Raw genomic sequence first — 72,089 nt, 5'->3', positions numbered from 1 at the left:
CTTGCAAATACCAGCATGGCACGGCTACAGTTTATCAAACAATTCTTTTCCTTCTACATACATGCATCAAATGAATTAAAATAATATGTCGTGACTTTCACCTTTTTCCTTGTATAAATTGAACTTCTTTTGATGAATTTTTAGGTCCACAAGGAGATAATTTACAAAGCAAAATAATTAAAATGAGAATATAAGACTTGATAAGTCTCTATTTATCTTTTAATAGTTTTGATTATTTTGATTATTATTGTTATTGTATTCATATATTTTTGTAATTATTATTATTTAGTTGATTATTATAAATCAATTAAATAATTTAAAAAAATTAATATGATAAAATAATAAATAATCATAATTAAAGATTAAATTATCATCAAACAAGGATAATAAATCACATGTTAACTAAAGGTTATGAGTGGAGTTGCATTCTTAATTACCTAAGTTCGAGGGTAGGCATTCAATGGCCATTTTTGGACTCACAGATCAAACTCATGACATTGGAGTCAATTATGGAGCTATTTTTGGCATTTATAGAGTCTTCTTGGACTTGTTTACATGTGTGTATAGTCAAGGTATAGTTTGGAGTGTATGAGGCATATTTTTGGAGTTGTTACGCTATTTTTTATAAACAATTAACACATAATTTCGACCCTTACTTCCTGATTTTGTGCGATGGTGGTGTTGTTTTGATATTATTATATACCCCTCTTGTTTATAGAGAAGGGGTTCAAATTTTTTGAGGAGAGAGATGTGCATGTGATATTTGTCATTGGAATCTTTTTTCTCGATTGTTCTAAGCTATTATGCAAAGATATTGTTATTTGGACCTTTGATCATAATACAGTTTTCATTGTATTCATTTTTTGGAGTAAAGGATTTGGTTGTATGCTTTGTGGTGATTGATGTTATTCAATTATGTTTTACTAATAAACCTATTGGGTAATGTCTTGTTTTGCATCTTCCATGTTTGATATCTATTTTTCATAGATTTTGAGTTGTGTTTTCCTTATTGATATATTCAATTGTGATTGGTTTCCTTTCATATATTCATATTTTAACCTTGTCTTAAAATATTGATATGGATTAATAGTTCTTTCAAGTTGTGTTCTCATGATTATCTATTGAAATCATTCATTATGTTTCAAGTATAACAATGTTTTGCATTATCAATTCTGGTGTATCACCTTAGTTTTTATCATTTAGGTTTTCATCTTTCAAGTTTACCTCTTTACCCTTTTCCATACAAGTGTCACATCTTCATTAGCATAGGTGAGATATCATATATATCAGACAAGAACTAGCCTAGAATCTAGAGGTTCAATCAGGTCATAGGTTACTCACAACCTCTGGTTGATCCAATGTTTCTCCAAAATCACTGAGGGTTTCAGGACTTAAAGAAAATAGGGTACTGATTTTGGAGATAACGGTGTTTGGCATGCCCAGTGGAACACTTGCCTTATTTTTAAGGAAGTTACTATTGTTTTGAATGTGAACAACAAGGCTTAATTATTATTTGCTCAAGCAATTTAAAATCTTCATATCTAGCAACTTTGTGGGAAAGAAAAGTACAGATTAGTGTTGTTAATGAAAAAAGTATAGACAAGAAGCTCGAATACATTTGAATATATGTAACTTGAGACACCTAAAAGGAATGGGAGAACTTTTTCTAGGACAAAACCAGCAAAGAGGAATTAGCAATCAACACCGGATGCTTGAATTTATCAAAGGAAAAGTCATGCAAGTAGAAGAAATAACATGCATTTAGCAAGTCAAACTTGGAGAATCGAGCCTTTTGAATTAAAAATTTTTGTTACTTTCATGAATACAACAGCAAGCTCAAATTCCACACTAAATTTGTTTTCAAAACCATCTATAGTTTCAATACACTAGCAGATCGGTTATCAGCCATGTTTGATGGCATTACCAAGAGCTCTTTTTTTTTTGTGCCTTTAATCAAGGGCATCCTTTAAATTTTCAATAATATAATGACATCCCTTTGGCAGCCCTAGAAGGGGTGCCATGTTTCACTAGAGAGGGCCAAACCACATCTTTTGAGCATGTTAGAGATATAGCAACTCTCTGCAATGTTAATCATGTAACATGAGAAAACGTAGCAGTCAGATTATTGGCAACTCCATTCAAAGGAAAAGCACTAGAATGGTTCAAAAGCTTACTGGTGGCTTCAATAAGCACATGGGATGAATTGGGTGATGCATTTGCCAAGTTTTTTGAAGATAAATTTGATCACTTATGATTGTTAGAATAGCTAACAACTATAAAAAGGGATCCACAAGAGTAGATGATTGATTTTAACACATGTTTTCAAAAAACATGGAATAAGATACCTGTTGTTGTTAGACCAAGTGTCAATCATGCATTTTTGTATTATTTAAAGAGTTTGAGTAGTGGTATTTCTATCATGATTCAATCTATTGGAGGTACTACACTACCACAATCATTTTCTATATCAGTAAGGGCAGAAAATAGCCTTATTCAAGTAGGTAAAATTGCTCCTAGGCCTCCTATGCCTATTTTTTTGAATATACAACCTAATATGCCTTTACAAATGCCATCATTCAATCTATTTCCAATTGTTTCTACCTAATAAATAGTGGTTACATGACCTTCTCAGGAGCTACAAGAGATTAGGTAAAGTCAGAAAAAGATTGAAAGCTTAATGCAAACATTTGGGAATGAATTAGTTAACCTAAAAAAGTAGCAGTTCTAGCCAAGGAAACCCTTTCAAGCATAGACTTTTGTTGTAAATCAAGGATATCAGTAGCAAAATCAAGGCTATTAGAAGAAGAATCAAGGATATTAGCAACAAAACCAAGGTCAATCTCATAATAGGAAAAATATTCAAGGGTATAATATTGGAAATAGATAGAATATAAATCAAAGGCCATACAAACCTTACAATCCAGCACCTCTTAATGTTGTGAATTTAGTAAAGGATATAGTTCCTATACAAAACAATATGGTTTTCAAATACAAGTGGTGTTTTCCATGCAATTAGCCCCATAGTCAAGCTACATGTTAGAATGGTGTGATTAATCGAGCTTTGATTGTACAAAATGCCATGAGTATGTAGCATGCACCTGAGGCTAAAATAGAGCAGTAGCAAGATATACCTCTTGCAGATGCTTCATTCTTAAACTAGCAAGGGAACGAGTTCTGTGGTTTAAATGGTGATGATCCTAAGATTGTTGTTTATTCTAGAAATTAAAAAAGAGCTCTTAGCAACCAAAATATTAGAAATGATAGTAATACAAGTAATGCAGTTGTTGCCAGATCATCTAAGCCAACAAACCAGCAAGTTTCGCCAGCAACTCTTCCAAATATCAATATAGAGCAGCAACAACAAACATAGCTTACTATTACAAAATTGTAGCCTAAGGTACATATAGCTATTCCTTTCAATGTTGTTAAAAATATGAAGAAAATGAATGTATCTATCACCATGTGGGATTCTTTGGTGATTCCTAGTCAAGTGGATATTATGCAATCTAAATTGTCAAAGAGGGGTAGTACTTGTGAAATCATAGCAAGTGTTGTATTTACATATACTAATGGAAATAGCAACAAATCAGTAATTCCAACTATCAAACCTCCTCCTTTTTATGTCTCATTGATAATAGGTGACAAATTGGTTCATAAGTACATGATTGAAAATGGAGCTACAAGCTTGGTCATGCCTAGAAGGGTAGTAGACCAGCTAGGGCTGAAATATCAACCTTTGAAGAAAGGTGTAGTGTAGCTAGATGGGTCATCTCTCAGTGCAATAGGTGTCATTAAGGATGCTAGTCTAACCTTACATGCATATCTAAATTTCTTAATACCTTAGGATGTTTACGTCATAGATCTTCTACCATACTTTGCATTATGTTTATCTAGGGATTTCATAGCAAAGATTGGTGGTTACTTTTCATCAGATTGGCCTCATATGCTCTTTAGGTCAATATATGGCGTAAAAATCACAATCAAGTCTGAAAAGTTAGCTAAGGACATATAGAACCTTATTTCCTTGTTGTCATAAATGCAAACTTGATGTCATTTGATAACGATGAACCTGATGTGATAGATTCCAAAACATGTCTCAATGGTATTCCAAACATTTTACTTAATGAATGGGTTGTTGAAAATGCTTTTAACAGTCAAAATAGTGATATTCATGATGTTGGTTTTGGTAATTATATGACACTGGATCAAAATTCAGAAATCCCAAATCGATACCGAATCAAAATTCAGAAATCCCAAATGTTGTCAAGGACATAAATTAGATTAGCAAATAGCAAAAATAGGTATGGAAGATGTATTTTGATAGTTCATGAAGTAAAAATGGTGTTGGTGGAGGTTTGATGCTAGTATCACCTCATGATGATAAGTATTTTGTTTATTTTCAATTTTTGTTTGCATGTTCTAACAATGTTATAGAGTATGAAGGTCTGATTCAAGGTTTGGAATGGGCAAGAAAGATGAAAATAGTGTTCTTACAGGTTTTTGGGGATAGCAAACTCATTGTGAACCAAGTTAGAGATCTTATTTCTATCAAGAATGATACTCTAAAGCTATATAAAAAAAGGGTATGGGATATTATCAAAGAATTTGAAGCTTTTAATATAATATCCATACCTAGAGCAAAAAATTAGTTTTCTGATAGACTTGCAGTAGTAGGTGCATAGTTCAATATTATTAAGAATATCACAAAAGAGAATGAACAGGATCATGTGAAGGTAGTAGTTAGATCTTCAATACCAGATAATAACATAAATTGGCAGGTTTTTAATTCAAATGAGAAAATATTGAATTTCTTATTGCAAGAGGATGTGTTTTCAATTTCTAATCAGGATAGATTTAATCAGCAGTATGGTGATCAAGTTATATAACTAAAAATGAACAAGATACCAAAAGGTTTGGTTACCCTAGAGACTATCTTTAATCTGAATGACCAGGTAAAGAAGAATAAAACCAGTTTACTAGTGAAGGAAGAACATTATGAAGAGTTGGAAATTTTTGAAGGGAAACAACTAAAGGTTGGTAAGATAAACTCATAGCAAGAAAAATGGTCTTTTTATTGAATTATTTCAGGAATTTAATGATGTTTTTCCATGGGATTATTCTAATATGAAGGGTTTTGACCCTAAGTTAACCCAACATATTATAGAGCTTGAGCCTAATGCTAAACCTATAAGAAAAAAGAAGAGACATGTGAATCCTAAGCCGGAACCTTTAATGTTGAAAGAGTTGAATAAGCTTTTAATAGGGGGGATTATTTTTCCTATTAAGCATACTTCTTGGGTTTCTAATCTAGTTCTCGTAAGGAAGAAAAATGGAGAGATACGCTTCTATATTAATTTTAGGGACTTGAATAGGGCTTCATTGAAAGATAGGCACCCCTTACCCTCTATGGAGCAGGTTTTACAATATGTTTTAGGTTCTAAAAGATTTTTTTTGTTAGATAGATATTCTGGTTACAATCAAATTTTGGTAAAGGATGAGGATTAGTTTAAAATAGCATTCACTACAAAATGGAGAACTATGGCTTATAGAAGGATGTCTTTTAGATTATCTAATGCTAGAGTTGCATTTCAGAAAGCTATGGATATGTCTTTTGAAAACTTAATGTATAAGATGCTACTGGTATATTTAGATGATATTATTGTTTTCAGCAAGGAGGCTAAAGACCATATTTTTCATCTCAAACAAGTGTTGGAAAGATGTAGAGAATTTGATATTTCCCTCAATCCTAAAAAATTTGTATTTGCTGTTCATGAAGGAAGACTTCTTGGGTATATTATTTTCAAAACATTGCACCACTATAGATCCTAAGAGAGTACAAGAAATTCTAGAGTTACCATTACCTAGCCATAAAAAGGGGCTAAAAAGTTTCATTGGTAGGATCAATTTTGTGAGGCATTTCATACCTGATATTATGAATTTGTTGAAGCTTTTAATAGCACTGTTAAAGAAAAATATTGTTTTTAGTTGGATCATAGAATGGAGATGCTATTTTGAAGCAATTAAAGAAGCCTTGTTTGTTGCCCCTGCTTTCGTTAATCCAAATTTTACCAAATATTTTATATTATATGATTATGATAGGTTTGACATTGTTTTAGCAATGCTGGTACAAAAGAATGTTGAAGGATTCAAGCAACCTATTGCATTTTTTAGAAAAGGTTTGCAAGATTATGAACAAAGGTACAACTTTGTTGAAAATTACATTTTTGTTCTTATTAAAAGTCTGAAAAATTTTAAACGGATGATTTCTAATAGCAAGATTCATTTAATGGTAGCTCATCCAAGTGTGAAAGAATTTTATTAAGTAGCTATTTAAATTAAAAGAGAGCAAGTTGGATAACTCATGTCATGGAATATGACATTGATATTCATATCACCAAACTTGTCAGAGGTAAAGGATTATGTGAACAATTGGCAGATGACATTGTTCAGGAGGTAGAAAGTAGCCAAAATTTGTTGCTAGTTAATAATAATCAAGCTATAAATGATCAATTGGCATGTTGGTTGACTGAAATGAATCATTATTTGCCAACAAGGGAGTTCCCTTTGAGGTTAGATAGAGAAAAACATAGGTATTTCAAACTTCAGTCAATTCCTTATGTTTTGGTTGATGATTGTTCAAAAAAGACCATAGTGGCATGTTATTGCATTATATACATTGTTGATCAAACCAACAAGATCTTGGAACAATTCCATGATGAAGGGGGTCACTTTTCCCTAAAGGCAATAGCCTATAAATTATTAAGGGAAGGATTCTATTGGCCTAACATATTCAAAGATGCCCATACTTGGGAAAGGAAATGTCAAAAATGTGCATTATTTGTCGATAAGGAAAGGCTGGTAGCCTTACCTTTGCAACCAATCTTGGTTGATTGGTCTTTTATGAAATGGGGAATTGATTTTGTGGGCCCCATAAATCCAAGTTCTAGTGCAAATCATAAATGGATTCTTATAGCCACTAATTGCTTTACATGATGGATTGAAGCAATAGCACTGAGAGAGGCAAATGAATCAATTGTACTAAATTTTTATGATGATTTAACAAGGTTTGGGATTCTTGATTCAATCATTTCTAATAATGCATTAGCTTTTGTGGGAGCTAGAGTGACTGAATGGGCATTAAAGAAGGGTATCTATCTCAACACCTCATCAAATTATTACCCTCAAGGTAATGGTTTAGTGAAAAGTATGAATAAGAATATATTAGGGATCATCAAAAGAACACTAGAGGAGAACAAGTGTGATTGGCATTCAAAGTTAAAATTTTCCTTATGGTTGGATAGGATCACCCCTAAATGAATTATTGGAACATCTCCTTATGTTTTGGTATATGAGAAAGAGGCTAAATTTCCTATTCCTACTAAATTTCCTTCCCTATAACTTGCTGATCAACTGATATTATTTGAAGAATGGGATCCTCGTAAACTAAGGTATACTAAATTGCTGGAGTTAGAAGAAGAAAGGAGCGAAGTGTTACAAAAAAATGAGTATCAACAATTACAGATGAAGAAGATATTTTATAGAAAGGCAAAAGATTATAGTTTTAAGGAAGGAGATATGGTGTTGAAGTGGGATGTCCTTAAAACAAGACTAGGGAAGAGTGCTAAATTTGATCATTTTTGGGGAGGCCCTTTTTAGATAATCAAATGCAAAGAACATAATGTATTTCAACATGCTACTCTTAAAGGAAACATTCTACTAATCCATGTGAATGGGATACACCTCAAGGCTTTCTTTGAGGTATGATCTATATTTCACTCATTTTCTAGGATTATGTTTCATGCTTTTAATAAATGCATCTTCATATTAGTGTAAGTTTTCCCAAAGTGTTGTCCAAGGGCATGTCAATTTCTATTTTCTTTCCTAAGATAGTTTCCTATATTTCCTTAAGTTTTTTAGTTTTGTCAAGTTGTTAGTTTGGGTTGTTTAGATTTTATTTCATACCTGCCCATCTCATTCATAGATATCAATGCATGGGTTGAATGCATACACCTAGTGTCGCAACCATTTCATATCATACTATTAGTTTCATATCACATACATGTCTATCAACCCTAGCCATATGCATATGTTAGAGTAATAATATATTACCTTATTAATTAAATCATTTTGATTTACTTATTAAGTTACTTATTATCTCTAGTTTACTTAAGCTAAATTTTATACATATAATAACTAATTATTATATTAATTATTATCATGCAACCTACATTGGATTCCTATTAGGGTTTTGATCTCCTTTTATAAGGATTGATCTCTTTGTAATTTATTCATTCACTTTTGATAATAGCAATCTCTTTTTTTGCTCATCAAGAATATCTCATCTATGGATTTGAGAATTCCAACCTCCATAGTTTTTGTTTCTCTCTTTCTATGACAGGTGTTTGCATGCAGGTGATTCTTGGGAGCTGTGGGATTGATATTTCATCAACTTCAACATGGTATCAAAGCTTCAGATCTTCATGTCCCTATTATGTTTATGAGAAGTTTGCCTTGGCTTTCAAATCTGTGTTTTTTTTTAGAGGATTTCAATTTTTAGAGTTTTTTTGTATTGAATCTGGAAGGTCACCATTTTTCGGTGCACTTTGAGCCCAAACAAACATCATCATTAAGCTTAGGGTGCCCATAAACCCTTATTTTCATAGAAAATCTATCCAATTTGGATAGAGTTGGAATTTAAGGCTAAAAAATATTTCTCACAAATTGGGCACGTTACCCAAGGTTGTGATTTTCTAATTTCTTGGCACATTTATCAATGTATAAATTATCTTATTTTTACACATATATCGAGATTTATTTGTTCAAAATTTGAGATTTTTTGCATATTTCCTAAGGAGGCATTTTTCTAAATTTTGGTATGTAATTGCAATTTTTCTTGAAAAATTAGGATTTTGCACATTTCTCGAGGCAATGATTTTGTGATTTTTTGCACAAAAATTGAGATTTGATTTGGGCATGCAAATTAAGATAGTTTGGTATAAAACTAACATGCTTCTCGAAGTAATTTTGGTACTATTAAGCATGCTTTTCAAGGTAACTTGACACAAATCCCAAGGCAATATTTTTTTCTTTTTCAGCTCTTTTTTTGGACCTACATATGGTTTTTTGGCCATGAATTGCTCATCTGGACTTCATTTTTCGATCTGAAAGAAGCGTCGGGAAGCTGATTTTGAGCCTATCATGATGGTGCAGTTAATTTTGATATTTTATGCTATTTCGTGGCATTTTTTGGCTGTCAAAGTTAGAAGTTTTATTTCTCACTCTAAGAGACATATTTTGAGACATTCTATTTTCTAGATTCTACTCCACCTACATCCTATTTAGTTTTTTCCTTTTCTACATTTAGATGGATATCTTGGTTGTTTCAAGTCTGGGGATCAATTTTGTTTTTTTAGATAATTTTTCATAAGTTATATTATCTATTGTATTAGTCTTATGCCTCTTTTGATCTTTTTTGACATCCTTTTGTAGTATTTTTGCAAACGTAATGAGATAAAGTGTCACTCTATTGCATTTCATGATCTTGCACATCTTTGTGTTTTGTTGTACTCACACTACATTATAAAGTGCCTTGAGGAATTTCATGTTGGCCATATTTGTCATCTTCTTTTGTCAAGTGAGTGTTCCTTCCATGACATTAGCCTCATGATGTGTCAATGACACATGCCTTTATAGGTGTTTGTACTTCTTTTGCACATTCGATGTTCCTGGTTCTTCTTTCTACAGGAGATATTGCATTATATTTTAGTGTTCATGCCTTACATCTCAGCATTATAGGAGGACTATTGTTATTCTATTTCTTTTTTGGTTTGATGGAGTGGGCTATGTATTTAGTATTTGATCCTATGTACTAGGCGATTGCAGTGGTTGGATACCTATGCATTTCGGTGAGATGGATCTTTTATCATATAAACATTCTTTCATTCCTATTTTTAGAAGTCATGAAGATACCTTCTATCTTTGATTGATCAGCTCTTCATTCTTAGTCTTCTCTACTTGGTCATCTTCTGTTGCTGAAAGATCAACCTGATAGCTCCCAATAATCACCTACATGCAAACACCTATCACAGAGAAAGAGAGAAGTAAAAAGCTATGGAGGCTAGAATTTCTAGATCCATAGATGAGACATTCTTGATGAGAAAAAAAAGAAATTTCTATTACCAAAAGTGAATGAATAAATTACAAAGAGATCAATCCTTATAAAAGGAGATCAAAACCCTAATAGGAATCTAACCTAAGTTGCATGATAATAATTAATTATTATATGCCTAAAGTTTAGCTTAAGTAAACTAGAGATAATAAGTGACTTAATAATTAAATCAATATGATTTAATTAATAAGAAAATATTGTATTACTCTAACAACCCCCCTTAAAATAAACTTAGGGAGTAGCTAAAAACCTAGAAACTACTATTGAAAGAAAATTGGGTCCTAGCAACAAGGCCTGATGAGGTACCCAAGCACAACCAAATCTCTATAAAGAGGAGAAATAAAGAAAACCAGATGGGAAAAACCCTACTCCAAAAAGAGATGGAAATAAAATGTTCCAGAAGATAGGAAAAAAAGGATGATCATGAAGAACACCTCTGAAGCATGAAGTTGCAAACACTGCCAAACTGTTGATCTAAAGAACCTCCATTGTATAGAACATGACCAAGTAGAGAAGACTAAGTCTGAAGAGCTAATCAATCAGAGATGGAAGGTATCTTCATGGCCTCCAAAAATAGGAATGAAAGAATGTCTAAATGGTAAATGATCAATCTCACCGAAATGCATAGGTATCCAGCTGTTGCAATCACCTAGTACATAGGATCAAATATTGAATACATAACTCACTCCATTGAACCAAGAAAGTAATAAAACCAACATAACCCCCCTATAATGTTGAGAGGTAAGACATGAACGCTGAAACTAAATGCAATATCTCCTGCAAAAAGAAGCAAGAATATCAAGAGTATAAAAGAAGTACAAACACCTATAATGGCACGTGTCATTGACACATCATGAGGCTAATTTCGTGGAAGAAAAACTCACTTGAAAAAGAAGGATGGTGAATATGGCCAACATGAAACCCATCAGAGCACTTTATAATGTAGTGCAAGTACAACAAAACACAAAGATGTGCAAGATCACAAAATGCAATAGAGTGACACTTTATCTTACTGTGTTTATAAAAATACTACAAAAGGATATCAACAAAGATCAAAAGAGACATAAGACCAATACAATAGATAGTATAACTCATGAAAAATCATCTGAAATAACAAAATCGATCCCCAAACCTGAAACAACCAAGATATCCATCAAAATGCAGAAAAGCAAAAAACTTAATGGGATGTGCCTAGAGCATAATCTGGAAAATAGAATGTCTCAAAATATGTCTCTCAAAGTGAAAAATAGGACTTCTAACTTTGACAGCCAAAATAGGCCACCAAATAGCATTAAAAAATCCAAATAAACTGCACTATCATGATAGGCTCAGAATTAGCTTTCTAACACTTTTCGGATCAAAAACAGAGTTTGGATGAGCAAGTTATGGCCAAAAAGCCAAATGTAGGTCAAAAAAGTGCAGAAAAAGAAAAAAATTTACTGCCTCAAGATTCGTTCCAAATGTCTTGAAAAGTGCATCCACCAATAACAGAAATTGCCTCCAGAAGCGTGTCAATTTTGTACAAAATTATCTCGATTTGCATGCCCAAAATCTTGATTTGTGTGCCAAAAAATCTCATTTTTTGTGAAAAATCATTGCTTTGGGAATCATGCCAAAAAAATTGATTTTTGAAATAAAAATTTTCATTTGCATGCAAAAATCAAAAAATTGTCACCTTGAGAAATGTCCCAAAAAATCAAAAAATTTGCCACCTCAGGAAACGTGCCCAATCTGGGAGTAATAATATATTTTCTCATTAATTAAATCATTTTGATTTAATTATTAAGTCACTTATTATCTCTAATTTACTTAAGCTAAACTTTAGGCATATAATAGTTAATTATTATATTAATTATTGTCATGCATTAACCTAGGTTAGATTCCAGTTAGGGTTTTGATCTCCTATTATAAGGATTGATCTCTTTGTAATTTATTCATTCACTTTTAATAATAGCAATCTCTTTTTTTGCTCATCAAGAATGTCTCATCTATGGATCTAGGAGTTCCAACCTCTGTAGCTTTTGCTTCTCTCTTTCTATGATAGGTGTTTGCATGCAAGTGATTCTTGGGAGCTGTGGGGTTGATGTTTCATCAACTTCAATAGCATACACATAAGTCTACTAATCACCTGTATCCATCCAATTTATACATTTGCATGCATGCTCAAGATGGATAACTATGAAATTTTGACTTCTAAAGTTGATACTAAGGTCTGATCATGCATGTAAATCAGTCCAATAAGAGTTTTTAGGTCTCATTAGACTCATTTTCATACATCCCAAACCAATCTAGAAATTTTAGGAGTCATGTTAGGTCTAGTCTAGGTCCAAGGAATGCATAAAATTCAGACTCTCGTGCCCAATGGATGTCAAAAGCAACTTGTCAAGTGTCTAGCAAGCAGACAATCAATAGATGTCGACAAAAATGTTACTCAATTTTCAAACATGTTCAAATAGAGTAAAGCATACATGCTTATCACTTGCAATTTATACTCAGAATTGCAAAAAAGAAGCATTTTTAATTCATATTGAAATAATATACAATATTTTATAGTATTTACTATGATGGTACAATTGATGTTTACAAGCATGGAATAAAGATGTTGAAAGTAAATTTCTCTTACACATTTGACCATAAGAGTAGTCTCTATCTACTGATATATATTCCTACTATACTAAAATGAATAACATGAAAGAAAAATAAAGAGAGGAAAGGTCATGGGCATCAGTCATTGTCTATAATGACTAGTTCATTTGATCACTGCCCCAAACTGAGTCCCTTCCATGCATTTGATCCCTGCATTCATGAAGAAAGATAGGTTAGATCTAATGGATCCAAGCAATGCTAGTACCATGCTTCATCTCACATTCACAGTCCTAACATGCTACTCATCACAACAAAATAAAGACATACATCAACAAAGAAAGAGGACAATCATGAACAAATGCATTAAAGGAACAAGTCATTTTAATTTGAAACCTTTTGTTTTTAATATCAAAAAAAGTCAAACATTAAAGGGACAAGTCTGATAGGCTTGAAACCTTTTTTTCAAATAGAGGAAATAGAGCTGAAAGACATCAATTACAAGAAGCAATAGTAAAAAAAATGTAAAATTTCTTAAAGAAACTTGCAAATTTAAAAGTCAATAAATTGATTGTGTAAAGGAAAAGATGGAAGTTTGGTGTAGCATTAATAGCAGAGAATTAGCAAATTCAACAGAATGCATTAACCAAAAAAAATTCTATAGGCAAAGAGAAGTGAGTATAAATGAAAGAGTTGGTGTACATCAAACAAAAATACAAAAAGGGTTATTTTTAGCAAAATATGAAGAGAAAGAAAGACACAAGAAAAATCTTCAATGTCATGATGGTTGCAAGTAAAACATGCCAAGGAAGAATGAATTATGGAAATACAAACAACAAATAATCTTACTTAAATAAGGGGGTACAAAGATAAGAAAATCAGAAGAGATATAAACATAAGACTGAAAGAAAAAATGTCAAATTTGTACATGAATGTCTTAGAATGATACTAGTATGTAGCAATATCTTTCAAAAGAAACTAAGGAAGATTTCTTCTCTTATTCCAAAATTGTAAGAGGTTTATTACTCAATGATAGTAGTGCAATGTCACAATAAATTCTCAAACATCAAGAGCATGGAATGGTGTAAAAGAAAATACCCAGTTTGGGTTTTGATCTTAGAACAAAGAAAAGAAAAATAGACATCATTTTCTATCAAGGAAGCTCATGTTCTTACCTAATATAGCAAGCTTCCAGAAACTATGAAATTTTGAAGCAAACATGCCTCATGATGTCACAACACTCACAGTTGTTAGTGAAGAAGCTACGGTAACAAACTAATGTTCATATCAAGAAAATAGAAATCAGCACCAACACTCACAACTTTAGGAGCCAAAAATAGCAACAAAAAACCATAGAGCATGGCATGGAAGAAAGACCCACAGAAAACAACAACTACAATAGCCATGGCATGAAATGGAGTGACCAAGTTTCCAGCCAAGGAATATGCACAAATTTCTATTTGTCATGGCTATCAAGAAATAGCGAAGCAAATACCCTCATAGAATAATGAATGGTAGCCATCACAGCACCCATGGCGTAATAAAGAAGACCCTGACATGAACAGAGCTCATGGCAAGGAAGAACTCCAAGTCATTTCCAAACTAGTCATGGCATTCAAGAATGCAACAACAAAGAAGAATTGAGCCAACAAAACTCCAAACATAATAACTAGCAATCAACATTCATAGCATCAAACACATCTATCTAAGACCAATAGTAGAAAATGGAAACATAGAAGTCAAATAGTACGAGCAAACAACACCAATGAAGATCCCAACATTCACATTTTTATAAAAGTCCAAGTGCAGAAAAACTTGCAAATATCAGCATGGCACGGCTATGGTTTATCAAACAATTCTTCTCCTTCTACTTACATGAATCAAATGAAATAAAACAATATGTCTTGACTTTCACCTTTTTCCTTGTATAAATCGAAGTTGTTTTGATGAATTTTCAAGTCCACAAGGAGATATTTCACAAAACAAAATAATTAAAATGAGAATATAAGACTTGATAAGTCTATATTTATCTTTTAATAGTTTTGATTATTTTGATTATTATTTTTGTTGTATTCATATATTTTTGTAATTATTATTATTTATTTGGTTATTATAAATTAATTAAATAATAATAACAAATTTAATACGACAAAATAATAATAATCATAATTAAAGATTAAATTATTATCAAACAAGGATAATAAGTCACATGTTAACTAAAGGTTATGAGGGGAGTTGCATTCTTAATTGCCTAAGTTTGAGGGTAGATGTTTAGTCGTTATTTTTGGACTCACATATCAGACTCATGACTTTGGAGTCAATTATGGAGCTATTTTTGGCACTTATTGAGTCTTTTTGGACTTGTTTGCATGCGTGTATAGTCAAGGTATGGTTTGGAGTGCATGAGGCATATTTTTGAAGCTGTTAGGCTATTTTTTATAACAGTTAACTCATAATTTCGACCCTCACTTCCTGATTTAGTGGGAAGGTGGTTGTGTTTCGATATTGTTATATACCCCTCTTGTTTATAGAGAAGGGATTCAGATTTTGAGAGGAGAGAGATGTGCATGTGATATTCGTCCTTAGCATTTTTTTTCTCAATTGTTCTGGGCTATTTTGCAAAGATGTTGTTATTTGGGCCTTTGATCATAATACAATTTTCATTGGATTCAGCTTTTGGAGTAGAGGATTTGGTTGTATGCTTTACAGTGATTGATTTTATTTAGTCATGTTGTATTGATAAACCTTTTGAGCAATGTCTCGTTTTGCATCTTCCATGTATGATACCTATTTTTCATAGGTTTTGAGTTATTTTTCCCTTATTGATATATTTGATTTTTATTGATTTCCTTTCATATATTCATAGTTTAACCTTCTCTTAAAATATTGATATGGATTAATAGTTCTTTCAAGTTGTGTTCTCATGATTATTTGTTGAAATCATTCATTGTGTTACAAGTATAAATGTGTTTTGCATTATTAGTTACGGTGTATCACCTTAGTTTTCATCATTTAGGTTTCCATCTTTCAAGTTTACCTCTTTATCCTTTTCCATACAAATTTCATGTCTTCATTAACATAGGTGAGATATTAGATATACCAGACAAGAACTAGCCTAGAATTTGGAGGTTCAATCAGGTCATAGGTTACCCACAACCTCTAGTTGATCCAATGTTTCTCCAAAATCATTGAGGGTTTCAGGAATTAAAGTAAATAGGATGTAGATTTTGGAGAGAACAGTAATAACCTAACTTTGGAAGGTGTAATTTGTATTCTTATTTCTTTTAAATGTAAAATTTTGATAATTTCACTCCTACTACTGTAGAATTTTCTTTCAAAACTCGATTATTTCTTAGTAATAAAGGAAAAGAAAAATGTGTGAATAGTGATAGTGATGTTTTTGATGGTGACATTTATGAGCTTGAAGCTTGTAGTTAAAGGAGACTTCCAAACGACGGAGGAAAGGTAAACTTCCTATAATTTGTTTTCAATGTAAAAAAAGTTGGTCATATTGTTCCAAGATGTCTTGATAGAGAAGACGAGGATGAAAGAAGGGAAAGCAAGTACAAAGGGAGAAGAGATGATAGAGGCAATAGGAGAAACAAGGATTACAAAGACAAACATAAGAAATCATGTTACATTTCTAAAGAAGAATCTGATAATGAGTCTGATAGTAACGATGAAGAAGTTATCTGCGTTGTTATCAAAGAAGATTCTGATGAAGATGAGAAAATTGCATTAATTTCATATGTGATTAAAGGTGATAGGTGGATAAATAATAGTGGTTGTTCACATCATATGATTGGCGATAAAAATAAGTTTGAAACCATGGAACCATACAAAGGTAGTTGTGTCAAGTTTGGTAATGATGTTCCATGTCTTGTGAAAGGTAAAGGATCAATACAGTTTACTAATAATATAAATTGTCAATATTTATTAGGTTGAAGGACTTAACTATAATTTGTTGAGTGTTTCACTATTAAAAAAATAAGGATATAGAGTTGAATCCCATTACAAGAAGGCCAAGATATTTGATGCTAATGGTGAATTAGTTGGAAGTGGTGATCAGACAAGAGGTAACTTGTTCTATCTAGATTTATTTGATGAGACATGTTTATTTGAAAAAAATGAAGATATATGGTTATGGCATAAGAGGTTATGTCATGTGAACTTTGGTAATCTGGTAAACATTGGTAAGATGAAAAGAGTAAGAGGATTACCAAGATTGAGAAACCCTAGTAATTCTATGTGTAAATAATGCCATTTGGGAAAATGATAAAGTCTAGTTTCAAGAGAAAGACATATGTGTCTAATGATATTTTGGAATTGGTCCATACCAAACTTTGTGGACCTATTGTTGTTCAAAGATAATGTGGTGAAAAGGATTTCATTATATTTGTTGATGACTATTCTAGAATGATGAGTTATGTTTCTTAGAAAAATTTGATGTTTTTCAGTTGTTTAAGTGGTATTTTGATAGAGTTGAAAAGGAAACATGTAAGAGTATGAAGTGCTTGAGATCTAATAGAGGAGGAGAATTTATCTCTAATGAATTCAATATATTCTGCAATGGTAGAGGAATCAAAAGGTATATGTTAGCACCTAGGACCCCTCCCCAAAATGGAATAGTTGAAAGGAGGAATAGATCAATCATAGACTGTGCTAGAAAATTGATTTGAATTCCAAAAGGTTATTCAAATCCCTATTTTCTAGTCAAACATTTGGAAAAATCTAGAGTTAATTCCCAAAAACCTAATTAGCCATGCTAGTAGCCAACTAGGCCTAATTGAACCTATAAGTCTAAAAGACTAAGATGATTGGAAATATTGTTCGAAAAGGTTTGAGGAAGACCACAAAAATTTGTTGGAGGTATTTTCACTCCCTTAGGAAGTGAGTTTCATGATTTTCCAATATTTGATCAAGAGAGTCACCCTTGTTAGATAACTAAGAGGGGGGGTGAATCAGTTATATATGATCCATTTAAACAACTTTAGTACCAGACAACATTCTTAAACATCATAAAATTTCACTTGGTGTATTTATTCAACTTTACAATTAACTCATTCAATCACTTAACTCATAGTTATTCATTCATTGTTATGTGTTAATCGACTGATAGTAATAAAACTTAGTTATTACCGACCATAAACTTAGTTCTTACTAAGTTGCAATAAAATGAAAATAACATGTAAAATAACTTGAAACATAACAACATTCACACATTTGACACCAATATTTTAATGTGGAAGCCTTGATAAGGGAAAAACACTTGGGACCGGCAACCCAAAAATTTCACTCTTTTGAAGTGAGCTCTATTTGGAGCCAACTTTGTTAAAGGTTACAACACATTGTTAATGATTGTGTTGGAGGATTTAACCAAAAGATCATCTAGACCTTATTATTCCTTGATCCTGTCTAAAGAGTAGTGGCCCACTGTAAAGGACTTACAAACACCACTAATTGATGCTACCACATAGGATTTCACAGACTTATTAGGTTCACTAAGTCTACGATATTTTATGCTACAATGATTAGAAAGTAACATTGGAAAAATGATTTGTTTAGGTATAACATTATCTTTCTTACTCAAATATCCTTTTTTTTTGTATCTTTGTTTGGTCTCTATCTTCAATTCTTCTTTCTCTATTCTCTTAACTAGTTAATTCACTCCTTATCTTTCTCCTTCTTCAACTCTTCTTGGTTCACCTAGTTCGACTATCTTCTTTCATCTTTAGCAACTTTGCATTCACATCAATATTATCATTATCAACTTCCAATCAGAAATATGATCACTAACATCATCAGCCTAAAAACTACATCATCTCCTCCTTAAATAGTCATTTCTATGCTTCCAGATTCTTCCATTTATTATTTCTTAATCACAATTGTTGATCTCAAATTCAATTTACTTAACTACATAGAAAATAAAACTTTCATAAAAGTTTGTGCTCATTCTTATTTTTCTTTAATCTCCATCATCATATCCTTATCAAATGTTCCCAATCATTGATCTTGTAACAAAATTTTACATACACCTTTGACCATCTTGAACATTTCATATTTCCATCAAAATTCAGCCTTAGATTCCATTTCTTTCAACTTGTTCTTCTAGTTGTTAGTCCATGAACATAATGTTTCACTCGGGTAATATAGTACTCGGTTAATACTAGACTCGCTCGGACAATACTAAGTTTCCCTCTTACATTTTTATTTTCTCAATGAACATTGTAGTCACTTAGTGAATATAATCTTTCTTCTATAACCTTGTTACTTGGTTAAGCTTGAATTTCTCAATACATTACAATATTACATGATTATAAAATAATCAAAACAACTTTACATTATCACTGTCCAACTCCTTCAAGTGCCCATTGAATACCATACTTATCAATTCTGTCTGCAACATATTTTCTTTAAATCCTCTTCATTAATCATAATGATATAGCACTCTACTAAGTTAGCATAATGTCTATCCAACTAAGACTTTGACACCAATGACAACAAAACAATTGATATGACTCCTTTTTACATACAGTCACAGCATTATCAATGTCTTTATCAGTTGGGACTAAGAATCTCCCCCTTTGGCATTGACAAAAACACATAACATATGATTTTACATTACAAAATATTACATAAGATAATCAAATATATGCATTCTCAATAATGCAACTCTTCATCTCTTTGTCATCAACAACAGGGTCTCTATAACTTGGTATGTACCTTTAGCAAAAACAAACTTCATCAACATTTTTCTCTTTGCAAATTCTCTCCACCTTTAGGTATACTTCACCATTTGACAATATTCTCCTCTATTGCTAGCAACAACTTTGATATTCTCCTTTATTGTATACACTTACAGATATTCTCCCTTTTGTATAGTTCTCCCCTTTGTTTTTGATATACTTCTCCCCCTTTGATAGAAATGCAAAAGGTCATTATAAATTTTAATATGAAATTTATAAAACCTTGTAGTTATGTGTGTACCTTGTACACATAGTATACATCAGTTCCATCACAGTCAACTTCACAACTTTAGTTTTCAAAAGTGTGAACTCTTGCATCAACTCTACAGAGATATTACAATTCATCCATGAATTGATGCAGCATGCATCTTCGCCTAGTGAATTTTGGATAGGGGTAGGACCCCCAATTTACCTCTTAGATACTCAAAAGCATCCTTAAGAAATGGCTTAGTAAATATATTAGCAATTTGTTCTTTAGACTTCACATATTCAAGCCTCACTTGTTTATCTTATACTTACTCTCTCAAATAATAATATTTAATTGATGTGTACTTCGTTTTTGCATGCATCACCAAAATTTTTGAAATATTTATTGCACTAGTGTTATCACAATAAATAGTAATAGGCTTGGTTACCTCTTCTTGCATTTCTTCCAATAGTTTATATATCCATACAATATTTGAGTAATCGATTACAACAACAACATATTTAGTCTTAGCAGTAGACTATGAAATACAACTTTGTTTCTTGCTTGTCCATGTAATCAATCTTTCTCCTTAAAAAAATCTCCACCACTTGTGTTTTTTCTATCATCAATATTACCAACCCAATTAGCATTTGTGTAGACTTTAAGATTTAAATCGTCGTCTTTTTTGTACCATATGCCATAATCTTCACTTCCTTTGAGATATATGAATATCTTTTTCACAGTAGTCATGTGTGTCTCCTTTGGATTAGATGAAAACCTTGCAAAAATTCTAACAAGTGCAATATTTGGTCTACTATGTACAACATATTGTAACTTACCAATCATAGATTTGTATTATGTCTCATCTACCTCTCTAGTAGTGTCTTCTTTTGATAATTTCACTCCAGTCACTATAGGTGTATGGATTGGATTAGACTCGTCCATCCAATAAAAAATCACATACTTAGATTGAGTCACATATATTCCCTTCTTTGTTTGATAGACTTGTAATCCAATGAAAAACTTGATCTCACGAAACATTGAAATTTCAAACTTTGTACTCATTTGATCAGCAGATGTCTTACTCGCATGTCATTTTCTCCAAATATTATGTCATCAACAAGTATTTTAGCAATTAATACCATATCTTCATATTCATTTTTTAGATATAAATTATTGTTCTCACTTATTCTTGAAAATCCAATCTTAATCAAATAAGAATGTAACCTTTCATACCATTCTCTTGATGTTTATTTCAATCCATATAATGCCTTGTTCAACTTGCAAACCATGTTCTTCTTTTCATGCCCAATGAATCCTTCAAGTTGTTCAATATATACTTCCTCCTCAAGTATTCTATTCAGAAATGCAAATTTAACATCTATTTGATAAACTTTGAACTTCTTGTAGGTAGCATATATCAACAATGTTATTACTCATTTCATTCTTTCCACGGATACAAAAGTCTCACCATAGTCTAGTGCTTCCTCTTGTGCATAACCTTTGCAAACTAGTCTTGCCTTGTTTTTTACCACTTCTCCATTTCCATTTTAGTCCTAAAAATCCATTTGGTTCCTATCACATTCTTGTCATCAGGTCTCAGTACTAGTGTCTAGGTATTATTCTTCTCAATCTGATCAATCTCTTCATTCATAGTATTTACCCAATCCTCATTATCCAATGTAGCCTTAACTATTCTTGGTTCTGAATTAGCAATCAAACAGGTATTGTCTCTTAGCTTACTTCTTGTTTGTACTCTAGCACTGGGTAAAAGTACAAAGTTGTGTCACCTTTTAAGCTGACTTATCAGAACGACTAAATTTGAGCATTCTATCCAAAAACCAATTTTATTCAAACATATCATCTAGATAAATTCATTCTAGATAAGTTATATATGGTCTCACACTTTTTTAATTGGAAATGTCTATTAAATGCATGTTTTATACTGATTTGTGTCCAATTACTAAAGAAATAAAATCATTTCAAAAAATTGGCGTTTCAATAACTCTTACTATTTTTTATGATATTGTTTTACTAACATATAAAGAGCATTTTATAGAGCTCAAAGTCAAAAATATTCTCATATAGAACTTATAGTGTTTTAATTAGATATAGTATATTCTAATTAAAAAATTCTACAAGCACATATTTAAATACTCAAAAAAATGTCAATTTTGAGAAAGAAAAAATATTAAATCATATTAAAAAAATTTAAAAATTATATAGCGTTCTAGACGAGAGAGTCCTCTTTAAGAATGTATAATTTTTCTTTTGGTTAGAATAGATTTGTTTTCAAAAATGTGGTGGGAGATGAAAACTATCAATTTCAGGTGAGTTGAAATTTGAATCATTATAAAAGAGAAAATATAGTTTAAAGTCAATTTTTATATTTAATTGTTCTAACTATATATGTTATATATAACATAGTCTAAGCTCAAATGGAAATAAGTTTTTTTCCCTATAGTTTTGTGGTGGGAACTAAACCCCTAATTTTTAGAATTTTTCAGGAACTAAAAATTCATCTATAAAAATTACAAAAATATATCAATTCTTATTCTAAATAATTATTAAAAATTATAATCCTAAACTTCATCCATTTTTACACATTTCATTAGTTTACTTCATTTTCAAATTCTAAATAATGATACCAATTTTATGTTATTGAAGGTGAACAATTATACTTTTGTTATCATTTTCCTTTACAATAGGGTGACACAAGTTTGTGCTTTTACCTCACTTCTATTTCCAATCATTTGTTATGGGAAATAATTCTTTCTCACATAGTTGGCTAATATAGGTTCAATTCTTTGATTTTCAACAATTTATCCACTTGATAGGGGTTTAACTTCCTACTTAGGTTGAACTATCTAATGCTTGGGTAAAGAATTTTGTAACGTGAGTGCATTTGGTTGGCGCTTAGTGGGTCTTTGTTGTAACTTGGGCAATGTGTTAGGTGCCTCTTCATACACATACATGAACTTTTTTTGTAATCTTTAGGTTCCTTCTTACTTTCCACATCACTCTTCTCTGCAAACTCATCAAATCTCACATTCACACTTTGAATTATCATGTTAGTAACTTTGTTCAAAGACTTCTAAGCTTTTCTCTTAGATAAATAACCAAGGAATGTACCTTCATCTCCTTTAAAATAAAATTTACCATTTCTTTCATCCTTGTGAATATAACACCTACCTTCCAAATATTTTGAAATAACTTATATTTGGTGTATGACCATAACAAAGTTTATAGGGTGTCTTGTTTGTTCATTTCTTCAACTGAACTCGATTGAGAGTATAAACAACAATGTTAATTGTTTCTCTCTAGAATATCTAAGAAACCTCTTTCTCAATCATCAATCTTCCTGTACAATCTACAATTGACATATTTCTCCTTTCAGCAATCTAATTTTGTTGTGGTGTCCTCGATGCAAACAATTGTCTCTTAATACCATTCTTAGCACAAAAGTTCGTGAATTCAACTAAGATAAACTCACCTCTATCACATTTTAAACATTTCAAATGTTTGTTAGTTTCCTTTTTAACTCTAATTTTATACCATTTGAACATATCAAAAGCATGTGATTTCACCTTCATGAACATAACAGTCGTCAATCTTGAGTAATCATGAACAAACAATATGAAATATTTTTCACCATAGTAACTGTCAACACTAATTAGATCATAGACTAGTATGCTCCAATTCTAAGATATCATTTGAAGGGTGTGTCTTGCTTGAAAAACTAGATGGTCATTTTACCGAGATGGCATTCTTTACACAAAGCGTTCTCTAACTTTTGCAGATTCAGTAAACCTCTTTCTCTTTTCTTTCTACTAACTTTCACAATGTTCTCAAAATTTACATGACACAACCTTTTATGCCACTACCACACATCTTCAACTTAGGCAAATAAGCATGTCTCAATAGTAGGATCAAAATAGAATAAGTTACCTTTTTTGCATTCATGTTCCAATCAGATTGCCTTCATCATCAAAGATCTTGACTTTTCTATTTTAAAACTCTAGCTTGTGACCTGAGTTGTTCAATTGAACAACAGTCAAAAAATTGGCTTTTAGTCCTTGTACCCAATATGCATAATCACATCTAATCTTACCATTCAACATTAGTGATCATCTACCTTTCATTGGACATGGAACATCATTACCTAACTTAATAGTTCCACCATCATCAATTTGTTCAAATTTGCCAAATTTACTTAGATCACCAGTCATGTGATGTGAACACCCAATGTTAATAATTTATGAGTCATTCTTGCTAACATGTGAAATAAAGGAATTTTCTCTTTCATACCTTTCTCCATTGAGATCTTCTTTGATTGCAACATATACCATCTCAACTATTTACTTTTCATCATCAGAACTGGACTTAGTGTGGTCTTCTTCAACAATGTAGCATGACTTTTTCCCTTTGTCTTTGTAATTTGTGTTCTTCATGTACTTGAGATATTTCTTGTCATTTTTGTCATTCTAACTTATATTAGGACATTTAATACAAAAGTGACCAACCTCATTACATTTGAAACAAATTAGGGGCAATTTAGCTTTGTACTGGTCTTTGCCTCTTGACGGCCTTCTTACAAGCAATTGTTCAAGTTCATCTAAATCATCCTCAAATTAATGATTCACTTTCTTCTTTACCTTTCTTCTCTTTCTTGGGATTTCCAATGGTTAGTGAAGATTTAAAAGCATTTCCAATTGTAACTATACTATTGTCATAATTGTTCAATTCACATGTAGTCAACCGTTCAACTAAACTGTCAAGTGACAATACATCACCATGCATAGCTCTCACTTCTTGGATAGCATAAACTTTGATAGCATAAATAGGTAGAAGACTCTTCAGAACTTAACTTATAATTTCAAAATCACTGATAACTCCTCCAACTTTGATTGCGCTCACAACTTCTTTGATTCAATTTGCATACTAAGAAGCATTCTCACCTTCTTTCATTCTCATGCCATCATACTTTCCTCTAATACTTTCAGCTTTAGCTCTCCTCACATTATCATCTCTTCCATGTACATGTGTCAGCTTATCTCACATTTGTTTGGCAATAGTGTAGTTCTTGATATCATCAAACTCTGCATCATTGAGTGCATATGCAATCTCAATCATCAAGCTACTATGATTTATCTTTTCATTCATTTGCTCCACAATCAGAGGACAAGAAAGGGTAGTGTATTCATGTTCCAACCAATGTGTAACATTGTCTCCAATTTCATATAGATGCATCTTCATTTTATCCTTCCATGGTGAAAAGTTCTTTTTGTTCAATCTTGGTGCCTCTCTCTTATACATCTTTGATCATTAGCTCAAATTCCTTTGAACTTCTTCCTCCACGCACTTTTTCTTATTGTTAGATAACTGGGGGGTGAAGCAATTATCCATGATCCCTTTAAGCAACTTCAGTACCAACCAACATTCTTAAACATCATAAACCTTCACTCGGTGTATCTATTCAACTTCACAATTAACTCATTCAATCACTTTACTCAAAATTGTGCATTTATTATTCTTGTTAAAAAGCTTAGTTATTATTGACCACAAACTTAGTTGTTACTAAGTTGTAGTCAAATGAAAATAATATGTAAAATAACTTGCAAGATAACATCATTCACACATTTGACACCAATATTTTAATGTGGAAACCTTGTTAAGGGAAAATCCACCTAGGACTGGCAACCCAAAAAAAGTATTGTTCTAAACTGAGCTCTATTAGAAGTCAACCTTGTTAAAGTTTACAACACATTGCTAATGTGACCTTGTTAGAGGATTTAACCAAAAGACCATCTAGACCTTATCACTCATTGCTCTTGTCTAAAGAGTGGTATGCTCTAAAAGACTTACAAACACCACTAGTCGATGTTGCAGTATAAGATTTCAAAGATTTTTTAGGTCCACTCAGTCTACGATATTTTCTACTACAATGATTGGAAAGTAACAATGTAAAATGATATGTTTAGGTATAGCACTACCTTGCTTGTTCAAATCTCATTTTTATTCTTGTCTCTATTTAATCTTTGATTTTTAATTTTCTTTCTCTATTCTCTTGATTGGTTGATTCACTGCTTCTCTTTCTCCTTCCTCAACTCTTCTCGGTTCACCTAGTTCAACTATCTTCTTTAGCCTTCAACAACTTCGCATTCACAACAATATTATCATTACTTAATCAATTTCCAACCAAAAATATGATAAGTAACATCAACAACCTAAAAATTGTCTTGTCTCCTCCTTAAATAGTCATTTTTGTGCTTTTAGATTCTTCCATTTATTATCGCTTAATCATAATCATCAATCTCATATTCAATATACTTAACCACATAGAAAATAAAACTTCCATAGAACTTTGTGCTCATCCTTATCTTTCTTTAATCTTCATCATCATATCTTTTCCCAATCGTTCATCTTGTAAAAAAAATTGACTTGTGCCTTTGACCATCTTGAACATTTCATATTTCCATCAAAATTCGGCCTTAGATTCCATTTCTTTCAACTTGTTCTTCCAACTATTACTCAGTGAACATAGTTTCACTCAGGTAATATAGTACTTGGTTAATACTAGACTCACTCATGCAATACTAAATATTCTAGTTACTTTTCGATTTGCTCGGTGAACACAGAAGTCACTCAACGAATACAGTCTTCCTTCTTTCACCTTGTCATTCGGTTACACTTGCATAGCTTAATACATTACAATATTATATGATTAAAAATTAATCAAACCAACTTTACATTGTCACTATCCAACTCCTTCAAGTGCCCATTGAATACCATACTTATCAATTCTATTTGCAACATACTTTCTTCAAACCCTCTTCATCAATCGTAATGATATAGCACTCTACTGAGTTAGCATAATGTCTAGCTAACTAAGACTTTGACATCAATGACAACATAAAAATTGATATGATTCTTTTTAACATACATTCATAGTATTACCAATGACATTATCAATTGGAGCTAACAACCCTTGGCATTAGCACTTGAGAAAGAAGTTAAGGGTTTGAAGAGAAGTTCTTTGATATGGTGGACTGTTTGGAAATTGTTATCAGTATCCAAGGTGTTCGGGTTTGTCATTAGTATGTTGCTAATCTCTGCATCATAAAGCATTGATAAAACTTTTGTGAAGGAAGGTAGTGTTACTAACAACAAGGTATTAGTGCACAAGTTGCTTTGAATCATCTCAGATCTACGCATATGTCAAGGTATCGGTGCATACATGCTACCAAAAGAACAAACACTAACCCAGAGACAAAAGGTATTAGAACAAGTCCCAAAAGTGTTGATAGTTGTGCAAAATGCTCTAAATTAGTTCATGTATGAGTAGTCAAATTGCTAATGTTTAGGCGCTCATAGCTTTATAGAAAGTATTGATCTAGAGACAAAATGTGATAAGGTAGGTATAGAAAGAGTTATTTGTGAATTTAAGTACTAAACAATGAACAAAAGGCACTAGCTAGCACTAATTTCATTAGATCTACAAGAAATTTGTCAAAAATAAGGGTGTGTGTGCCCTATGGAGTGTGTTGAAAATGTGTGTTAGCGAATAAGGGTCAGTCCATAATCAAAATAGCAATGCACCATGAAACATTGGATTGTTAAACCTTCAAAATAAAGCAAATAAGTAAAGGTAATTTAACAAGCGTGTCTCAAGTTCTTCGTCTCGAAGGATCTTATTTTGATCATTTAAAATGGCTCTCAATTAACACATTTTGATCATCATGGATGACAACTCAAAGAATGAGTCATGCTTTATGCTATAATGCATGAAAATTAGTGAAATGATGATAAAGATACAATGATATTTAACAAGTATGCCAATAAAGATGGATATAAGTTAGATACAAAGCTTAAATCTAGATAACAACTCAATTAATATGCTAAATACTACTAATAAGGTCTCACTATGCATAAAACACAAGGAATGGAACCCTATGCATAATGATGTATGTATGTACTAAAATGTTTATGGATGGACTAAAGATAGTAGACCATCAAGCATGGATGCAGAAACTACATTAAAATGCCTTGAAGATGGACTAAAAATAGTAGACCATCAAGCACTAAAGATAGTAGATCATCAAGCATTCAAACAAGAAGAAAATGAATATGCAATTCAAGATCATAACTCAATAGGAAGAAGAGGGATCATTTTTCTTTCAACAACCCCTTTATTTATAGATTATCCAAAGGGGGAATAGTGTTCCTAAATTGATTGTGAATCATAAATGCTCCAAAATATATAGCCATGTGGGTGAGTTGAATGGATTGGAAATGCATTTGATTTGTTTTTTGTGAAGTGGAAGATTTAGGAGGGAGAACTATATAGTCAAATAATTAAATGAGTATATAATAGAAGGATGTTAAATAAATGGAGCATTTAATATTAATTCAATGTACCAAATTTGTACTTATACAACTACCATTCTCATACCAATGGAGAAATGAAAATTGTGAACATATAGATAGAAGGCTCCTTGAGGGGCTATGTTACAAAACAAATAACTTGGGTTGAATGGTTGTGCCTTGGAAAATATTGCTACTATTCTACACACAACATGCTTATAGGAAATAATGACTCTTTCTCAACCCACTCTATAACTACGCTGCTCTAACTACATGAGCTAAAGTTATGATTTCGCAAAGCTTAGACATTGTGAGCGAAAGAGAACCTATATTATACCAAAACCATCAAAAAAAAATATACCATGATTGCCTCCAAACTAACGAGGTTTTTGAGGTGGAAGCATATAATTATTAAGCTTACAATCCTACAAACAAATTACCCTCAAATGAAACAAATTTTGAGAAGTTGAACCCACAATTTTGTGGAGCTTAGAAGATTGTAAGAAGTTTAGTGAGGTGACATATGAGCTACAACTTCCAAGACATCATCAAAATTCATAATATTTTTCATATGACAAGCCTTAGAAGACTTTTGGACAACAAATGTCACCTTTAGTAGAGCTCCACTTCTTGATGAATGAAATAGACTTTGGAACCGAAAGTTATCATGGATGTGAGATAAAAGAAACTGAAATAAGGTTACAGTTCTACAAATAGTCTACCCTCAATGAAAGAGGTTTTGAGAAATGGAACCCACAATTTTGTGGATCTAGAAGATCGTGAGGAGGTTTGGTGAGGTAACATATGAGCTGCAACTTTCAGACAACATCAAAATCCATGGTATTTTCATGTGACAAATCTTAGAAAACTTCTAGAGAACAAATCACACCCTGGTAGAGATGCTCCTTCTTGATTAATGAAATAGAATTTAAAACCAAAAGTTACCATGGATGATAGAAAGATTTCGAGAAATAAGGTTATTCAAGAGCAGTTGGTGAAATAGAAAAATCTTCCACTCAAGGATGCTGCATGGAAAGGAGTGGAGATATTCCTGCACCTAAGTTTGAAACCACTTTAAGACGAGCAATTTCGTAGGGGAGGACTGGCATGTACCTTATCCCATTGGGCCAACCACCTGAACACTTTAAATACAAAGTGTTTTTAGACATTAATATTTATTATTATATTAGTAACAACAAAATATTCATTTTGGTGGCAGACGTTTTTTTTTTAAAGACTGCCCTTCTGGGCCATTTAATTTTTCATTGGCCATATATATATTTGTCTTGCCTTTACTGTGACATGATCGATAATTGATGCAAATCGCGGGATAAAATCCAAATGCTGTGCTAAACCATTGTACAGCCAGCCAGGTTAGGACAAAACTCCAACTTCATCTTGTCAATCTTCCCTTCGATCCGCATATCTAATCATAAACTTGTGCGAGGATTGAATTTCAGGTTGACCGCCACTTTTGGGAGGACAGAAGGGGACAGTAGAAAACAATCAAGCCACTAGGCCACTTGATTGTCAGTCCTAGGAGGTTGTTCTACACCTGCAGCAGCCATCAGCTACCTATCCAAGCCTGGCACACACTTCTATAAGTCATGAACTTTGAGCCCAGTTGCAAACCCCAAGCGTGCAATTTGGAGCAATTCCAAAGGTACATCAACTCAGCACCTCTTATCATGGTGGGTTAGAGACTTGTCAAGCAGCAACTCAAAGTTCATATAATCAATCACCAGCATAACAAACTGGGACAACCCTTGTGCATAATCTTTTTGGCCATATTGGTTGTGGCAAATCTAGAAGGCAAGTTCATCATTTATATATCTGTATATAAACATTTTGTATGTTCACTATATGCTACTGGTAATAGCAGTTGAATTGGGACATTGCATTCGCCATCTTTAAATTGTTAACATGTGTCTATAAAATGAGGTTTGGATGTTTAGATCTGCTGATCTCTGACCTGATTTGTTCATTTAATCTCCTTGTTGGACTCAGTGGTAACTATTATTCATGTACAAATTCTCTTATCATTATATCTTATCACTCATATTTACTCTAAAACCTTAGAACTCAAACTAGGGCAATAGTGGAACAATTCACTGACAGGCGATCAATACCTGTATTTGGGTAAGTTTCTACAGTCACAATTGGTGGCACTGTTCCTTCAAGGACTCTTATACTAGAAAACAGAAATTAATGTCAATCTTTCTTTACTTTTCCAATTCTAAAACATGTACTTTTGTTATTAATGAGATCCAATGACTTTGCTGCCATATCAGCTCCAAAATAGAGGTTAAATAGAATTTTGAGTCTCCAGCACCCTAATTCATCCCACTAAATTGCACAATGTGAATTTAGTAATTGGTCCCACAATCACTATATAAATGATCTTTAAATTAATAATTATAAGAACATACAAATGTGAAGATCATTTGAAATATATATTCAACATAGTAACTAAGTTTGCAAAACAATTTCAAAACTTCGTATAATAGCAAGCGAACTCCTATACTTGGAGTGGCCGTTTAAGCAACCATGATCCCCTTCAAAAAGGGGTAATTTATCAGTATACGAAAGAAAAGAGACTATCTTTCTAGACATTGTCTTCTGCAGCTTGGGACTAAAAGTTTTCCTTTAGAACTTACAAGACAAAACAGAATTTCAAAATTAACAAAATTTTGTGAAGAATAAAATTTTGTGAAGAATGTGTTTAAAAAAAATCAAATTCAATCACTCATCATCTTCATCAGCATCTTCTTCGTCATCATCATCATCTTCATCATCATCATCATCACCACCACCACCTTCATCATTATCGTCTTCATCATCCTCTGAATCACTTCCATTTTCCTGGGAAAACACAATGTTGTAATAAATAAGTAATCAAAATGTGCAAAAGAAACAATATTGTTTCCAAACTACAATTCAAAACATCAGCTCCATGGTAAACCTCAGGAATCGTATCCCTGAAATCTGAGCGGGAGCACCAACATACTGTAAATAAATAATTGTGTCTGATTCAACCCCTTCTTGGTAAAGGAACACAATCTGAGACTTTATCACTAGTTGCAATACTTAAGTTACCCCAGGGTATATGCTTAAACGAATTTTCAAACCTCTACATTGAATTTTTACTTGATTTTTTTTTTTTAACAGACCTCTATATGGTTACAATGCAAACTACGCACAGTTTAATTAAGAAATCACAGTACAGTGTCGTAAATTGATTTTACCATTTTGGGGTCCTCTAAACGTTTTCCCAAATTAAAATTTTGGTTTTACCAATCTTGACTCACTAATTGTGTTTACCCAGCTCTCCACATCATTGAACGACCAATTCACTGATTTTGATGCATTCTCTATTGACGGGCCAATTTCCTATCTTATGGCATGGGCATCCTCAAGAGGAGTCCTTAACCATAGCCAAAGCAGAATCTACTTGGCTGTCATTCGCATTTAACATCAAGGAACTACAATACATAGTAAATTACAAAACATACATAATAGTTTGTCAAGCTATAACCCATCTTACCTACACCTGTGGCCATCTACCCATATATTTCGAACATTGTACAGAGGAGTGTTCAAATAAAAACCGTCTCCTCGGTATGTTTTTCTAGATAGATGCCTGTATAGACACTGCCCGTTACCTACAGCCATGTGATTGTGTACACTGCACAGAATTTTAATCCAGATAGGACTTCTAATGCCTTCAATGTATTGCTTTCTTATTGAAAAAATTATCAAATAAAAACTGGTCCGTTAATGTCTTGTAGATTAATACCATTCAGCCATTCATAATGGCAGGGACTCTAACACAAGTGCCTATATTATAATTATTACATTCTTCGGATAAAAACAAGCAAAAAGAATTTTCATACAAAAATCTACATATATATAAAAAGTAGGTGACGAGGTCTTACATTGTTGAAATATCTCAAGGGGTTAACCCAAAGGTCATCCTTGATTATATCAGCTATCTGTAGGAGTAAAAGAACAAGCATTGGTTACAGCATGGATTTCTCGATATAAAATATGTTGAAGCACATTTTTTCTGCTACCCTGGAATCAGTTGCATTCCTTTCGGAAACCAAAAAGAACGACAGTGATCCCAGAAAATAGTAAGATTAAACACTGTTAAAAGTTGAAAACAATTTTAACATAGTTCATTTCATATGTTAGATAAATTATGCTAATCATAAGACAAATTATATGATCAATATTGCTTCTCTTGTTAAAAACAAAAGGAATAGTACCAAATCAATCAAGTTATTATTTTCATAATAGAAATTCAAATTATAAAACATGCATTGTCATGTCCCAAGAATGTCATTCTTACCACATAAAAATGAGCAAGCACAAACACTAAGTGAATAACTTCCACTCTATTGTTCCTAAGTTGAATAAAATGCATCTGAATAAACATATAAATATTCACACTTTCCATCTACAACTAGCCAAAAGAGGCCAGCCGCTCAAAGAGCATTTCAGAACTTTATGGATATTGTTTTCCTTGTCCTGTTAGTAATCTTGCAACAAAATATCATATAAGAATGCTAAGTATCATCACCATGTCCCTTAGTAATCATATTTAATTGTATCAGTAAATTTTATGTGATTTTCTTATATTTTAAATTTGAAGTTAAAGATTTGAGATTGTCATAACATGACGTTTAGATCAACCAAAAGCTTCGGGAAAGGAATCACACACTCTTAGAAAATGGAATCAGGACAAAACATGTATATTCTATGATTTGACGGCAATGAAACCTTTAGAATTATACAACAAACGCATCAGAGCAGCCCCTTACCTACTATTTTAATAAATAGCAGCATCAACTACATTTATGTTTCTTGTCTAATATAAAATAGAACCAATGGATGGAAAAAAAAATACCTCATCCTGCATCATTCCAACTACCAACTCTTCTTCAACATGTTCACTGAACCAGTTGAAAAAGCTGCAAGGACACTCACCAATATATTAGAATCTCACAATGTTACGATTACAAATACAGTCTGCAAACACAATCATTTAATTCTCTTTAACTTACGAAACTCTGCCATTATCATTTAACTGATTTTTGGCATATTTTATAGAATCTTTTGCTTTGGAACTAGAGAATAAAATTCAATGAAAAAAAAATTATACTATCTTACTAGCATAAACATCTTGCACATGCACAGACAAACTAGGGTATGCCAAGGCCTATACATGTGCATTGATGGATGTGTAATAAAGTGAGTACATTTTTCTTTTTAACATTGAGAAAACCTTCATAAAATTCAAGTCAAACTGTTTGAGGACGTATGCATCTTACAGAGAAAACAAATACCTGTCTGTTTTCCTTGACCTCTTCTTTTCTTTTGTTTCAGATTTTTTTGGTTTTGTCAGATCCTGCGGACATTCTAGGATATTGAATATTTCGTCCAATAATTTAAAAAGTGATATATTAAAAGGAACTTTTGGAAGAATCTAACATTGAAGCCGATAATGAAATAAAGAATTACTGACCATTCCAGCTTTCCAATGTGGGGGATTTCCAGATTCTGTTGTTGAAGCATCATCTCCATATTTAAAAATCTTACATAATTTACTGTCTTCAAAATATGGATTGGGTCCAAATTCCTGCATGATATACAACTATTATATTATAAAAAGTATTATGCACAAGCTGATGAAACACCAAACAGCTATTAAAACACAATTAACAACCAACATAATTCTGAATTAAATTTTAATGGAAAATAAAATGAATTGACCAGAAGTAATTTCAATAATTTGGCTTTCGCAAATTTGAAACTCACAAAAGTAATTTTATAGCCCGACTTAATGTCACCCAAGTCTTCGACATTGAGAGACTGAAGATACTTGAAAGCCTGCAGTATTTCAGAGATAGCCCAGTTACAGAAAACTAATGCCATAATTGAGACATCCACTTCATAACTTGGTCAAAATGATAACCCTATGAAACCTCCATTTCATAATTTGGCCAGAATGATACCCTACAGCTTAATGGGAGCACAGTGCCAACAAGAATGTATTCTTAAAGATAATTCTTCTCCTTCGGAAAATAAAGATGCATACTTCAATTACCAAGTTGGCATAAGCAACATTTAAATTATAATTTGACATCTAAACTTCAAATTTGCAAAAAAACACACACTAAGAAGCGTATTCTAGTTTTCCATTCATAACTTGTATTGTAAATAATATGACGATAATTAAAAATAACTTATTTGTTTCTACATACTAAGCATTTGTCCATAGGAGCATATCATATAGGAAAAAACAAGTACAAAGACAGTTTTGAAACTGTGTAAGAGTATAACTAAATTATTTCTAACGTACACGAAGACGTCTCAATTCTGAAAAAGACTCAAGAATCAGAATAGGGAAGAGTAATGTTAGGTATGTAGTGATCCAATCCCCATTGATTATTAATTTATATTGGAGAAGACAACCTTCCTTGAGCATCAACCTGCAATATAACCTTCACTGAGAGAAATATTTCACCAAAAAATGAAAGAAAGTATTGAGATGTTAATAATAATGCTAATAACCTTGCTTATAATGGCTACGAAGGAGAGCCGGTAGATAACATGCGCTAAAAATTAATAATGATGCCCAGGTAAACTTAAGCATGAGTAGATGATAAAAACTGATCTACTCCAACAATTTATTTCCTTTAAAATAGATGGGAAAGGACAAGATAGGATACAGAAACTGTTTGAGTGTAACTAAATTATTTCTAATATTCAAGATGTTTGAATTCTGAAAAGAGATTAAAGAATCTGAATAAGAAATGAGGTGTTACTAGGTAGTTGATGACCCAAGATCCCTTGATTATTAATTTATTTACTTTAAAATAGGCAGTGTTTTAACTAATAAAATACATATTTTGTATTTCAATTAATACAAATATACATTTCATGTTTTATAGGGAAATATAGTGGAATAAAAAGCACTTAGTATTTGAGTTGGAGAAACATTACAAGAAACACACATCCTAGAATCGGCCATACTTAAGTTTTCTAAGGAAACGCACAAGCGAATAGAGAATTATAGAGGAAAAGAAAAACAATTTGTACTCCAACTGGAAAAACATCACAAGAAACACACATCCTAGAACTGGCTATACTTAAGTTTTCTGTACAATAAAAAATCTACCCCAGTAAAGTGTTGAGTTTTACAGATCAGTTCAAAACTTCTGAACAGGATCATTGTGAACATGCAAGTAGTTCTAATTATTTATATTTTGCAATTCAATTCAGTGATTAAGGTGAACATTGAAAGTCTTTTATTTAGTTAAATAAGTCATACATTGTTGATAATCACTAACGATCTAAACTTGACTTCCAAGTTGCCTCCTGCATGGAAAAATGATTTATATTTGGAAGATCAAATATTTAAGCTGAAAGGTTTAGAATTAATACAAGATAGAAGTTCAATAACTCGGAGCAATATAATATTTCCGTGCAACAGGAGGACTAGTAGCAGAGGTTACTCGTAAGATATCAAAGGTATGCAGAACAGATTACAAGAGTATAAATGTGTGTTGTTCATCCTTTCTCATGTCTTAATTTCAATGTTTTGGCCCTTGGGTGTGTAATTCAATATTATTTCAACATTAGGAAATCATTCGTTGTGACTGAAATTTATTAACAGAGGGAAGCAAGTCACAGAAGTCAGTTTGCCAAGAGATAAAGAGATGGATATATAAATGTCAGTTAATGAGTACTTCGAACTTAACTATACATTAAATACAAGTAAATATCTAAGGCACATGTGTAGAAAGATACAAACCTTTTGATCTCAGTTAATGAGCACTTTGAACTTAACTATACATTAAATACAAGTAAACATCTAAGGCACGTGTAGAAAGATACAAACCTTTTGATCTTCTTCTGTCAGAAGGTCACGTAAATGTGGATGACTCAAGAACTGCACAAAAGAAATGCTGTCAACATGCCAGTTCTCCACATCAATCCTTTGTCCTTTGATACATAACAGTCAAACATGCATGCTATCTTATTCCACAATTTGTAAATGATATTGTTAACTCTATTCCATTTCTTGTTTACTTGTAATTGTATTTTTAGGACAAAAATAGGGTATTGGGAAAGGGGACATTACACATACCTCTTCATTTTTTAAGATGTAGATTTAAGTTATTTTAAATCACATATGATTGACATATTTTTAAGGTTGCCAAAGCCCCTTTTTTTTTATATTGAAAACTATGCAATTGGTAAGTTTGAGTCATGTATATAATGTAGCATCATTTTGAATTAGATAAATACAAATCATTCCAAGATGAAGAAACATACTGCTGTAAGCCAAAATTCTGGAATCTTTTGTATCACTTCATTGCGCCTTTGATAAATAGGTCTTCTTTTTTCCATGTAAACCTGTTCAATCTCTAGCACCTTGTCATTTGCTGCTTCATTTGCCTACAATGATAACCAAACATACCAACAGTTTAAAATAATAAATTTTGAAACCCAAATACTTGTTTAAGCTTCAATAAGAATGGTTGTTTTAAGGACGCACATATACCTAGCAGATTTACTTGGGCCATAGCTGAAATGCATAAAGAAGAAACAGTATTTAAAATAATGAACAATAATATTAAACAGACCTGTTCAGTGCATCAGTCGGTAATTAAATCCGGTCAGAAAAGGATGAAAATACATATATATAAACATGGGAATACATATATATAGACGTGCAGCAGCAGATAAGTTTCATACACAAATGAAGGCAAGAAGTTTTTCTTTTCATTCACAAATGCATAAATGACATAAAACAATCCTTTTGGTCTTTTTACGCTAAGTTACCATATTCGCTCAGAAACCAGGAAATTCGACATTCGATTCGCTCAAATTTGAAGTTGGTTCAAAATCGTTACAAATTCGCCTGTTACCATCAGAATTCCCTGTAAATTCGTCATTTCGGACCCTGGTCGAATTCGGAGGAATTTTGAGCAAATTTGGTCGCAGTCAGCAGAGGAGCCTGGGAGGAATGTGAAACGAATTTGGGCGAATTTCAAGGCCACGTCATCTTATTGACTTGTCAACTTAGTTTTAGGTAGCGATTTACATATTAAAACCTAAAACGATGCCGTTTGGGATTTTTCCATATTGCAACCTGCGTTTGGCAGCAACAGTTTGGGATTTTTGGCAGCTGCAGTCTGGATCCGTAGGTTTGCTGTTGGCTCGGTCTGGTCCCTGTTGGAAGGAGCTCGTCCCTGTTTATTGGCTTGGTCTGGATATTCACTGTTGGCTTGGTCTTAATGAATCCCGGATTTTATATGAGTCTGACTGATTACTGATTAGTATTGTTGACATTGGTATTTAAAGTTTTTGAATCGAAACATTCATTTGGTGGTGTATTTTGACATTTTGTCATGCCATTGGAACAAAATCATTAATATATGTGGTGATGTATTTTGCTAAATTGCTTTATATTAGCATAGTGGTGTATGAACTTATTCGTTGCAGCATATGTATATATATATTGTGCGGACGAACCCAAACCCAGCCCAAAAAAATTTTGAGCAAATTCCGAACCCAAATGTCAAACCCGCATCCGAACCAGGATCTGAACCAGCAACTTAGCTTTTTAGTGGTCACTTTTAGGATTTCAGGATAGAATAGACCTAAATTGAAAAAAAAAAAATATAAAAAAGTCTAAAAAATGACGTCTTCAGTCAAATTCACCCTAATTTCATTTTGGGTTCTTCTGTCCAAATTCATTCAAAATTCTTACAGGGTTCTTCTAAGAGAATTTTGAGCGACTTTATCTGACTGGTAGAACTTTGAGCAAATCCGAACCAAATCCGACTTTGCAGTGAAAACCAACTTTTGAATTTCATCTTCCAGGAGCAAATCTGGTAACTTAGAAAATTAAAAAATTAAAAACATAATTATCAAAAAAACCCATTTTTTGCTTGTATAAACAACTTAATCCACAAGCATACTACCTGTTGTAAATGGCATGCCTAACCTAATGAACTAAGAATATCACCACGCAGCCCATGCTGCAAAATTGAAATCATTCAACCAAAAGAACAGACTCCAACCTTTTAAAATGCAACAAAGTAATAAATTCTGAAATTTGAAAAGTATATGGTGTCGAAATGAGGTGACTACCAATATCAAGTGTTGGATATTGCTGATTCTACTTGTATTAGGTCTTAATATCACTTGAATATTGCTGATTCCACTTGTATTAGATCTTAATATCCAATGCTTATCATTGCTTGATAGCACTTTAGTCACATTATTTCATTCCAGAGAGCACAAAAACTTGGTTTCTGATAGATCAAACTTCGTTTAAGGGGCATGAAAGATTTATGCAGCATGAAAACTGGAAAAGCTCAAACATATAAACAATAACACAGAACAAATAAATTGAAGTTCATCGAGATCAATCTTTTAACTATATTAACCATATAATATTGTTTTGTAAATACATTAAAATAAAAGCATTGCCTATTAAGGATACATAATCAGGACATCAAAGATGCCTATGGTATATCTGTTGACAAATTGTAGTCAAACATAAGCCTTATGCTTAAACTGTCAAACTTGTAGCCCCTTCCCCCAATTTATATTGCATGTGCATATGCAATGCAGAGCAGCTTTGCTTGCAAAAACCGTTCAAGACAATATGATTATTATTTCCTAAACTCTTCTGCAGCTGTGAAAATGAAACCACCATATGGCTTACAAAAAACTCTTAAGAAAAAGCCCTGTTCTGAAACAGAACTAGATCTATCATATTTTTCTAGGCAAGTAGCCATGAGCAGGTTGTCTTTACGGAAACATCTGAATAAATCACATCTAAACCCCATCAAAGGTTCAAAGTATGAGGAGACAAATGCAGTGCAGATATAACAGAACTAACAGGCAAGTCTTCAGAAAGCACAAATTAGCAAATTATTGTCTTGTTACTGATTTGGAAGAGGCTCAAAAGAAGAGAATCATTAATTGAAAATCGTATTAAGTTTGTCCAAGTCACCCTACTCTGCAGGATAAACTGGATATAACCATGGATATCCATTTTAAATATAACGGGTTCTACAGAATAGTACTGTGATGACTGAACCTATCACCATAGAGAATATATGCATCTATCACATTGTCTGAGTCTGGCATTAGAATCTATTATGCGTAAGCTTCAGCTACATACAACATATGTATCATCTGATTCGATGTAAAATATGTTATACTGTTATTAAATTTTGCAAATTAAGTCACCTTTCCGATTATAGGAACCACAGTAACCATGAATTAAAACAAGATACACAACATATGGAATTGAAAACATTAAACAAAGTAAAAAAAAAAGTGAAGTTTGACTCTAAGACACACAATTATGCCTGTTTGGAAGTGACCTGCTCTGGTGAATGCCAATTATTGTTACAGGCTTACATCTGAACAGGTGTCCACCGTGGTGTCACTTTAACAAGATTAACATATGGTAACAAGTTACATCAAAAAAAGAATGAGAAAACTCTCAATTCCTCTTTCCTACAGCAAAGAAACATGAGGGGATGAAGGGTGGGTAGGCAGAAAGAGTGCAAAGAGAAAAGGCATGATAAAAAGAAATGAAGGCTTCCAAAACTCCTCTATTGCCACATCCTCACTTTAATGAGTTACTAGGCATATCTGATGTCCTTCACAACATCTAGCTCAAGAAGTGTGGGATTGATCATAGCCTTTGCCAAGCGAAAAATCAAGGGACACAACCCCAACTTGAATCTTTCCTAACTCCCTCTCCCCATCGACCTCCTTCAAATTTATCCTCTTCAACCTCCTGATTCCTGAGATTCAAATAAATATTTTGCACATGCCGAGTGAAAAATTAAGAGACAAATCAAGAGAGGCAACCCCAACTTGAATCTTTCCAACTCCCTCTCCCCATCGACCTCCTTCAAATTTATCCTCTTCAACCTCCTGATTCCTGAATTCAAATAAATATTTTGCACATACAATCCAAACAAACATATGCTGAAACATGGGATGATGAAAAAAAATCCTTTGGAGTGATCTATAAGATATTTTAAAATTCCATAGTATCATTTTTCATAAGCTCAACTTTTCCAGACGTGAGCTGATGGCACAAAAATCTGTGTAACACAACCATGCAAGTGTTTAAAGTGAAAATCAAATCAAAACATTGCCATCAATGACAGACGGAAAGATATCCTACAAACACGCACACAACACCTCAGTTTTTAACTTTTGTTAACAGTGCCAAAGGCACAAATCTATCTACTATAACCATGCATATGTAATATGTATGAATGGGTATGTGTTATATCACGATGCTGTCAACATTTAGCAATATATGTGTACATGTACACATAATAGTTGTGTTATGCATGTACTCAGGGTCTTCTAGATTTTCAAAGTTTGATTTGCCACCAACCTTGACTATGAGATCAAAACCTAGTAGTTAATGAATCAAACAAATTTAGACAGACATTAGACAAACTTTTAACTGAAGTAACATGTTCAAGTTTGAGGATGGATTCGGATATGAGAACCCAGTTCGTGGATTTGTGAACTGTATTCTATTGTAGTTCTTATGGGTTCGTTTGTGTATATACATGTATATGTCTATGTATATATGTGCATTATATAATTAAAAAATAAGAGAAATATACATAATTGTAAAACTAAATCATTTCATAGTATGAATCTATAATGCTTGATCAATGATCAGTGACAAATGTCAAGACTTAAAGAAAAACATTAAAAATTTAAAAACTTGATCATTGATCTACATTCATGATTCTAAAGAAAACCATCACATTGAAAAATAACGGTGTTACCCGGGAATGCGTCCCCAGCCTAAAAACCCCCTTCCCCGTATTGAAAACATTTCAGGGACTTGGGGACGGCTAGGGTACATCCCCACTTGTCCCCCTTTTCTAAAAATTCCCAAGAAATGTCTTAGAAACTTGGGGACTTCAGGAGATCTTTTTGGGGACGTCCGGACATCCTCGGGATGGTTGGGGACGCCTTGGAAGCTTGGAAGCCCCTGGAATAGATGGGTGTCCCCGATTTGATAGACAACATCAGCATTTATAAAATATTTTTTCTTTTATTAAACATTTTCTTTTTAAATTTTAAAGTGGGCCCCTTCTTCCAAGCTCACCCTAACATGCTTATTACTATTTGGTAGTTAATTTCCTGCTATTTGGGGCCCTCTAATTAGTATTTGACAAAATTACGTGAAGAATCATGGAATTAATATTGCTATTACAGTCACGCTACATGCTCAGAATTATATAGCAGACTATTTGCAAGGTGCTGGAAAAGTTTGAAAAGTACATTACAGACCTAGAACATGCATTCTTCTGTCATTTTCTGACAATACATTAGTGCTTGGTTGGTTTTGGGTTGATCTGGGTCCTTTGTGGAAGATATGGTGAATATTGGAAGTTGCATCAAGATACCCTCTTATTGTAACAAGCCTATATCATGATCAGAACTATAAAGAGGACCCTTTTGTATTAATATCAGTCCGGTTACAATGAATTGGAAGTGTAATTTCAAAGTTAAATGATAGTAGTGAGTTTCAACTTGGAAGGTGGGTTATCGTTCTTGTTTCTATTGAAAATGAATTCTAAATTATGTTCTTGGGTACATTTCAAAGTTTTATATTATTATTTTAATATTACATGCACATTGACAATAATTCCAAATTATGAATGCGCAATAGCATATTGAGCATCAAGTTTGATTATTGAAATGTTGTATGTTAAGGTTCTATGATGTTTAAATGGCATGGTTTATCCATGTCTTCATATGAATGTAATGTATATATGCAAATTTCACTATATATTTTATATTTTCCCTATATTTCTATAGCCGTCCCCTCTGTCATCCCCAAAGTTGGCAAAAAAAGTTGTTGTCCGGAAAACTCGTCCCCCCATTCCCTGCTGTCCTCGTCCTAGAAACTTGGGGTAATACTAGAAAATAATAATAATAATAATAACAAGACATTTTAAGTGAGTTTGGACTATGGGTCCATGTGGTATTCCCCTAGGTTTGAGCTAGATTCATCCAGGGTCTGTGTTTCGACTTGTGGATACATCAGATCTGCAATGGTGCAGATCCGGATGGACCCATCCAGCGAGGACCAAACTGTGAATTCGAACCCGGTTCACACGCCTACCTGACCAAGGCACAAATCCAATAACATAGGAAAACACATGTTCCAATCCACACATACATAAATACACATTAATCTATGATATTGTATATATGAATATATCCTTAGTTTCTCTGGTTCACTGGTATGGCCTCTGAACTAGGTTTGGGTTCGAACCAGTACCAAATTTGGGTCCAATTCGTCAAAAATTCGCCTAGGTTTTAAAAAGAAATTGTGTATCAATAGCTCTCTGATTTTCCTACAAGATGTTATAGTGTAGGCATCCCAGCTTGCATCTTTGACATAGAGAATGTTTAATTGCACAAAATGGACTCGACTAGATCATGAATGTGGAGACGATGAGCTTCTCCAGTGGTAGACATAAACATGATAAATCCACCATTGAGGGATAGAACAATGCCGCAAGTATAACTCTGCTTCTTTTATAACATGATACACTTCTTTCCAAGCTCAGCTTGCTATATGCCTGTTGTAATAAATAGGGCTTTTGACATAGGAGCTCTCTTGTTTGTATTCAACTTGTCTAACAAGGCCTAAGATATGCCGATCAATTGAACAATGCTTTGTAATGATGCTATGATTACAAGCTTAAAGTTTATGGTGTTTTTGTTGTTTAAATGATTAAATCATATAATTTTATGATACTATGTGACATTCTAATTTTAACTTATACTTCTAGCCTTCATATATGTATGTATGTATGTATGTATGTATGTATATGTATATGTATATCTATATCTATACATATACATACATACATGTATATATATATATATACATACATGTATATATATATACATACATGTATATATATATATATATATATATATATATATATATATATATTTCTGTATGGACGAACCCAAACCTTTTTCCAAAATTTTGCCAAACCAACGAACCGGTTCTTTGAACCCATATTTTGAATCAAACTTGAACCTAAGACTACATCATATACCCCTAGTGTATGTGAATTCAAAAGGCTCGATTTGCTCCCAAGCTTGACCGTGAGATAGAAAAACTAAGGTTATAAAACTTGAATAATCTATAAGCCACAGTTTTAGAACAGGCTTGGCAGAACCAATTTTCACTTGGGCTTCGTGACTGGGCAAAAACTCAGAAAAAGCTTGAAAATCCTGGAAAACTAAAACGAAAAATTCTTACTTTAATTTTAAATATTAAAAGCATTTATTCATGCAGAATACAGTTACAAAAGATATGAATGAGTCAGTGTGCAGGTGCGGCTGCTCCGGGGTCAGATTCTAGTCCAGTAAAGGTGGGGTGCTTACAGGAGTGGTGATTCAGCTTGTAGATGCATCCTGATTCCTAAACAAACCAGGGTAGCCCCATTGAAGCCCACAATTTAGAACCATCAATGTGCCCAACATTCTTTCTAAATAGCTTTTCACTTTTTCAAATTGTTTTATGATGCATAAACATATCAAACCCAAACGAAAGACTGCTGAGCACAATTTATTACTGTCTGCTTCATTTTTGCCACCTTTTCTCTCTCAATCATGTAAATAAATTTATTTTTCCAGTACCAATGGATATAGACTCCTTGTAAACTATACTACATTAAGGTGTGTCTTGAGAGATGTCAATGGACTTCCTGCACATAATTAGGATGACTATTTAGCATGGCAATAGTTTTGGAAGCACATATGACCATGGCAAAATAAAAAGCTCCTTTGATTATTTATTTATTTCTGGTGCTTAATTACCATGGCAGATGTGTGAAAATTATAATACCAAATTGAACTTAATTTAGTTATTTACTTGTTAATCATTTTTTATTATAGTGTATTGGTTTTGTTGATGTTTAATAAGGTTCATAAATATTTCTCTACATCAAAAATATTCTATGTTCCACTGAGTTTCCAGACAGAGACGATGGTGTACGGCGAGACATGCTTCTGGTATGGGGGTGAGGCAGCTGTTAAAAGATGGGGAAATTTCTTTTTTTTCAAATAGACGAATGTCAAACATTAATTCATCATAAAATTGATAAAGCATTCAACATAAACATTAAAGAAGCTTAATATATAGCATCGGACTTGACTTGAGATTTCACATGAGAATCAAAAAATAAATCATCAAATTCAAACGCTTTCATTGTAAATAAGGGTACCAGCATATGAGACACATCTCTCTGGAACACAGAAAATATTATAAAAATGCACATTTTCTGTAACTAAACTATAAATACATATACATCTATTATTTTAATATTTTATTATATTTTTGTTTTTTACCAAATCCACAAACCAGGGTTCGGAACACAAATTTGAACCACTGCAAGGATCAGTTATAAGAAATATGGGCAGAGACAAAAAGAAGCTACAAATACTAGTGTGCAAGATAATATGTGTTCCACCTTTTTCATTCAAATACACAACACTTATATAGGAGTTTAATCTCCTATATTATGATTATATGAATTGTACTAACAGCTCACATAACTATAATCTCTTATATAACTAAAAATATATATTATCCTAAAACATTATAACAAAGCACACTAACAATTTTTTATTCTAACAATAATATTAATATTAAGTTGTTTGTAAACAACTTTATATTCTAATGTTGTTTTTACAGGTGTTGATGTTGCGGGTAGTCACTCTGGTGGGGTGCTTGGCTCACTGGAGACCCAGGTGGATCAGCTCAATAAAACGGTGGAGCAGCTGAATGGTGAGATTGCTGGCCTGAACAGGAGGTTCAAGGACATTAGCAAGTTCTCCTTGAAGATCATGCACACTAGCGCTACCACCTTATGTGCTCTGCAGCGAAAGATTTTTGGTGTAGACCCTACCCAGGAAAAAGAGGCCAAGGAGCTCTTTCAGTTCCTGAATGAAGAATAGGCAGATATTCTGCTGTCCAAGAGGCTTGGGGGTAGCTAGGTTTCTATGTTGGTCCTTTTTTGCTATTATAGCCCTTGGGGCTTAGTTACTTTTACCTTTATGATGATGTTTAAAAACTCTAGCCCTGTATGGCTTAACAGTTTAGATTAGTTTACTATGATAAACTCTCGTAGTGTTTTTTGCTGGTTAGACATTAATGGTGCTACTATGTTGATTAAATCATTTCTTAAGTTTTCTTTTTATAGAGGTAAGTTATGTGGGGCTCCTTTTGTCTTAGCTCTCTGGAAGCTGTTAATTCTTTGTTAATGTGAGCTTCCCTAGCGCTGCTTGTACCATGGGCCAGGACCCTCTTCATGCTGCTTTTATCAAAAACAACTTTATAGCTAGCCTAAACTCCTATGTGAACACTAATTCCCAACGTCAGTAACACAGGTTCAAGTTGATCAAGGATGCAAGCACAGCCACGGGAAGTTTTCCAAAAAATGTCAGAGAAAGATCAGAAACCCTACCAGTCTAGCCACAAAAGAGTCAGCAAGAAACTCAGAAAGTTCAAAATAATCAAAGTTAGTTGCCACAATAACCTCACTACAAATTACAGGCCAATTTGCCGAAACTTTCTCACAAGCAAGTTATTCAGCACACACAAACTTGCATGTTCTCGCAATTTTGGTGAGTTTCAAGCAAGTTCTGAATTAAACAAATTGCCAGGAGCTATGTTTTTATTAATCGGCATGCAAAACCACTCTTACTGTATTTGCTAGAAGATTCCAATTTCATTATTAATATTACTTGAAGTCTTAAACTACGATTGATTTTCTTAAAAGATTCCTCCAATAACATATTTATTACATCTTCCATAAAAATGATGATCATAATGCAAAATAATTCAATGCAGCCCGGAAAAAAGGAAAGGAAAGTGGTGAGGGATGGACTTTGTCCCATTGATTTTCCTGCGAGCTCCCTCAAATATCATGTTTATTGCATGTTCCCTAAAATATGATGTTTATTTACATTGTAACACATTTGAATGCAGAGCAGGAAAAAGGTACCAAAATCACAAGAGACGGGGAAGGCCATTGTCCATTCTTTGTGTATGAAAAGACACAGACGCATTACAGTTCCAAGTAAGAAATCAATTGGATGCTAGTTAAACCATTAACACTCGGAATTGTTGAGAGTAAGGGACAGTAATATTCAGCCTGTAATAATCAGATAAATGAATAAGTTGGGCTGTAAAGAAAATGGGATAGTTTGGCCCACATTGAAAATCACCCTACCAAAATAAATTGGGCTGTAATGCGGTAAATCTAACAAACCTGTCAAAGAATGTGGTGTAAAAATTAAAGGCACAGTGGAGTATCACACATTAAGTTTTAAAAGATAATAAGAATAGCTATTGTAGCTGCAATAGAGTGAAACCATTATATAGGAAAAGAACAGAATTTGAGATAGTGCCTTCTTAGGAAGAGAACCACATTTGCAAATATAAGAACATGGAATTATAGATGCAATCAAGTTAAACCAAGCTTGCTTACAAAATATTTTTAATGGGGTCCACGCTTTCAGCATGCTACATTCAAAGCGTCCAATACCTCTCAAAAGTTATCAAGAAAAAAACCACAGAAAGATTGATGTTTCAATTATAAAAGCATTACTTTTGAGGCCAAATACTGCTTAATAGAAATAACAAACATGGGCATTCCAATTTTAGATTTTTCATGTGATGGTTTGTTAAATTTATCAATTATTTTATTTTAAAAGGAGTTAAATTTGGAAGCAAAAACAGATGATAAATAACAAGTTACCTGGTCCAAATCATCCTGAAGCTCTTGCAAACGCTCCATAGACAGTACAAGCTTATAGTCCACATCTTGAAGCTCATCTGCATCACCAGTCTTTGCTCGTTTCCTCTCCATTCGAACTTCGCGGTTGATACTACAGCAGCAGCCAAACAATCAAAAGAATCGGTGAACACAAACAAGAAACAGATCTCAGGTAAATTATACTCTGTTCCAAATACAAATTGTTGTTGACAATTAATAATCGGCAGGTAAAGAGCTTGAGCTCGGCAGGGACTGAAGGGATACCGATGAAATAGTAATCTCACTGCCTGCCTTTCAACTTCGAGAATTAAGTTGAAATGTACTATTGGTATTGGTATGCAGGGGTTTTGGGTAATCGTTGAATAAAATATTCATTTTTCTTTACTAAAATGGGTGGGCGAAGGTTTAGGGTTTAGGGTTTTTGGAAGGAGTTGGAGAATATTCTGTCTTTCGGAAGACTACGAACAAAGTTGAATGACCATTTATAATGTTTTTCAGGTGTTGCTTTTAGTGGAAGGATAATAAAAGAGTTGATGGTGATAAGCGGAGAGGATTTCTCAAAGCCTTGATGATGGCGATATTGTTTTTAAATAGTCTCGCATCGTGGAAGTTCTATAGTCGAGGAGAATTTTGAATTAGAATTGTATTAGGATCGGATGTTCATTCTATCAATTTAATATAGATTTGGTTATTTTCTTTCGTATGAGTAATGTACAAAGACACAATTATCATTAGTCTTATTTTTATGATCACATTTAATAATGCGGTAAAATGAAAAAAAATATAAAACATATTGCATTATGTGGATTTGTTTTTATTTTCGGTTATGTTATTTTGTGTGGAGATCTATATGATATCATTGCTTGTAAAAAATAAATTTGTGTAAACTAATATTCGTAAAATATAAGTTCAAACAATTTAAGTGAAAGTAGTGCAATAAAGCATCACAATAATAATTGTAACCATGTTTCCTACAAAGTTTCCTATGTACATTTTTCACTTAAATTTAAGCAACTAGAGTGTTTCCATGTAAATTTTAAATTTTTACTTATTTTAATGGAGGTGCAAATGCTTAAAAACTAAAAAAAAAAGTTTTCGAAAAAAGGGGGCATGTACTGTTGGAATTATAATGGGAAAGTGAGATGTTGAGGGGGGGAGGGGGGGTGGCGGGGTGAATCAGGATCTCCAAAAACTTTTACCACTTCAAACATAAACCATAGTAAACATAACTCATTATACACCTCGAACATGCAATATATGTAATAACAAATCTAACATCTACTAGTGTGAACAAAACACATAAACAAGTAAACAACTCATGACATAAGATTTGGTGATGCATAAACCCTCCAAGGTGAAGGTAAAACTGTGGCGGGGATGGCACCCACAAAATCTTCACTACTATAGTAACAAAGTGGTTGTTAGGACTACAATTTGATCACTTCTAATGATCTACCAAGAGAGGGGTGTACTTTGCTAAAAGCATATAAGACTGTTAAGCCTACAAAAGGATTTAACTTCATAACTAAGTGTGTACTCTATTAGGAGATTTATAATAGGCTTGTTAGGACCACTCTGTTAAGAGATTCACCTAATACACTGATTAGAATGTAACAGTGTCTTGATCATTCGGTCTACATTGAACCGTTGATAACGGATCTTCTCTTTCCAATATCTAATCACCTCATTATGATTGGTTTGCAATAACTCTTCACCACATTGCTTGGTCGTCTTTAGTCCTTCACAACTCACGGATTCTCCTTCAACTTTGCATACACACTTTCCTCCAACTAACTCACTCGTTATTTTGTCTTGAGACCCTGCTTATATAGTCATATTAAGAATCTTCTAAAATGAAATCAACGATTCTCATTCATCTTTTTCACTGCTTAAGCTTTTCAATTTTGTGATTAGTTCTTTATACTGCATAGGGATTAGTGATATGGAATTGTAGGCATAATCACCTACTTGATCTTCACCTCAATCATAGAAATGTGTTTCATGCTCAACAAAATGGTTTACATAAGATTTTGTGCCATTCCAAAGTCATATACTCAAAATCCATAACTCGACACATAAAACCTCTGACGCTCGGTCATGCTTGATTTTTCCTGTTGATCCTCAGCATGTTTTATGCTCGGCTTAAAGTATTTTCTCTCTAAATTACCTGGCACTTATAGCATTCAACTTATATCATATGTTGCCTTCTGGACAGCTCGACAACTATTGTGTGCTCAACAACTATTGGTTACTCAACACATATTGAACTTGTACATTTCTTCTCTTTGTAGGTTGACATTTATTATGACTTAATCATAATGTTGATCAACCAACTTTTCCTTTTAAATGACTAAGTATTTTACACTAATAGACAATACCAAGATTGTCTTTAGGGTCAATAGTAACTGCTTATTAAAAAAAAATGGGACACATGTCTTCATTATTATTATTTTATTTGACTAAAATGTTGCTTTTATAAAAATTGAAAAGATCTGCTACACTAAGATTGGTAAACCCTATAAGTGAAAAAAAAAATAAAAAATTCAAATATGGCTTGAAACTTACGAAAAAATGTAGTATATCAAAGAAGGGCTTTCAGTCAAATTCAATTGAGAGATTCTGTTTGGGATGGTGATGAGCTCTCTACAAATAGATTTGATGTTTTGGGTTGTTATCCTCCCCCTATCCATAACCAAGCACTCCTCAATAGGTATATAGTCCAACTCATAAATGGGTAGTGTTCTTCTCAAGTAATAGATATAGGATAAGCAGTACCAACACTAGTGGATTATCTATATATTTTGTTAGTTGATCAAATCCTTTTGACATAAGCAATCCCTTATGAACTTAGTGCCTTTCCTTAGTAGGTTTTGAAAAGGATAAACCTTGTTTGCTAGTTGAGTGACAAACCTTGTGATTGATTAAAGTCATCCTTGTAATACACAAAGTTGTTTTAATATTGCGAGAGGAGGCATCTCCAAAATGGCTTTTACCTTTTTGAGATCTACCTTTATGAGAAACAATGTAACCAAGTAGTTTTCTTAATTGAGTGCCAAACACACGCTTATTTGGATTTAGGCGGACTTTATATTTCTCCAATCTTCCAAGGATCTCAATGAGGATTGCAATGTGTGATTCTCATATCTTTGACTTAGCTAAAAGATCATTTACATAATCCTCTTTGATACCATGAAAGGGATCATGAAAAATAGTAGTCATAGCTTATTAGTATGTAGCTCCTACATTATTGAGACCAAAAAAGCATGACCTTGTAGCAGAACATAAGAGGCATATAGTTCAACTCATAGCTAAGTAGAGTTCTTCTCAAGTAATATATAGTTAATTCTTTACCATTTTCATTTAGTTGAACTAAGAGATCTCTAAGTGCCACTACTATTTTTGAGATGTATAAGATCAAAATCCTACCTAGAAGAGATAGTACCAACACTAGTGGATTATCTAGATTGTGTTTTAGTTTATCAAAGCCTTTTGACATAAGCAATCCCATGTGAACTTAATGTATTTCCTCAGTTTGTGTGAAAAAGGATGAACCTTATCTGCTAGTTGTGTGATAAACCTTTTGCTTGACCGAAGCCTTCCTTATAATCCACAAAGTTTTTTTAGTATTATGGGAGGAAGCATCTCCAAAATGGTTTTTATCTTTTTGGGATCTACATCTATTTCTTTATGAGAAACAATTTAACCAAATAGTTTTCTTGATTGAGCACCAAACACATTCTTCTTTGGATTTAAATAGACTTTGTATCTCTCCAATCTTCCAAGGATCTTTGTGAGGACTACAATGTGTGATTCTCTTGTCTTGGACATAGCTAAAATATCATCTGCATAAGCCTCTTTGATACCATGAAGGAGATCATGGAAGATAGTATTCATATCTTGTTTGTATGTAACTCCTATATTCTTGAGACCCAAGGGCATGACCTTGTAATAGAACATACTCCAAGGAGGTATAAATGCACTCCTATATTAATCATCTTAAGCTATCTTGATTTGGTTATATCCAAAGAAGCCATTTATGAGGGATAACATCTCATGTTCATCCATCAAATCCACTATGATGTCAATATTAGGAAGTGGAAAGTTATCCTTCGGGAAAGCTTTATTGAGATCTCTGAAATCAATGCAGATGTAGATGCCCCTAGCATGCTCTCCTTTAAGAAAAATATTAGTTACCCATTCAATGTAATCAATAGAGGATATAATTTAATATTCCAACAGTTTAGCTTTATCCAAGAGTGTTACTTTTGAATGCACCATTATTTTTGTATGACATGTTTGATTTTTAGATCTATTGCAGGAGGTCTACAACAAGATCAAGATCAAGTCCAAGCATATCATTAAAGTCCATGCAAAGTTCTTTTCTATTTTTTGAAGAAATTTAGTCACATTGTCCCTTTCCTTTTCATGTAGTGATGTTGTTATGTATATAATCTTAGGTTCTTGTGAACTTCCATGATTAACCTTGATAATATCCATAATTAGTATAGAATTTTTCTTTGGTAGAGTGGATATGATTGTCAAGTCAACCTCTCCCTCCTCTAGCACCTTAAAAAAGTTTTCACTATAGAATGCGCCCTTTATTTTTACTTTTTCTTTATCCAAAGGCACTTTGGAGAGGTTTTCACCAAGGGATGCTTCTTTTTCATTTTCTTTTTCACTTTTATGGCTAAGCAAGTTGACTTGGCTATCAAACTAGGCTTTCTGACTATATCTTATTTCACGCTTGTGTTCATGGAGTTCTCTCAAATCAAGGATAGCTAACACTACCTTGTCACAATCATAAATATCCAAATATGGTGGTTCGTCTTGTAAGTTCTAATCAATAAGCTCAGGATATTTTAGCGAAAGGCTAGGAGATGAAAGATATAAAGTTGTGATGGCTAAGACATGATCAGTTTTGACAATATCAGTTTTAATGTATTCAAAAGGGATTTCTCTAAATTCCTCATTAGATTCAAACTCATATTCAACTATGACATAATCATTAGTAATAGGTCCTATGATCTCTAGGGATCCAAACCCCACACATTTAGGATAACCAAATTTTTTGAGGAGTTCCTTTATTCCATCTTCTTTAGCTCTTAATCATGTGCCACAATATCTCATTTTTTCAAGAGCAAGCGGTGCTTTGACATATTCAACTTCAAGAAAATTCATAGGTCATCTTATTCATCCTTGAAAAGACAATCTAAGATACCATTTTCTATATGTTCAATTGCAAGGTATCCTCATTGTTCAAGAGTTGTTCATTTACATCCTTAGTCTCTTTTTCTTTGGGAGGGATGATCCATGATGGTCTACCATGGGATTTAAGAAACATAGGTATTTGTCTTATGGAAAGAGAATTTTCAAAATTATACTCCCCAAGTCCCATGTCAGTGAATGTAATGTCCTTGTTTAATGTAGATCTTTTCTCTTCACCAACTTTTTCCTTTTCCTTAGAATATTCGGTTTTATTTTCAAATTCTTAAAGAGTTTCTTCTATTGTGGATGTTAAAGTGTTCTTAGGAACAATTTTGGGGAATTCATTCAAAGGAAAATGGTGTTGTTGAGATCCTTCTAGCCTTTTCCAATATTGGAATTATTCAGGATCTCCACAAATAGCAACCTCTCATCCTTTATGTGGAGATTTTAAGCATTGATGATATGTAGAAGATACTCCTTGAATAACATGTAACCAGGGTCATCCAAGGAGTATACATTATAGGGTAAATTGGGATCCATGACCTAACATATAGTTTCAATCAAAGGAAGATCAACTTAGAGAGATAATGTGATCAATCTTGTTGATTCTAATTCTCTTTCATCATGTGCTCATATTTTTATTCTTTTGGAAACATCAATAAGGCCATCAAATAGACCAATGAATCTAGCCATCTTCAAAGTAAATAAGTTTAAGCTTGATCCACCATTTATAAGGATTTACTTTATTTTATGGTGATTAATGAGGGCTTCAATGTGTAGGGACATGTTATGGTTCAAATAAGATGCACAAAAATCCTTATTGATAAATACAAGTCTTGTTGAGTAGCAAGCTTTTCTATTGTAGCTTCAAATGAGTAGCATTATTATTCTTGTAGATGTGGGATCCTTGTAAGGCTTGTTCAAGAATCTCTTTCACTACTACATTTGGCTTCCAATTGTGATGGTAAGTTGTCACCATTGTGAGGGTCACCTGTTGGATGAGCAACAATAACTAGAATTGGCCCTCATCAAATAGGTGTAAGACTTTTGTTGTCACAAACTACAACAATGTTAGCTTTCATCATAATTGTAACAGAAAAAGCAGTCATAATTTTGAAAAAAATAAGGCAAAGATTTCCTCTTCATGTCATTAGAGGTTCGATGGTATATCATTACAACTATAATGACCTATAATTTCAGCTAGCCGTCACAGGTCCAATGACATTATTGTAGGCCTTATGAGCATCTGGCTGAAAAGGCATCACAAAAATAATGGGTGTGTGATGGCAATATTGTTGAAGCAACGCCCAGTCATCGGTGGTTGTTGTCGCAGTGGTGATGATAATTCTATCGAAGCAACAACTACCCATCAGACTAGTTGTCACAATTATGATGGATTGTTGCATTCTCAAAAAATATATAATTGTTTGCAAAGCTCTACATGGATTAGTTGGCATGCAATCATAGGTTAATATTGAGATTCACTTGGTTTCGAGAATAGTTTAATATTCTCTACTAATTAGGGCCAACCATGTGAAGATGGAAGTCCATTTGGCCCATGCCCCCCCAACATCTAAATTCCCCATTAACGTCTAAAATCTTTAAGAAATGATCAATCTTTAAAGTACAAAAAAAGGTTCTAGACCTGCATAAGTGACATCATTTTCCCATCTTCTGGTGTATTTCATTTTTTTGTTGCATTCAAAATAAGATTTTGCCCCTTTGAATTGAGAATGCATGTGCAATTTCATTTTGTATGCATAGACAATAGAAGGAGTTGAAAAAACCCATCACAAACCTTAATAGGTCTATGCAAACCTCTAATAAAAATGCAAACTTGTTGGGTTTTTTTAGCTCCACCTAATGTCATATGCATATGAATTGAGATTGCATATTGAACTATGGCATCCTTCTATATTACCTAAAACCAATAGATTCACATAGTTAGTTGTCATACTATTAGACCTACTGTTGAGTCATCATTTTAGTTTTTCATTTTCTCCTTTAAATTTGAAAATCTATGTTAGTAGGTTTCTCATGCTTCCTTCTATTCAAAAGTCATCGTGCCTTACATCTGAAAGTCGAGTCTTGTGATGCCTCTTTGTGAGTCTTTCTTTTGAACCTCTTTGAACCCCTTTGAACTCTTGGTTCAAAGTAGTTTAAAGTAGTTCAACCAAAGATTTGGGACTAATGTTTTATCTTGCAAGTTGAACCCATCAAGTGTGGTAGAGATGTTTGTTTGAACCACTTTAAACCTCTTTGAACCTTGGTTCAAAGCAATTCAAAGTAGTCCTACTACTGAAACTTTTGTGCACAAGTATTAATGATTCTTGAAAAGGTGGTGATTCTTGAGATGTTAGATAAGGTGTCAGAGTAATGATTAAAGCGTCCATTCCAATTCATCATTACTTCATGTGAATGTGAGTTGTCATCACGAGTGATGAAAAGGAAGATATTTCACTTTAAGTCTAGATTAGATGTCAAAGGTTTGTAATTATTGCAAGGACATTCCCTTAATGTTTCCTTAAGGTGATCATTTAATAAAGAAATCTCATCATAGTTTTGAGCATGTGTGTTAAGCTGCAATGATCTCATTACAAATACCTCATTATGAGGTAGTACTTTCACCAGTATGTTATCTTACCTTTAAAAGTATCAAGTTTGCCGCTTAATTGTTTTATCCTATGTTGAGGTGAATTGAAAGTGGAGTAGTAGTGAAAGAAGATAAGTTTTTTGGTTTTCTTCCAACAAGTTACAAGTGAGAATGTAGGAAATCTCTTGTCCCTTCTTCTATGTTGTTACGTTGAGAAACAAGAGCAATGTTGGGGTGTTTGTTTCCTTTTGATTAAAATGAGGTTCGTTCTGCATTTTTTTGGGAATGTTTCTAGTCTTGAATGTAAAAGGCCCATAATTTCCAACACTAACCTAATGGGAGTTAGGGTTGAGAAGCTACAAGAGAATTTTCTTGGTCAGGTTGATGAGGTTAAAGGTTGTTTAGATGTTCTAACAAGTGGTTTTCTTGAAGTTGTCACTTTCCCTCCTGCTCTTTTACACCCAGAATTTCTTTAGTTGTGTATTGACCATTATGATGCAAGAACTAGAAGTATTTTGAATCAAAATGGGGAGCCAGTATTGTCCATTACTAGGGAAACCATCTCATCGGTCTTGCATTTACCCCAATGCAATTTTGTTGCTTTTGGCCCTACCCAATCCTTGGTTGAATACTAAGAGAACCCTACCAAGTATCGCAACCTCATGGCCCTAAAATAGACAAAAAAAATTTATAAAGGATGTTTGAGGTTACCCAAAATAGTCACCAAAGACCACATGAAACCCCATATCCATGACCTGATGGCTCTACTACACCGAGCTAAGGGGTCTGTTGATGTCTTACTCTTTGAGGACTGGATGTAGTGCTACATAGATATTATCCTAATAGGGAAGCAATTTCTAGATTGGGAAGAGTTGATAACTAGCTTGCTAAGGAATCAACTTAAATAATTCTTAATGTCCTCTTACTTAACTTATTGCATTGCATGTGTCAGTAATATCACCTCTATCCCTCATGAGCATTGGAGCAAGGATATATTTGTCCATCAATTTTACCCCTTGTTATAGAATGACAAAGTGTTAGAAGATTTTGGGAAAGTACATGATGTTTTGATAGAGAATGTGCATCTAAGTCGTAGAAAAACCCCAATGCCAGGATATCCCCAGAAGCCCAAAAGCTAATCCAAATCTACAAAAGCTTTTACATCTAATTTCCAAGGTTCACATACCTATGAGTAGGGAGATTTGAAGAAGAAACTAATAAATTACCTCGGTATGCCTTAGATTGCTTTGTTATAGTAGAGATATGCAAACAATTATTTTTTGTAATTAAAGATAACCTACCTCAAGAAAAGTGGGAATCTATTTTCCCTATCAAACTCGATTCTTTGGCCTATAGTACTATGATTAATGCTTCTATAATCAGAAGTAACCCACTCAGTTTTAACCTTGGATTTTATCAAGGGAGGAGGGATTTTGATAGTAAGAGTTTTGCAATGTCAGTGCTCGGTTTGAAGGGTCAATTTCAAATAGTTCCTCACTTAGAAGATTTGTGGAAAAATTGTGGTGATGAGAGGGAAGTGATTAAGAGAATTCATTCAAGGTTGACTCTCCCCCATATTACCTCATTAAAGATGATGTTCAAGTTTGAGGGAATGACTGAAGATGATTCATAAATTGTTGAACCAGAGTTGGAAGTAGCAAATGAGCAGAACCAACTTGAAGTGGATTGGAGCAGAGCCAAAGAGGATGATATAAATCTCAAAAATAGATCTATTTTAGCCTTTACAAACAACTGGTTGAGGAGGAAGAGTATGAGATCAGTAAGCGAGAAACATATTGCAAAATCTCCAAAGGCAATTTCTTTCTCTAAACTATTAACCTCGGACATCCCATTTTCATCTCATGTTGTAGGTGACACTTCAACTCCTAAGAAGCAAAAACAAGTGACATCCCCTAAGCGACTCACAGCTCCCAAGACCAAGTCTAAAACCAAGTTTGTAGTGCTTACACAAGAAAAGGTTCAAAGAGAGAATACCATGGCTCAAGAACATAACAAAGGGGAAGAACTTACTCTGTCAAACAATTAAGATGGTGATGTGGAATTAATAGAAGCCCCAAGTGTAGTACAATTTGGTTTCATGACCCCTCCCAACAAGAATCATGGAGTGGCATATGCTTCCACCATTTTGCCCTTGCTATCTAACTTAGTGAGTAAGAAACACAATCTCCAACCCGTGTCCATATGTGTTAAAGACATAGTCATGAATTACATGGCTCGTGTCTCTAAAAAGAAGAAGGTGAACAGTGACATGCGGTTAATCAAAGACCCTATAACTAGTAAAGTTATAACAGAAGTGGCTATCTACAAGTAGAAGGAAGGCTCTAGATAAATTGATGCTAAAAATTTCAATGTCATTACCATGGATTTGGGGGCTATCTCTAGGGACACTAGGAATCATTTCTCCAATTTTTCCACAAACCATATGTTGACTTAGTCTAAAAAAGGATAGTAAGGAAAAGAAGGAACTAAAGAAGCTTATAATTACCATGGTTGAGTATACAGACTCTTTGATGAATGTTAGTGCTCTCTTGCTAATTTAAACACCATAATCTTTTGATCTTAACTTGTCATATAGTTAGCAGTTGGTCAGGCAAATGGAGAGAGGGAGGTTACTCGTAGAGGCAATGAATGAATGGGTAGAACCCATTGTGAGGGAAGGAAGTAAATTTATCCTAGATTTTACCACCACATATGCGGAGGGAGAAGTATTGTTGTGTGAAGCCCAAACCTCATTCTAGTATGGGAGGCAAATCAAATTTGGTGCTAAACAATCATGTTTCAAGTACACGAAGTGGAAAGTTATGACATGTTGAAATTCTTTAGTGAAAAACCTACGAAGGGCATGGACTCCTGCATGCTATTCATCCTAAAAGGCAACATGAATTGGAAGGATTCAATCTACAAGGTAGTCATAGAAGAAATGCGAGCAGTCGAGATTGAAGTCACTAGGATGCACAAAGAGATATTGAAAGACATGCAGATTATAAACCCCGGAGGTATCTTACATTTTGATGATGGTAGCATGGATTCTGATACCTTAACCAAAAGTTTCAGTGATACTATGTTTAGGATCAAAGATGGTGACACTCCTACTTCCTGAGACTTTACCACTGTGGCTAATATCAAATTGATGTTATACCTAAATAAAGAGCTTATGCCAAGGCAGAGTTAGAGGATCAGAGAGCTAAGGTGGCAGAAGGATGTGTGTAGATCAAAGTTGCTTAGTTTGAAGAAACCTCATTCTCATGCAATGCAGGAATTTAATAAGTGTTTTCAAGAGCTGGAAGTTGGTCAAGCAAACTATTGTGGACGGAGAGCCTAATGAGGAAATTTAGTTATGAACAATTATCTTTTTCATTCTAATCTTTTAAAAATTGTTTTAAACTATTTTCATCTATAACTATTTTTAACCAAAAGGCTGGGTTTTGATGGAGGCCTTTTCGAGTTTATAAAAACTATAAATGTTGGAGCACTAAACCAAGGAAGGGTTAGCTTTTAGTTATATAGAAAAAAACTAGTAACTTAATATTGTTGGAAGCTTTTTATGGAGATAGTAATAGAAAAAAGGTAGTGATATATGCAAATAGTATTTCTTTAAAGACTTTGAGCTTGGGAAGTCTATTTAAATATATAAATCTATTAGTATTTTGTCATGGTTTGAAATGTAGAGTTTGAGCTAAATCATTTATAGTTACTTTAAGGACTGTGATGATAAATCATGGATGGTATCTATTACTATTTCTTCTAATTATTGTATATATCCTTTATTAGTAGAAATTAGTTTATGTTGCTATAGGATTCAGTTTATTCTTAAATCTTATTCTATTATGGAAAGCTTATGTGCTTTCTAGTTACTTGTTCAATTTTTGAATTTGTGAACTTTGTCTCTATACCTAAGAGTACGTGAGAGATCCTTAAGCACTTTCTTGCAAAAGAGTGTAATTCGTCATTCCTTAGTTAATTCAGATTCATTGATAATCTTTTGTAAAGGGAGTTGTACATATACAAATTCAAAGGGAAATGATTAGCATATTGTTTACCCAACTATTGTGAGCATCATTGATTTTATACCTTGGGTGTAGATCAAATTATTGATTTTTATAGGAAAAGAAAATTTGTTTACTAACATATTTTTGTCGACTCTACTAGGGAGTCCCTAGAAGAAGAGGACTAAGCCCTTTAAAGTGGTAATGAATTACAATGGTCCTACCACATGATGACATTTTCCTTGTTTTGTAACCTAACTTAGGTTTTGAAGATACATAGGAAGACATCATTTCTTACTTAACTTTAGTTGCTTGGGCATTGCGTCAAAATAATCAGTAGGTCCAACAGGTTTTGAACATCCTTGAAAGAGAAGAGAAACAGGCCAAACTTCTAAGAGTTGTGCCTAAAGTTCAAGAAGTAGTAGTGGTTGATAGACTTGTCCAAGCCCCTGCAAGACCCTAAAGCCAAAAGAAAGAAAAATAATTATGGCTGAAAAAAAGGTACACAAGGGGAGAAAGAGAGAAAGGTATCCTTGAAAAAAACTTTGAGCCTTTTAAGAATTTGAATTTTCTTCCCAATTTTAACACTCTAGGCAAACATAACACTAAATCATGTAGTAGACCTAGTTCTCCTCCCAAGTATTCACCTATCTCACCTCTGATGCAATCTCTCCTTCCATTAAGAGCCCTAATCCCTTCTCACATTAATATCCAACCTTTGTGATTTAGGGTACCCAACATGGTTGTTAATCAACACTGGGGAAAGAATATAGGGCCTTTGAACCTTGGGGTTAACCCTATTGCATTGCCCAAAGGTGGAACCAAGATTTTGCCCAAGTTCAGCGGTGACAAAAAAAATCTCTATAGATGATCACTTGAGTGCCTTCCACATAGCCAGTTGGGATGACACAAAGATAGTGTTCAAGAGTAGATTCAAAACTCCTAACAATGAATGCTCTTCGTTGCTTCAGTTAAGCTAGTTGAAGAAAGAAATGGATGAACCCATGAGGGAATTCATGGATAAATTCAATAGGTTAATACAAAGGATCCCTACTTCCTCTAGGAAAAATTGTGAAAATGAGAAGATTTTCTTCGTAAATACATTCCTGCCTGATGTAAGTTTTCATTTTTTGAAAGATGCAGTAGTTGATTTGGCCACTGCTTAGAGACCAACTATTCAGTTGGAAGATGTGTTGATCATGGCTGGTAAATGGAGAAGAGAAGTACAATCCTTTGGACCTACGTCTACCTCTTCCCCCACCAATCCCTTCATGTAGAGATTGATGAATGATATGGCTATGTTGAAAAGGCAGTAGAATAGAGCTGGTGTCCCTTACCAATCCCTATATTAGGATGTTAATTGAAGGCAACAACACTTAGCCCATGGAAAAACCCCTTTCCTAATAGCCCCTTAGCCAAGGTTACAAATTGAAGAAGCACCTAAAGAAACTATGTGTTCATTCTACCTAACCATAGATCACAATTGGAGAACTTGTACTAATTGGTTGAGATGTATTTAGATGGCAAAACCTGCTTTTAGTGTAGAGCAACCAGTTGAATGTGAAGTGGGCGAGACCGAAAATTCAGATATTTATTTTCTTGAATACAAGTCTGACATAGAAAGAGGGGGAGACACTTTTATAACATTACAAGATCCTGCTTGCACTATCTTGACTCAAAATAAAAGAAATCAGAAGACTTATAGAAAACAAAGTTGGAAGCCAACACTTCCACTTTTGACATTGTATAACTCTGTAAATCTTCCTCCATCTCTATCTCTCCTATAGAATACTTGAGGATGAACCCTAAGGAGTTAGATAAATTGGTCCAATATGTGAAAAGGGAACCTCACAAATGCTCAATTCATTGATAATGTTATAGAGATCCAGACAACTCATGAGAAGCATGTCTTTGTGTCAAAGGGCACTAGGAAAGTCCCTAATGTAGAACCTTGTGCTCATTTTGTTGGAGAAGTTGAAGAAATGAAACCCAGCAAATTTTATGTGTTTCTGTTGCTAAACATGCACAAATTCAATAATTGCATTATAAATTTAGGGGCTTCCAATAATATCATGCCAGCTCCAGTAGCCAAAGCCCTTGACCTTAATCTCACCAAAACTTTTGGGCACTATTATTCTATGGATGGGAAGCAAGTGCCTCTTGTGGGTCAAGTCAAGGATGTACAGGCTATCCTTTATGCTTTTCCATATAAGAGATTGAAATTAACTATCTTGGTGGCTGATATCCTCGTCAGTTATGGAATGTTGCTAAGCAGAGCATTTTGTAAGGATATGGGAGGGGAGATCAATATGGATTAGTCTAGAGGCTTTAATTCCAGTGGGTAAAAAGAAGATTAAACTAGAACTAGAACTAAAGAAAAAATACACCTTGGTGCCTTTGAACAACCCCAAAGACTAGATACTATATGAAGAATGTCAATTTGGAAACTATGTGATCTTGCTTGATAGTGAGCACAAAGAAGGTAAGAAAGAATCTAATGCAATACCCCTTTGGATGATGGAATTTGATGACAGTTGCTCTAATTTAGGATCAAGTGCTAGGGCAGTTTTGATTTCTCCCTCATGTTGTGGTTTCATAATGCATGCCTCATTTCTCCTAGAAATGGGGACCCCCTATTAAAATTTTTTCTTTCCTACACCCCTAGTCTAGGGTCTGAGTCTTTTTTGGGACTCTACCTAGAGTCTGGGTCAAGCCTTAGCCTTTCAGTTAAAAACCTAGTTGTCAAAATTTAGCATTTTAGATATAAAGGGTGATTAAGAGGTTAAGGTGTGCACTAGTGCATCTAGCACACATGTGCACCTATCATGGGTGTGCAAGTGTGCTAGATGAAGTAGTGTACATGTGTACCCTTGTGAGGTGTACACATATGCACATGTATAGATGTGCACATCCCAAAGGTGTGCATGGTCCTACGCCTATAAAAGCCTGGGACAACCCTCCCCTCTTTCCCATTATCTTCTTTGAGCAATAGGTGAGCACACATCCACACCCTTCAAGGTGTGCAAACCTATAAAGAAACACCACCACACACAAGTCAAGGGTATTATAAAGGTGTGCATGTGTGCACCTATCCAAGGTGCACACATGTGCACCTTTATTTGCATCATTAAAACTAAACAAACTAACAACAACACCTAAGTAAAGGTGCACATATGCACATCTATCCAAGGTGCACTTGTGCACACCTTTCATAAGCAAAACACCTAGGTAATGATGCATAGATGTGCACCTTGTCAAGGTGCACATCTAAGCACCATTATTTATAAACCTAACACACAAAGATAAAGCGAGGGTGTGCACATGCACACCCTTTGTAAGTCCACTTAGCCCCCTCTTTGCACATGTACGCTTGCAATGTGTGTAGTAGCACAGATGCACACTCTACAAGGGTGTGCAACGATGCAACTATGCACTAAATAACCTTCTAAGTGTTATTTAGTACACCTAACATACCTATCAAGATGCACAAGGTGTGCTAAACTACATATTAGGGCTTTAAAGGGGGTTTTAAGTGGTTTTGCTAGGTTTTGGTGTTTTGGGTCTTATTTTTTGGTAATTAGGGTTTGTTTGGGGTTTGATGTTCAACCTTTTGGACTAATATTTTTATGTTTTGTGTAGATAAAATGACTTCCTCATCATCCTCACTTACAAAGAAAATGGCTCCAAAACTAGTTCTTTTCAAGTTTCAAGGTGCACTAGAGAAATCACACTTTCAAGATGCACATTTAGAGATTAGAGATACTGAGTTGGCACACATAGATTGGAATTCATTCTTGGCACTTTACAATAAACCTAATGAGAGGTACCTGATGGTCTCAACACTTATCAGATCAAGATTGGTCAATGTAGCATCACATCCAACATCAATAAAATATTCAGAGCTTGTAATGGCATTAGCAGAAAACTATGTGTAAGAAGAAAGAGTTGTCAAGAGTATTATAGGGGAGATAATCTTAGACCTAAGATTGAGGAACATCAAGAAAGTTTTTCATCTCTTGAGAGCGGATCAATATGTGCAGATAATTTATCATCAAGTAGAAAGATGGTATAGGGAGAATGAGAAGAAGGTGACTAAAATCATACAATCATCATTAGATAACTTATCATCAAGTAGAAAGATGGTATAGAGAGAATGAGAAGAAGGTGATTGAAATCATACAACCATCATTCTTGATTGATAGAATGTCGGTGGGATGAAGAGAAAGCAAGGTAGATATGACTGGAGGATATATGAAGGATGATATCAGATACTCCATTGTACTTCTGAGTCGAGTCATGGGTCTATCGACAGTGGGGCATCTCAACATTTGGATGGCACATTTCATAAAGACCATCATAATAGATAAAACGCTAATTCATTGGGCCACATACTAAGTGAAAACTTAGATGAGCAATTGGTAAGAGTCAAAGCTGACCCCAAGTTTTACATGACATCATACTTGGGGTATTTACTGGCGGCAAGGACAACTAACTATCTAGGATTGGTCAAGAGGGGAAGCATGCAAGATGCTAATGCATGGCCTTATGTGGCATACCCCCAATTGGTAAAGAAGAAGCTCTCATATTAGAGAAAGAAATACTAGATAGTGAATGATGCCTTCATTTTTGTAATCATCCAATTCATAGAGGGTGATTATGCTAAGAGGATGTTTGTAGAGGCAACAACAAGGATTGCAAAAATTGGCACCTACTACATCTAGTTCAAGACATTCACTTAACTAAGGCCCCATTTGTTTGTTGGAATTAGCCTGGAATAGGGAAATGGGAATAGGAAAATTGGAATAAATCTATTCCAATTTTGGCCCAAAATGAGAATAAATCAAATTCCAAAAAAAAATTAGAATTTGATTTATTCTCATTTTGGGCCAAAATTGGAATAGATTTATTCCAATTTTCCTATTCTCGTTTCCCTATTCCAAGTTAATTCCAGCAAACAAACGGGGCCTAAGGGTAGATGGTACTATGGTAAATTTGAAGAAACTCCTAAAGTATCCATTGGATAGGCTCATCTTGTTGGAGATTGCAAGACAACTCTCATCTACATATGACAGAGTGAGGAAACAACATAAGAAGACCTAGGTATGGCCCATTACTATAGGTCCATTTGAAGTAAAGAAAAAATAGGACATCATGACCTTTGATGTAGAATGAGATCAATATCCCTTGGAAGATTAAAACTCCCCTCATCCATATTTTGACAATATTGGCAAAGTTCAACATTTGGTAGGAAAGCAATTTGTTCATGAAGATGTATTAGAAGATCATTGGATGAACGTGATAGATGACTATGATATCTGAATTAGGGATTATTTTAGGATGACTCTATATCTAGTAGGAAGTGCCTTGAAGATAAAGATCACACTAAAGATTGTCTAACAAGAAATTCAAGAGGTCTTGGATCCCTTGTACAATTGTGATAAGATATTTGATAGGCCAATCATGAATGCAGAGATTGATAGGGAAGAGAATGCAGATATTAATCACTGTGCAAGTCATACAATCCAATTGACAAGGGACTAGATCAAGAAGCCATTTAAGTTGGACCCAGTTCCTCAGACTATCACCTTCCAAGCCACAACACACCCAGTAAAGGGTAAAGGTGCAAAATTTACTGTGCCAACATTCCTTGCCCAATCTCCAATTAGGCCAGAAATGGTATATAAACATGATAGGGATGTTGGGTACTTTAGAGATAACAAAGGAAAGAATAAAAGGAAAAGAGATTCTCCTAAGCAAGTTGAGCCCGAAGTTAAAGAACCTCAACCTCAAGAGGCAGCTCAAGCACCTAAGAACCAAGAGCCTCAAAATGAAGAAGTAGCTCAAGCTCAGGATATTCCACAAGTGCCTTTGCCATAATAGAAACATAAGCAAGAACAAGAACCAGAGCAGGAGGCACAGAAGGTGTCACCACCTATACAAGAGGAAGAAGCCTCTCCCTCAACTGCTAAGAAATATAAGGTTAGACCTATGGTCAAAAGAAATAGAAGGTAGAAGATATAAAGAAAGGTTATACCTATTCCTCTAGTCCCAAAAGCCATCCATGAGGCAGATGACGAAGATGAAGAAGACAATCTCCCATTGAATCAAATGACACACTTGACAAGGGCTACCTAGGAAGAGAGAAGGAGAAGCTCCACCATTACGATGCCATCTATTCCTAGGCACCCCATTGAGGTTACAACTTTAGAGGATGAGCAGAAACATTGGATGGATCAGCAAGAGAGGGAGAGAACAAATATTTTTAACATATCTGATTTCAACTTTATGCCAGTAGGAACTAAAATGGTGGGTGATAAAATATGAGATACACCCATGAACCAACCTTTGGGAGAGGATTGGAACCAAATGTCACCTCTACCACAAGGATCTCTATGTACCTCACTACCATCATTTTAGGATTTTTCATTTTTGGACAAAGGCTCAACCACTTCTCTCCCTCCTATTATTGAAGAAGAATAAGCAGAGAGTATGAAGAAGAGTTAGAACAAAGGCCAACTAATGAAGTATTAGAGGAAGGACACATACCTAAAGAACCTCAGCAAACTTCTCAAGATAAAAAGATAAGGACTTTAGACACTATAGATGCAGGGACACCAAATCTAGATCTCTATCTAAAGGAGAGGACTCTAGAAAGGAGGGATAAGGGAAAAGGGTTTGCAGGGCAATCCTCCTCTTCAGCCAAATATATGTCTCCAATGGGCATTGCACTGGCTTGGATAAAGAGGGAGGTTATGGTTTGACAAAAAAGGTAGCTAAACCTAAATGAAGAAGAGAGTATGGATGCACTAGTTGAAGCCATAAAGAGACTTGAGCCACCTACGGGTGATGTGCAACAATTGACCTTCATAATGAAGAATTTAGATTAGGACTTACTTGCTCATATAGCCATTCCTCCTCCACATGCTGACATGAAAGATTTGACTCCTAAGGACTATTAGATTAAAGAAGTCCTATTAGGAAATCCCACAGTAGATACAACTAAAGTAATGATCACTATGGGTGCCAAGGAGGTGTTCAGGCATTTTGATGAAAATGAGAATGAACTGATAAATTTGTGCAGAGAGAATGAGCTATTAAGAGGTTATCTGCATAGAATTGTAGGTCCATTAGATCAAGATCACCCAGAGGTTACTCTTGCTACAACACTAGAAAGGAGAAATAAGGGGAGTGTCCAAGTTGATTCATTTTTGGGAGCATGTCAGCAATAGTATGCCAATTTTGAGCAAAAAGGTGTAGAGATAATATAGGCTAATTTGAAGTTGTTGCATAATGTTCACTCTAGTGTGGAGAAATTCATACCTATAGTAGACCAAGATTTTGGGCTTATGGATAAGGTATATACCTGGGGAAAATAGCTTCAAGAACTCCAAAAATAAGAAGGTAAAAGGTATTGTACACTCATAGAAGTGTATACAATAGATGAGATTGATAAACTTGAAGATTGGATTGAAAAGATAGCTGTTGAAAATAAGTTCAAGGAAGAACTTCATGAAGATACTTAGAAGTTAAAAGGCTAGTCTCAAGAGAAAATTTTGGATACAGATAGGTATTATGATGCTATTTCCCTTGAGATTTTTGGAGATGAGTCAAAGATGAAGCTCAAGTTAGTATAGATAGTAGTTGAACAATTCCAAAGAACTTTCAAGGTTGCTTCATCTAATGAAGATATCAGGCAAGCATTCAAGACTAAAGAGGTATTGTTGAAACTTGATGTTAACTTGATGATTTTGCAAACAATCAAGTGTATATCATTAATTATCGGCAAATAGTCAGGCATAAATATGAGGCTTCAAAATTTCCATAAGCTTCCCAAGTGATGGAGATTATAGAGAAATTCAAGAGTAAATATCCAAACATCACTCTAGTATAAAGGGGAAGAAAACATAGAAGCTAGAAATTCAGTGTTGAAACTTGGGAAAATTTTGAATTTTTTGAGCCTATTGTTGGTCATTTTTGCCTTCTCGCCAAAATCACTGCATTTGAATTTGACGTATTAACATTCACAAGTTTTAAATATTCAAATATTCAAAAGGGACACGAAATACTTTATGCTAACATTATAATATTTCTTTCCCTGCGTATTTTAATATTTCTGCGGGCTCGCAAGTTCATGATCGTCAAATTAAGCAATATCTACGGTTGGCACTATCTCGCTATGGGAAGTTGCACATTATTTTTCCATAGTGACATAACACCTTTTGGCCGTGTGTCAGGTGGGTCCTCCCTTTCCTTGTTGTTTCTCTAGCATCGAGTTTTGCTAAATCCACAGCGGGCGCTATGGCACTATTAGAAAATCTGTGTTCCTCGTCCTTAGCGACATAGCACCCAGACGAAAAGTGATACTGCGGAAAAATCAAAAGGAAGGTGGGTCCCAAGTATGCCCTATCAGATATTAGTGATAAAATTTGGCACACATAGTGGGACCTTAAGTAACATGGAAGGATAACTATGCTTGGAAGGAGGATTTTGATTCGTCGCCAACTATGTAGATCTTTTGATGTCAGCAGTTACTTGGACCCACGCCACCTTTCAAATGCGCGAAGATTTCCTCATCGTCAGATCAGTTTGGATCGATGGTAGGTGCTATCTCGCTATGGGAAGCTGCGAGGATATTACCCATAGCGACATAGCACCATTGTGCCACATGGATCAGTGGGGCCAGGTCTTGCCAAGATGAGGATGCCAAGTTGTACCAAGTGTTTCATAGCCCCAAAAGTTTTAAGGAGATAACGCAGTAATACGATGAGTCTTCACAATCGTCAAATCAGTCTGAATCCATGGTGGGCACTATCTCGCTATGGGAAATTGCTTGGGATATGCATAGCAACATAACACCTTGATGACATGTGTCCCAGTGAGCAGTTAAGGCATTGACGATTAGTGAGCGACAGTTAATGTGACTATCATGGTTAGGGTTTCCAAGGTGGCACAATCAGTTTGAATATTTGGTCAAAATTTAGGGAGACCTGCAAGGTGGCATAAAGAAATGAACTGATTGGTCCACGTGACCTATTTTGCTTACACTGTTTGGCTGACTTGCTGACTCTACTAATTCATGCACCAAAAATGATAAGAAATTGATGTTTTACACGAATATGATCTTCATGATCAATTCCAACCACCTGAAGTAAATGTGAAGCATGCAGAGACACTCTACCACCTCAATCTAATCTATCTACTTGGTCAGAGCACAGTTATAGTGTCGCCTCTGTCTTCTCAAGGACCTGTCTTAGTTAACAGTCAACTTTCATAATACCTAAAGCTATACTTAGATAAGATTTCTTTAGATCCCCATGATTAGTCTTGGCAGAGCCTTGATGTTGGTGGTTGCGGGATAGCTTTGGAGGGAAAATCTCAATTATGCCTGAACTATAAAGGCAATTTTTGTGAATTTTGTAGGGTGGACCTTTCTCTATTTTCTCTGTTACTGCTCTGTAGATTCTCAGTGTAAATTCCCCTATGCCTTTAAACTACATGATTTTTTGTCTTATCTCTTTCAGTAATTGGTATGAAAGTGCAATAATTCTTTGCCTCTTACTGGTGTTTTGTAGAGATCTATGATATGCATGATTGTATCTCCTTGGCCTATGAATGATAATATAAGTGAATCTCTCTTTCCTTGCATCATTCATCTTGGTCTTCTAATCTACATGTGATGATTAGATTAAAGCAAATTTGAATGTGTATATCCTTAGTTTCATTCTGGTTCAATAGTGCATATATGGGCAAAGATTGGTCTGAACACTCTATTTTGGTGCATCACCTCTTTAGATTAGATTAGGTGGATTTGCTTTCATGCCCTCCTTCTCCCTTTTCCTCTCCAAGAGTAGTTAGGTGCATCCTGATAGTAAAAGGAAGCCGACCTTCTTCGAAGACTCAACCTCATAGTTCAAGTCCCATAGCTTGGAGGTTGTTTCCATGTTTCACTAGGTTGTCCTCATGCATAGGCTTTGGACAAGGGTGAAAACCTCAGTGACAACAGTTTTTGGTATGCTCGGTGGGACTCTTTTCAGAAAATTTCAAGCCTACTGGTGTCAAAAGGGAAGATTTCAAGATCAATACCGAGGAGATAGTACTGGCTTCAATGTTTAAGCCTTCAAGAGGCTCATTCTTCAAAGTACTTGGTGACTCTGAGCTTCAAATACATATCTTGTTCCAGACCAAAGTTGCAGTGATTTATGCCTAGAGCTAAAACAAGAGCATCTTCTAGAGGTAAGTTTCAGTATCAAGAGCTTCCATTTTCAAACCCTAGAAGAAGGAAGACTAGAATATCTTTATCACTAGTTAGGAATGCAATAGTAACAAATATACCTACAAGATCTATCTCCACTCCTCCTACTATTAGATCTCAGCCTAGACTGCCATCAATACATATCAATAAATCACTTGCCTATATGGTGTTTCCTAGAGCTCATACTTTTGCCACCTTTAATGGTGGGAGCCCTCTCTTATTAGCCCAAAGGCATGACATACTAGTAGCTGCCCTCAAAAGTATATCAGAGTTTACTGGTGAAACTTCTATCTCTCCCTCAGAACACATTCAAGAGGTTGCAAATGTGTGCAATATCCATGGTATTACAGAGGATGATGTTGCAGTTAGGCTCCTAGTTTCATCCTTGAAAGGAAAAGCACTACAATTGTATAGAAGTTTAGCTCATGGTTCTATAATAGATTGGGATGGATTAGGAGCAGGATTGTGCAAACATTTTGAGGATAAAAGTGACCATTTGTCACTTTTAGAGTAGTTGACCACTATAAAAAGAGCCCCCCATGAATGTATGACTAATTTTAATTATAGATTTCAAAAGACATGGGATAGAATACCTACTTCAGTGAAGCCTACCCCTGGTAATGTCTTCTTGCATTACCTTAGAGCTTTTAACAGTGATATTGCCACTACAATCCAAACTATGGGAGGAGATACCTTGCCTAATGCTTATGACATAGCAATAAAATCACAAAACATCCTAATACAAGGAGGTAAGCTAGCTCCAAGGCCTCCTATGCCTTTCTTCCCTGATGTTCCAAATCATCAACCAGCAATGGCTCCTCTTCCCACAACTTCTACATCACAATCCCTTGTCCCAGTCCCTCAAGCTTCCACATCTTCAAATGGGATAGATGAAATCAAAGAGATGATGTAATCTTTGCTGCAAAACATGGATAAAAGAGAAAAGAACCTAGAGAAAAGATTGCAAGACAATGGGAAGAAGCTAGAGGATAACTCCTCCATGATGCAGAAAGTAAGAAACAAGGTGATGACTTTAGAAAGATAGGAAACTCAAGGTAGTAAGCCTTATCAATTGCAATATCAAACTCCAAGCAGCGGTAGACCTCCAAATCCTAATCATTGGAACAATTCTTTTGATCAGAGTAGGCAGGGTGGCCATGCTTCAACCTCAAATGTAAACCAAAGTAAGGTCATAGTCCCTCAAAACAATATGGCTCAAGATCAAGATTTTTGTCCCTCCTATAACTACTCCTATGCCTATTGTATGTGTCAGAAGGCTAAATATTTTATGGCTTTGATAGTCCAAGAACCTGCAGCAAAACAATCATACAAGGAGGACCAATTTAAAGATGCCTCAGATATGCAAAGATAGGGTGATTGCTCTTTTATGAATCATTAGATGGAGGAGCATTGTAATGTAAACTAGGATTCTATTGCTCATAACACTAGAAGCAAAAGAAGAGCTATGGAAGATGCTATCCCTCCTCCCAAATAGGCCTCAACTTCAAATGTGATATCTCATGAACAAGCAGCAAATAATCAACCAAGTACCTTTTAGCAGCAAAGGCAAAATCATGGCAGAAAAGATACAAGTGATCCTCAGGTTATTCCATCTCAACCTCATACAATTGCAGCTCCCAAAGCACCTACTATGCCATTCAGTGTGGTAGAGAAAATGAAGAAGACAAATGTGAATATCTCTATGTGGGATGTTGTTGCTACTATACCTATGCAAAAGAGGTTGTTGCACCAAGAATTGGAAAGAACTGAACCAAAGGATTAGCCACCTAGTATGGAAAGTGCCACAAGCCTAGTACAACCATCAAGGGAGGTAGAAACAAGTAAAAAGGTTAGATCTCCTCCATTCTATGTTTCTCTAATTATAGGGGGCAAACTAGTCCATAATTGCATGATTGATTCAGGGGCTAGCAGTTCAGTGATGCCTAGGTGTGTTGCTAATGCTTTGGGAATGAAATATGAGCCCATTGTTAGGGATGTATTATAGTTCGATGGTAGTACTATCAAGACTATAGGGATCCTTAGGAATGTGGAGATGGCCTTACATGCATGCCCTGGTTGTATTGTAACCCAAGATATCTCTGTTGCTGAGGTCAAGCCATATTTTTCCATCTATCCGTCAAGAGACTTCAATGCCCAAATAGGTGGTTTCATATCTTCTGATTGGTCATATATGTCTTTTAAGATGAGATATGGAGCCAATGCTTCAATTAGAGTAGAGCCTCAAGCCCTCCATCATACTGAATCTAACACCCCCAACCCCATCAAAATGAATTGCCCTATTCTAGAGATGGATGAGAATGACATATTGAATGAGCCTACCACACCCCTAGCACAAGTACCTAATTTTTTCTTGGATGAATGGGCTAATGCGTATCAATTTGACCCTATGTCAGAAACCCTTGAGATAGGTCTCAGCACATACTGTATATTGGAGAAAGATGCTCTAATTCCCAATCTTATGGAGACTAAAGAGAATATAAGTGGGATATGGAGTATGTACTTTGATGGCTCAAGAAATAAAAATGGATCAAGGGCTAGTGTGATGTTGAGATCTCCTACACAAGTAAGGTATTACTTCTCATTCAGGCTCCAATTTAGTTGCACTAACAATGTGGCTGAGTATGAATCCTTGATTCAGGGTCTTCTACTTGCTCAAAAAAGGGGAATCCAAGCCTTAAGTGTATATGGAGATAGTGAGTTGGTAGTTAATCAAGTGAGAAATTAGAATATCACCAAAAATGGTTTGCTCAAGTCTTATAAACATAGAGTATGGGATTTTCTTGAAGGTTTTAATGCATTCAATATTCAAAGCATCCCTAGAAAAGAAAATAGACATGCTGATAGACTTGCAGCAATAGGTGCATTGTATGATGTGCCAGGGAATCTTGAGGAGGAAAAGAAGCAACAAATCAGGGTGGTAGTAAGGCCTGCCATCCCTTACAATAACACCCACTGGTAGGCATTTGATTCTGATGAGAAAATTGTAAGCTTCTTGCAGAATGAAGCAGAGTTTTCAGGTAGGAACCAGTTGAGACTGTAGGATCAGTATGGTGATCAGATCATTCATCTTAGTTCT

The 72,089-nt window shown here is 34.1% G+C and overlaps 2 protein-coding genes across 4 annotated transcripts; one reads left to right on the top strand and one right to left on the bottom strand.

Annotated features, from left to right (window-relative positions):
- Positions 1-29,369: 29,369 nt before the first annotated feature.
- Positions 29,370-45,354, top strand: LOC149535626 (uncharacterized). Of its 2 annotated transcripts, none has more exons than XR_016356779.1 (2): positions 29,370-29,860; positions 44,850-44,967. XR_016356779.1 is itself a non-coding variant. In XM_089803605.1 (2 exons), exons 1-2 carry the CDS (start codon positions 37,182-37,184, stop codon positions 45,110-45,112), a joined length of 408 nt encoding a protein of 135 aa, XP_089659731.1. In that variant the 5' UTR covers positions 37,093-37,181; the 3' UTR covers positions 45,113-45,354. The 2 variants fall into 2 exon arrangements, 1 of the variants encoding a protein (XP_089659731.1); XM_089803605.1 differs by lacking the exon at positions 29,370-29,860 and adding an exon at positions 37,093-37,326 and having other exon boundaries at positions 44,850-45,354.
- On the bottom strand, positions 30,438-47,541 carry LOC149535625 (NAP1-related protein 2-like). Of its 2 annotated transcripts, XM_089803603.1 has the most exons (10): positions 47,200-47,540; positions 46,918-47,047; positions 36,392-36,514; positions 35,955-36,005; positions 33,869-33,940; positions 33,576-33,689; positions 33,397-33,458; positions 32,958-33,021; positions 31,984-32,040; positions 30,438-30,910 (listed from the first exon to the last, which is right to left on the bottom strand). In XM_089803603.1, the coding sequence occupies exons 2-10, from the start codon at positions 47,026-47,028 to the stop codon at positions 30,791-30,793; spliced, it is 774 nt and encodes a 257-aa protein (XP_089659729.1). In that variant the 5' UTR covers positions 47,029-47,047; positions 47,200-47,540; the 3' UTR covers positions 30,438-30,790. The 2 variants fall into 2 exon arrangements, with proteins under 2 accessions (XP_089659729.1, XP_089659730.1); XM_089803604.1 differs by having other exon boundaries at positions 46,918-47,541.
- Between the last annotated feature and the right edge of the window lie 24,548 nt (positions 47,542-72,089).

This window comes from Cupressus sempervirens, chromosome 10 (genome assembly GCF_028749045.1).
Source record: "Cupressus sempervirens isolate cs-2001-9-10 chromosome 10, ASM2874904v1, whole genome shotgun sequence".
NCBI lineage: Eukaryota > Viridiplantae > Streptophyta > Pinopsida > Cupressales > Cupressaceae > Cupressus > Cupressus sempervirens.
Note: the sequence above shows the minus strand (reverse complement) of the source record. Positions and strands in the feature narration are given on the sequence as shown.

What these genes read in the sequence shown, in the direction of transcription:
- LOC149535626 (XM_089803605.1), top strand. Translation starts at nt 37,182, where the DNA reads ATGCCGTTTGGGATTTTTCCATATTGCAACCTGCGTTTGGCAGCAACA. An exon ending in CGTCCCTGTTTATTGGCTTG is followed by an intron (nt 37,327 to 44,849) that starts GTCTGGATATTC and finishes TTGTTTTTACAG; the next exon opens with GTGTTGATGTTGCGGGTAGT.
- LOC149535625 (XM_089803604.1), bottom strand. Translation starts at nt 47,028, where the DNA reads ATGGAGAGGAAACGAGCAAAGACTGGTGATGCAGATGAGCTTCAAGAT. An exon ending in TTCAGGATGATTTGGACCAG is followed by an intron (nt 36,515 to 46,917) that starts GTAACTTGTTAT and finishes TTATCATTGTAG; the next exon opens with GCAAATGAAGCAGCAAATGA. An exon ending in CACATTGGAAAGCTGGAATG is followed by an intron (nt 33,459 to 33,575) that starts GTCAGTAATTCT and finishes GAATGTCCGCAG; the next exon opens with GATCTGACAAAACCAAAAAA.